The sequence below is a fragment of the Saccopteryx bilineata genome, chromosome 4 (assembly GCF_036850765.1).
Source record: "Saccopteryx bilineata isolate mSacBil1 chromosome 4, mSacBil1_pri_phased_curated, whole genome shotgun sequence".
Lineage (NCBI taxonomy): Eukaryota > Metazoa > Chordata > Mammalia > Chiroptera > Emballonuridae > Saccopteryx > Saccopteryx bilineata.
Genome location: NC_089493.1, coordinates 149,061,815 through 149,133,903, shown reverse-complemented (window position 1 = coordinate 149,133,903; position 72,089 = coordinate 149,061,815). Strand labels below are relative to the sequence as shown.

Genomic DNA, 72,089 nt, shown 5'->3' with positions numbered 1-72,089 from the left:
AGACAAAGAAATAAAAGGCATCCATATCGGAAAAGAAGAAGTAAAGCTATCACTTTTTGCTGATGATATGATCCTATACATCGAAAACCCGAAGGACTCCACAAAAAGATTATTAGAAACAATAAACGAATACAGTAAGGTTGCAGGATACAAAATTAACATACAAAAGTCCATAGCCTTTCTATATGCCAACAATGAAATATTAGAAAATGAACTCAAAAAAATCCCCTTCACGATTGCAACAAAAAAAATAAAATACCTAGGAATAAACATAACAAAGAACGTAAAGGACCTATATAATGAAAATTACAAAGCATTGTTAAGGGAAATCGAAAAAGATACAATGAGATGGAAAAATATTCCTTGTTCTTGGATAGGAAGAATAAATATAATCAAAATGGCCATATTACCCAAAGCAATATACAAATTTAATGCAATTCCCATCAAAATCCCTATGAGATTTTTTAAAGAAATGGAACAAAAAATCATCAGATTTATATGGAACTATAAAAAACCCCGAATAGCCAAAACAATCCTAAGGAAAAAGAATGAAGCTGGGGGCATTACAATACCTGACTTTAAACTATATTATAGGGCCACGATAATCAAAACAGCATGGTATTGGCAAAAAAATAGACACTCAGAACAATGGAACAGAATAGAAAGCCCAGAAATAAAACCACATATATATGGTCAAATAATCTTTGATAAAGGGGCCAACAACACACAATGGAGAAAAGAAAGCCTCTTCAACAAATGGTGTTGGGAAAACTGGAAAGCCACATGCAAAAGAATGAAACTCGACTACAGCCTGTCCCCGTGTACTAAAATTAATTCAAAATGGATCAAAGACCTAAATATAAGACCTGAAACAATAAAGTACATAGAAGAAGACATAGCTACTAAAATCATGGACCTGGGTTTTAAAGAACATTTTATGAACTTGACTCCAATGGCAAGAGAAGTGAAGGCAAAGATAAATGAATGGGACTACATCAGAATTAAAAGTTTTTGCTCAGCAAGAGAAACTGATATCAAAATAAACAGACAGCCAACTATATGGGAACTGATATTTTCAAACGACAGCTCAGATAAGGGCCTAATATCCAAAATTTACACAAAGAACTCATAAAACTCAACAACAAACAAACAAGCAATCCAATAAAAAAAATGGGAAGAGGACATGAACAGACACTTCTCCCAGGAAGAGATACAAATGGCCAACAGATATATGAAAAGATGCTCAGCTTCATTAGTTATTAGAGAAATGCAAATCAAAACTACAATGAGATACCACCTCACTCCTGTTAGATTAGCTATTATCAACAAGACGGGTAATAGCAAATGTTGGAGAGGCTGTGGAGAAAAAGGAACCCTCATTCACTGTTGGTGGGACTGTAAAGTAGTACAACCATTATGGAGGAAAGTATGGTGGTTCCTCAAAAAACTGAAAATAGAACTACCTTATGACCCAGCAATCCCTCTACTGGGTATATACCCCAAAACCTCAGAAACATTGATACGTGAAGACACATGTAGCCCCATGTTCATTGCAGCACTGTTCACAGTGGCCAAGACATGGAAACAACCAAAAAGCCCTTCAATAGAAGACTGGATAAAGAAGATGTGGCACATATACACTATGGAATACTACTCAGCCATAAGAAATGATGACATCAGATCATTTACAGCAAAATGGTGGGATCTTGATAACATTATAAGGAGTGAAATAAGTAAATCAGAAAAAAACAAGAACTACATGATTCCATACATTGGTGGAACATAAAAATGAGACTAAGAGACATGGACAAGAGTGTGGTGGTTACCAAGGGTGGGGGGGGAGGGAGGACATGGGAGGGAGGGAGGGATAGAGTTAGGGGGATGGGGAGGGGCACAGAGAACTAGATGGAGGGTGACGGAGGACAATCTGACTTTGGGCGAGGGGTTTGCAACATAATTTGATGACAAAATAACCTAGACATGTTTTCTTTGAATATATGTACCCTGATTTATTAATGTCATCCCATTACCATTAATAAAAATTTATTAAAAAAAAAACAACAAAGTAATAAAAAGCAAGGACTTACAATTAAGACTACTCTAAACAGCAAAGCTATTATTTAAAATTAAAGGAGAGATAAGGAGGTTTTCAGATAAGAAAAAACTAAAGAAATTCATCACTATCAAACAAGAAATGTTAAAGAAATTTCTTTAAAAAGATGATTAAAAAGAACATAAATATGAATAATAAAATAACAATAACTATGTGCCTATTGATAATCACTTTAAATATAAATGGATTAAATGTGACAATCAAAAGACATATGGAGGAAAAAAAAAAAGACATATGGAGGCCAAATAGATAAGCAAGCAAAATTCATACATATGCTACGCTACAAGAGACCCCCTTCAGATCAAAAATCACACAGAGACTGAAAATAAAAGGACGGAAAATTATATTTCATGCAAATAAAAATTTTTTAAAAGGCTGGAGTAGTACATAAAAATAAATAGATTTCAAAATAAAGGCAAAGAAGAACAGTTTATAACAATAATAGGATCAATCCAACAAGAGGCTATATATATATATAACCCCTGTAAACATGCAAAGATGTATGCATCCAATATAGGAGCACCTTAAATATATAAAGCAAATATTGACAAATAAAAATAAAAACATAACAACCCAAAATCTATGGGACACAGCAAAAGCAACAACCTAAGAGGAAAATTTATAACACAAGCCTACCTCTAGAAACAAGAAAAATCTCAAATAAACATTTAAACTTACAACTAAAAGAACTAGAAAAATAAGGAAAAAACAAAGCCCAACGTGAGTAGAATGAAGGAAATAATACATATCAGAGCAGAAATAATCAAAATAGAGTTTTAAAAAATCAATATAAAAGAGTCATATAACCAAAAACTGGATATTTGAAAAAATTAACATGATTGATAAACCATTAACCAGACTCATCAAGAAAAAGAGAACCAAATAAATAAAACCAGATATGAAAAGGGGAAGTGATAACTGACAATGCAGAAATACAAAAGATTATAAGAAAATACTATTAACTATTATATGCCAACAAGTTGGACTACCTAGAAGAAATTCCTAAAACAGTCTTCCAAAAGTGATTCTAGAAGAAACATAATCTGCCTGACCTGTGGTGGCACAGTGGATAAAGCATCAACCTGAAACACTGAGGTCACTGGTTTGAAACTTTGAGCTTGCCTGGTCAAGGCACACATGGAAGTTGATACTTCTTGCTCCTCCCCCATTTCTCTTTCTCTCTCTCTCTCTCTCTCTCTCTCCCTCCCTCCCTCTCTCTCACTTCTCTCTAAAAATTAATAAATAATATTTTTTTAAAGAAAAGACATATGGAAGTCCCAGGTTTGATTTCTGATCAGGGCACACAGGAGAAGTGCCAATCTGCTTCTCCACCTTTCCCTCTCTCCTTCCTCTCTCTCTCTCTCTTCCCCTCCTGCAACCAAGGCTTCACTGGAGCAAAGTTGGTCTTGGGCACTGAGGATGGCTCCATGGCCTCTGCCTCAGGTGCTAGAATGGCTCCGGCCGCAAAGGAACAACTCCCCAGATGGGCAGAGTGTTGCCCCCTGGTGGGCATGCCGGGTAGATCCTGGTCAGGTGCATGTAGGAGTCTGACTGCCTCCCCATTTCTAGCTTCAGAAAAATACCAAAAAAAAAAAGACACAGAAAATCTGAAAAGGCCAATTATTACCAACACAATCAATCAGTAATCAAAAACTCCCAACAAACAAAAGTCCTATACTAGATGGCTTGACAGGTGAATTTTGTCAAACATTCAAAAAAATTAACACTTATTCTTCTCAAATTATTCCAAAAGAATTTAAGGGGAGAGATAGCTCCCAAGCTCATTTTATAAGGCCATAATTACCCTGACTCCAAAACCAAAGACATTACAAAAAAAGAAAAGTATAGGCTACTATCCCTAATGAATATAGATACAAAATTCCTCTACAAAATATTAGCAAACCAAATTCAGTAATACATGAAAAAGATCATACATCATAATCTAGTGGGATTTATTTCTGGAATGCAAGGTTTCTGGAATTCAATATCCATGTATCAATTAAAGTGATATACCACATAAAACATAAAGAATAAAAGTCATATACTATTAATAGATGCAGAAAAAGCATTTGACAAAATCTAATGTTCACAATAAAAACTCTCTGTACTGTGTGAATAGAGAGAGCATACTTCAACAAAATAAAGACCATTTATGACAAACCCACAGCTAACATCATACTCAATGGGGAAAAGTTAGAAGTATTCTCCTCAAGATCAAGAACAAGAAAATGTCTACTTTCACCAATTTTATTCAACATAATATTGTAAGGCCTAGCCACAACAATTAGACAACAAGAAGAAATAAATGGCATCCAAATTGGAAAGGAATAAGTAAAACATAATTTGCAGAGGACATGATATTCTATATAGAGAACCCTAAAGATTCCACCAAAATACTATTAAAATTGACGAATAAATCCAGTAAAGTAGCAGGATACAAAATTAATATTTAAAAATTGGTTGCATTTTTATATAACAATAACAAATTGTTTAAAATGTTTTTAAAAAGGGCCTGGTTTATTGGTTCAGTGGTAAAGCATTGACCCAGCATGTGGAAGTCCTGGGTTTGATTCCTGGTCAGGGCACACAGGGAAAGAGACCATCAAACTAAAATATTTTGCACAGCAAAGGGAAACAGCAACAAAACAAAAAGACAACCTACTGAATGGAAGAAGATACACCTGATAATGAGTTAATATCCAAAATTTATTAAAATACTCATACAACTTTACACCAAAAAAACCCAAACAATCCAATTTAAAAATGGGAAGAGGCTCTGAATAAACATCTTTATAGAGGACATACAGATGGCCAGTAGACATATGAAAAGATTCTCAACATCACTAATCATCAGAGAAATGCAAATTAAAATCACAATGAGATAACACCTCACACCAGTCAAAATGGCTATCATCAGTAAATCAACAGACAAAAAGTGTGGCAAAGATGTGGAGAAAAGGGAACCTTTGTGCACTGTTGGCAGAATGCAAATTGTTGCAGCCACTATAAAAAACAGTATGGAAGTTCCTCAAAAAATTAAAAAGGGAACAGCCTTATGACTCAGTGATTCCACTTCTGGGTATATATTCAAAGGTATTAATTCAAAAGAATATATTCACCTCTATGCTTATATCAGCTTTATTTACAGTAGTCAAGGTAGAGAAGCAACCCAAGTGCTCATCAATAGATAAGTGGATTTAAAAAGTAATTATATATATAATGGTGTATTACTAAGCCATACAAAAGAATGTGAAATCCTACCATTTGCAACAACATGGATGGACCTAGAGGGTATTATGCTAAGTGAAATAAGTCAAAGAAAGACAAATATTTCATATGATTTTATTTACATGTGGAAGCTAAAGAGTAAAATAATCAACCAAACAAAATAGAAACAGCTTATAGATACAGAGACTAGACTAATGGTGGCCAGAGGGAAGGTGGGGTTAGTGGGCTAGGTGAAAAAGGTGAAGGGATTAAGAAGTACAAGTTGGTAGATGCAAAAAAGTCATAGTGATGTAAAGGACAGCATAGGGAATATAGTCAATATATTGCATTAACTATGTATGGTGCCAGGTGAGTACTAAATTATTGGGGTGATCGCTCCATAAATTATATAAATGTTTAACCAGTATGTTGTAAAACTAAAGTTAATATAATATAACATTGACTGTCAATTGTAACTGAAAGATTAAAAATATGTTTAAAGGAAAACACGAACTCAGAGTTATATAAGTTAAACAGTTAACTTTGGGACACTATGCCAGGTGCTAAGTTACATACATTAAAAAGGCAGTCATATTGAAGCTAATTCAAGCTTTTTCTACAATAGAATTCATCATAGATTTAAAAGTTTAATATTATTTTATACCTTTTCTTTAATAAGAATTTCATTCATTTCATATTACATATGCTTCTTTGCTACATGTTTAAAGTTTATCTTTTGTCTGCAAGCATTAAGACTCTAAAGCATTTAAATAAATTTTTTAGCATCTAAAGTATAAATTATACATTTATCATTTCACAAAATGTTCAACTTTCTATCAAATACTAGGTTTATCCTGACAATTGCTGTCAGCAAATCCCTGAACCAAAGTAAAACATTTATTTGTTTAAAGGAATGAAAGAGTGCATGAAATCAGTCAGGCCCAGTTAAAAAAAAGTCAGGCCCAAATACAGTAAGTGATGTTAAAGATATTGGCTTCTTTTCAAATGGACTGCTTTTCCAACTTTCCCATGTCTGCCAAAAATACCATTATTTTCCTTGTCCACACGTTTGGCAGTTGAGAGATTCTTTTGCCTCTGCCCATCTCCAGCCTGGCTGCAATTATGACTCATTCTTCATCTTTATTTTCAGTCCCACTATCTGGCCTAAGCTATGAGTACCTCAACATGGGGAGAGAAAGGGCTTCTTTATGGTCCTTCTACTCCCAATCTTTCACAGTCTCAGCTATTTCTTGCCAAGTGAATCTTTCATATAAGTCTGTGACTGCCCAAGTTTAAGAGTGTTCAAAGGCTTTCTATTGCCTGTTATCTGAAAACCAAACTGAAAATCTAGGCTTCAGTTTCAATTGTAAAATGACTATACTGGTCTGGAGGAGTGGTTTTCAAACTTCAGCAGCTCAAAATATAAACCAGATTATAAAGTAGAGATTCAGATTAAAGCACAGACAGGAACCCAATGCCCTCACACTGCCCCTGACCCCCCCCCCTTCCCAGAAGCCTCACCAATCTCAGAGATTTCTAAGTTCCTTTTTTGCAACTGTAATACTCCAGGATTTTATGTCTCACTTTTGGAGACTGCTTTTTTGAAGAAATATAAACTGAAACGTTAAACCTTCCATTCTAAGTTGGTTCACTTCTACATATCAGTTTCCAAAGCTGCAATCTCCAAGTCAACATGAAGTCACACTCTCCACAGCAGCCGCCTAACAGTCAATGCTTTGAGTCTGCCATTTTGGGAAGCCACTAATTGTGCATGACAGCATGGTAAGATTGCAAAATTATACATGAAAAAAGAGAGAGAGAACAAGAGAGGAAAAGAAGAGGAAGAAAAAGAAGAGGAGAAAAAGGAAGAAAGAGGAGAAGAAGAAAAAGTATCATCATCATCCTCATCTGGGCCAACATGGCCCAAATTGTATTCTGGAGAATAGTAATTTCCACAGAATATTAATAATTTTTACTTGAAAAACCACTTTAATATCAAATAAAATTTGGAAATGTTGGACTACATAAAGAGTAGAGGTGTATATTTTGCACGCTGATTTTGTTGTGCAAAGGAAAAAGTGTGATATTTTCTATAACTGATTTATCTTGCTCTTGAATCTTTATTCTTACCAACAGGAAAAAATTAACTTGTTAATTAAAAGTCCCTCCATCTTATCAATTGCAAAAGTCTCTTTTAAGTAAATAGTCGGTTAACTCAAAGTTCAATCTATCAGAGTTTCTCCCTCTCAAAGGGTCTCACCATTGCTCACATCCCAAGGTGATCTATGGGCACAGAGTCAAATGCACAGATCCTCGTGACCAAGGAAGGACGAGGAGGGCATATGGCCTTGTGTGTTGTCCTCTGGGGATCCTCTATGTCCTTTGCTGACATGGACCCAAATGTCTACCAGAATTAACTGGAGAGATTGTGAGAAATGCGGATCCCAAGTCCTTTTGATTCAGGGAGAAGGGATTAAAAATGAAAACTTATGTTATTAACCAGCTTGCCAGAGGGTTCTGATATATTCAAAACAAAAGAGGAAAGACTCCTATCTATTGTCTCCCACTGAGGTGAATATACATGACTTAATGCTGTTGTTGTCCTTATTCATTGTGACATATTGGGGCAGCGGATATAAGGTATCCACAATGAATCTTGGCCTTGGGGGCAAACATACTAATACTGCAATTTAAATGTGATAATCATAGAATTTTTAAAACAGAACTGAGGAAACAAAAAGAGAAAAAAGATACTCTGGCACTAATTCCAGTTATTTTAATACCATTAAGAGGGAGGAGGTCAGCCTGACCAGGTGGTGGCACAGTGGATAGATCGTCGAACTGGGATGCAGAGGACCCAGGTTTGAAACCCCAAGGTCACCGGCTTGAGCACAGGTTCACAAGCTTGAGTGCGGGGTCACTGGCTTAAGCGTGGGATCATAGATATGACCCCATGGTCACTGGCTTGAAGCCCAAGGTCTCTGACTTAAACCCAAGGTCATTGGCTTGAGCAAGGGGTCACTCGCTCTGCTGTAGCCCCCCAGTCAAGGCACATATGAGAAAGCAATCAACGAACAACTAAAATGCTGCAATGAAGAATTGATGCTTCTCATCTCTCTCCTTTCCTGTCTGTCTGTACCTATCTGTCCCTCTCTCTGACTCTCTCTGTCTTTGTCAAAAAAATAAGTAAATAAAAAGAGGGAAGAGGTTCTAAGAAAAGCCACACAAAATCCCTGAGGGGGGAGAAAAACAATTTTTTTGAAGAACAACAATAAGAATTATACTATTTATTTTTACTAAAATCTATATTTAAAACTGAAAATTTTATTTCATTTAAAAACTGTTGGAAAAAGAAATTAGCTATTATTTTTTTCTAATTGTATACCTCAAACATTAGATAAAATGCTATATCTCTGGTGTTTTATATAATAAAGAAGCTTCTAGCATCACTTGAGAGAATTTTTAAATTCAATATTGTATTTTAATTAAAAGTAGGATTAGGCCCTGGCCGGTTGGCTCAGCGGTAGAGCGTCGGCCTAGCGTGCGGAGGACCTGGGTTTGATTCCCGGCCAGGGCACACAGGAGAAGCGCCCATTTGCTTCTCCACCCCTCCGCCGCGCTTTCCTCTCTGTCTCTCTCTTCCCCTCCCACAGCCAAGGCTCCATTGGAGCAAAGATGGCCCGGGCGCTGGGGATGGCTCTGTGGCCTCTGCCCCAGGCGCTAGAGTGGCTCTGGTCGCAACATGGCGACGCCCAGGATGGGCAGAGCATCGCCCCCTGGTGGGCAGAGCGTCGCCCCTGGTGGGCGTGCCGGGTGGATCCCGGTCGGGCGCATGCGGGAGTCTGTCTGACTGTCTCTCCCTGTTTCCAGCTTCAGAAAAATGAAAAAAAAAAAAAAAGTAGGATTAGTTTATACCACTTAAAGTTGATGTCAGCAAAATATCCCACCCAAAGCAGCTTTACATTTCAAATCCCATACAGTGAAATTTAACCTTTTAAAATCAGATCCAAAATACATCAGTCTATTTTTTCCAAGAAGAACCTTTACTTGATTTAGTATTCAGAACTGTGATTACAAACAACTCCAGGATTTCAACTGTTTGGCCCACCAAAGGTGCATTTTCTGCCCCTACACATGCTCAACATGAGTGAACTGGACAGTTCTCCTGATCCCAGCCTTCCAGGGACCAGGTTGACAAGCTTCCATCGTAACCTGTGCATCCAACTTACCAGCAGCAGAGGGAAGGACATGTGGCAACTGTGACACACTTCTGCCCACATTTCATTAGTCGAACAAATCAATGATCATGCTTAACTTCAAGGGGGTGGACGATTGTGATTTTCCTACCATCTTCTAAGAGAACTGGAGCCTTCCTGACTGACACCAGCCTTACTAACTGTCACACCTGCTTTTAGTTTTAATCTTCTATGGACTTTGGCACCATATCACAATCCACACTATCTATCCCCTTATTTGAGACTTGTGTTGTTAATGCAACAAACAGACACTATCAATCAAACAACAACAAAACATCTCATTCTTTTAATCTTTCACATTAAAGCAAGATCTCTTTTTTTTCTTCTTCTTAAAACCCTAGTACATCTTATTTTGGCAGAGCCAGGGCACTGTACATAAATTTGAAGAAAAGAGAAGTTGGTAGTCCTGTTATGACAGAAACGACAAGCTGTTCAGCAAAGACTGAGTACTCTCCCCACCACCACCATTGGTTAGAGTTGATGAGTTACAATAGGAGACGTTGTCAGGCCCTTGACAGGGTCTGGTTGTGTGACTGAGTTCTGAGGATGCAATGCAGACGAAAGTGCTGGTCACCACTTTCAGGCCCAGCCATGGAATCTCCTGTCATTCTCATCTGCTGGCTGGCTGGTGCCTGAAGCAACAGAGAAAGCCACATTTTGAACAGGACAGAGCCTCTGGCAGCCTGGTCTCCAGATAACTATATGACCCAGACCTTCCACCAGTCCTCTACCTGGCTGAAGATACATACCAACTTTTTAAATTAAAAATAGTTTTATTTTTAAAGTTTATAAAATAAACTTTTATTATGATAGACTTTAATAGTGGTGGGGGTAGTTAGAATAAACTGACAAAACACTCCGAAGTGTGAGTTTTAAAAAATGTTTTGGTTGGCCTTCACAATGTAATCCCTTAGCTATCTACTACTTTCTCTCCATTCTTTCATGTATCTTGTGGATTACTGCTTTGCGGATGAGAAGGGATTTCTTGACCAGTGCGGGGAGGACTGCATTAGGAGTTTGGAGGAGTCAACAGGGAGGACTGCCAGTTTCCGGTTGTGCAAAACCCTTTACTTATCACTAACCACTCAACAGAGAAACAAGATGTAATCACAATGTCAATGATTGCCTAAGGTTGACAAGCCATATTCTGAGTGTCCCATGATAGATATAGTTCATAATGCATGAAATTATATATATGACAGTACTTAAATTTTGTCATGCTCATCAAAGCTCTACCATCTCTAATATGTTGTGGCAAACATAATGCTATGGCTTTGCCATACCTATTTTCTTTCTGCTGGACACACAGGCATATTTTCCAGCTGCCCTTGAGGACTCAAGACCCATGGGGAGAGCAGAACCCCTAGTGGGAAAGAGCTGGGTCCTGAATGAATGCTTAAACCAGTGCCACCCACCCAACGAGCTGAGGACAATAACGTAAGGAAGATGCAAACCACTGAGACTCTGTTACACGGATTAACATGACATACCCTAATGAATGCCTCAGGACTACTAGATCTGCTGCAGAGAATAAAGTGAAAGGTTAAAACTGAAGGAGGTGTTATATAAATATACTTCAATAGGGCTGTTGATCTAAAACAGAAAGTCCAGTTCTATAGATGTACTCCAACCCCACCCCTACTTCCACCCCACCCTAGTCAATGTGCTCCTCCTAATTGTTTAAAGAATGCTTCCAGCCACATCAGGGGTGGGGCATGCTCATCTCCACTGAGACACACCCATCATGCTTCCTCCATCTGCAGAAAGTCCTCAGGTGAAGAAGAGTAAGAGGTACAACCCCAATCATTAAAAACAGGAGTAATACATCATGGGAACACAATATACAACACGGGGAAAAGTCAGTATCTTGTAATAACTTTGTATGGCAATAGATGGTTACTAGACTTATTGTGGTTATCACATGATAAGGAAAATAAATGTCAAATCACTATGTTGTACATCTGAAACTAATATAATATTGTATCTTAACTATAATTTTAAAATATAATAAAAATTAAAAATTTTTAAAAAGCAGACTCATGAAATGGAGTTTGCAGCTTTGAAGAAGAGGGTTCCTCCTACTGTACAGTGAAGCCAGCACAGCCCCAGGACATTGGTCCTACCCTTCCTCAGAGCCCACTGTCCCCAAAACACTGCCCCTGGCCCTGCAGACCACCTACTGGGAGGCCTGGTTGCCTCTGCCATCCAGGTTCCTTCAAGCAGCCAAGAGAAGGCCCTGCAGAGCTGTGGCTTCACAACATCTGGAGCCAGGAAACAGCTTGGCTCAGGGCCAGCACCCCGCCCCTTCCCTACCTCCAATCCACTCTCTGCTCCCTTTTTCTGAACTTGAGGAGGTGGGACATCCTCTCGGCTCCTTCTAGCAGGATGTGGCTCCTGTCAGACTCTAAACTAAGAACGCAGGACTTGGGAAAGAACAATGTTCCATAGAAAAACTTAAGAGACAGCTTGGATTCTGATGTCATGCCCAGGGCCTTGGGACCAAGGCTTTAAGAGCACATTCCATATAAGAAAGAGGTCCATGGCTCCCTTTCTCCTAGGACCTTCTGCTATGCCCTTTACAAGAAAAATCTCAGGAATGAAGGGACTATCTTTGATTTGGAAAGTCCTTATTGCAAAGGTAGACAGAGTGTCAAATAAGTTTACAAATATGATATATATATTTGCTTGCTTATAGTTTGCATGGGGTGTTGGGGACAGGCTGTAAGCAGACAGGGTTGTTATAGCCTAAGGCTTAGTTTTAAGACTAAGCTTTTCCCCACACCCTTAACTGTTGCATGATAGGGGGTGGTGCACTCTTACGAGGAATCCCATTATGCCTCAGATAAGTGACTTTGTATCAGAGACTTCCTTGTTTGTATATTGGATTAAAGGTTTTGGTTTCTACCCTATAAAATGGTGCAGAGGAGCCCATGCTAGAGGAAAGCAGAGAAAGGCCACATGGGGGAGAGGAGAAGCAGCCAAGATAGCGGAGTGCTGAAGGAGAAGCCAGTTTGTGCAGGGAGAAGGTGATGGGGAACAGAAGTGAATGTGCTGGTGAGCCAGAAACCTTTGATTCTAGGAAACTCGGATAAGTCAGTGGCTTTGTGAGCGCTGAATGAGTGGGTTTTGGAGCCCAGTGTGTGTGTTTACTTGCCCACCAGGTGCAAGCTAGAATTAAAGCTAATGGCCCACAAGTCCTTGGCTCCATTGTTTCATGATCATCTGTCCAAATCAAATGCAGACTTGTACAGGCCAGGCGGTTGTGATGGTGGCCATGGCTACTGGCTTTACACAGAGACAGGTAGGTGATTAGATAGCTATGTAGGTAGATAGCTAGGTAAAAATACTTAACAGTCCGCAGATCATTCTAAAGGCAGGTTCCCAGGGATGAGCCTGAGCATCTATTATATGGGACAGTTCTTGATCACAGGATACGGTACAGTTTTTGGTCTTATATTTCAGTCAGTATTAATAAGGGAACAAAGAACACTAATAAATTGGGTCTGGCAGAGGGGTTACAAAGGGGATATATTTTAAATTCCTTACATTGGCCCTGGCCAGTTGGCTCAGTGGTAGTGCCTCAGACCAGCATGTGATTTCATGGGTTCGATTCCCAGTCAGGGCACACAGAAGAAGTAATCATCTGCTTCTCCAACCCTCCCCCTTCCCCCCTCTCTCTCTTTCTCGCTCTCTTCCTCTCCCACAGCCATGGCTCTGTTGGTTCAAGCACATCGGCCTTTGGCACTGAGAATGGCTCTGTGGAGCCTCAGTTTCAGGTGCTAAAAAGCTCATAGTCCCAGATAGGCAAAACATCAGCCCCAGGCGGGGGTTGCCAGGTGGATCCTGATTGAGGCACATGCAGGAGTCTGTCTATCTTTCCTCCTCTCACTTAGAGAAAAAGAAGAAAGAAAGAAAGAAAGAAAGAAAGAAAGAAAGAAAGAAAGAAAGAAAGAAAGAAAGAAAGAAAGAAAGTTCTTTACATAACTCTTATGATGTTAATCAAAGTGCACACCATTTTCCTTCCAAGTTTCCTGTTCTAAGGTTTCAGGAAGAGACAGACGGCAGGGCTATGGGTTTGGTGGTTAGATGGGAAGGAGGGATGCCTGGCTTTTGGCTGATCTGGGCCTTCAGGAGTATCACCCAATATTCCTGTTGCTTCCTGTAAATACAAGGGAGTCCACTGATTTTCAAAAAAGGAGATATTCTATACAAACTATCCATTTCACAAATGTTTATTGAGGTCCTCGCTTTGTACATGGCAAGTACCATGTTAGGCCTTGAGAATTCAGTGATGAACCGACAGTCACTGTCCCCAAGCACTCACAGCCTGGTGGAGGAGGCAGCCTAGTACACAGCTATCATCCCCTGGGGGAAGTGCTATGACAACTGCCACTTACCAGCAGTGGGACCTGGGCCAAGCCACTTGACTTCTCTGTGCCTTACTTTTGTTTTCTGTAAATGAGTATAATAGTAGTGCCACTCTCCTTGGGATGCAAGGGTTAAATAAATTAACGTATTAAGATGCGTAGAACAATGAGACACATAGCAAAGTGCTATCGAAGAGCTTGTTCTGGTGGCAGTGGTGACTAATGGAGGAAAGCTCCCCTAGCTCTGGTCTTCCCTAAACCAGAAAGCCTTCCCGGAGAAGGTTACACAAACTGCGTAGAAGAAGAGGTATTGGCCAATGGCTGAAGGGAGGAGGGAATGGCAGAGGAAGAGGAGAGGAAAGAATAAGGGGAAGAGACAAGCAGAGGAAGCAGTGTGCGGGGTCACAGAGGTGTGGCAAGCACAGCAAGTGTGAGTGCAGAACTCAGGTGAATTCAGACAAGGAGGCAGTTTGGAAGATGATGCAGAGAGTCAAGGATACTCTGTACAGAATAGATCGTAAAGGGTCTGCTATATCATGCTAAGGAATTTGGAAGTTTAAAATCAACTTATGGAAAAATGTTTTTCCAGAAATTTGTGAAGTGCTTACTAAGCTGTATTAGCAAACTTTAGCTGGCGACAGAGCCCTTGGGCGGTGTTGAGTGGGATTGATTTCCTGCAGCTTCTTTTCTCTGAGCCTGAAGTGGCTCCCCTCCAGCCACATGACATAATAATGGCCTACCTCTCTCAGGGTGTTCAGGGCTGTGACAAACTCTCCTGCTGTCCTTTCTGGTATACTTTTGTCCTTACTGTCAGAGCTCTGATGTTTTGCTCTGATGACCACCCTTCTCCTCCATCCAGACCTCAACGGAAAATCCTGGTTAGCTCGAAGTTCTTTTCCCTTCCCAGTGATTGGCTGAGAGATAGATGGGCATTTGTCCCAATTCTGGCCAAAGACATGAGGCTCTGGGAAAGATTTTCTCTCTCTGAAAAAGAAACACACAAGCTGACATGCTTCTTCTTCCTCTGAATGTTGTGTTTGTGTGTGACACCAGGAATTGCATGTCCTCCAGCATAGCCAACACAACTTGAATAGTTAGTTAGATAAGTTCACTTTTCATTGAAAATTGAAGACTTGTGACAATTTTCTATGAGATAAGTAGAGTGGTTTTTATCCCTATAGTAGATAAGGAAGCTAAAAGAGATGAATTAGCATATATATATATTAGTCCTAGAGATGAGCAGAAACAAACCCAGATCTGATGTTTGCTAGTGCTTCTGTAATACCAGGATGCTTCTCTTCCACCAGACCAGATACAAATCAAAAAGCTTCATAGAGCTTGGCATTCAGGCCCAGATAACAAAGCTAAATCATTGGAGTAGATTAAAATGCCTTTTAGCATTTTTGTTCACATTGTATGTAAGCCCTTTGAGGCCAAATTAAAAAACATGAAAAGATGGACTCTGGTGCTTTTCAAGGTGAGAGTTACACACATGTCTGAGTTAGAGAGCTACCTTACCCAAGAACAATAACCAATAACACAGCTTCCCCAAAGGGGCTCAGCACCCTGGGGGACACAAGCATCAACTCATGCTCGGAGAAAACTCTTCACCTCACCCAGTGTCACAGACAGTTTGGGCTGCTATAACAAAGTCCCACAGATGGAATGGCATATAAACAACATTTATTTCTCATAGTTCTGATGACTAAAAGTCTGAGCTCAGGGTGCAGGCATGGTGAGGTCCTAGTAAGGCCCTTCTTGTGGATTGTGGCTAGATTTGTACTTTCCCATGGCAGAAAGTGGGCAAAGGAGCTCTCTTGGATCTCTTTTATAAAGGCACAGATCTCACTCATGAGGGATCTGCCCTCATGACCTAATTACCTCCCAAAGGCCCCACATATTAATACCACTACACTGGGGTTAAGATTTCAGTACATGAATCTGAAGGGGTGGCCAGGCAAACAGTTCATTACACCCAGTGTGCCACTGATGTTGTTACTACTGATGTATGCCAAGACAGAAATAAGTTTGGGAAGTACACACCTATCTTTCCATATCTTTCCCATATTGTCCGCTGTTGTCTTTTACAGCCCTCCATTTCAGCAAACATATCGATTCACTGTTTCTTGAACTGTTGTGTTCGTTCACATTTTTTGGCTTGAAGACCTTCCTGATGATTCCTCTTGCCTTAAATCCTGGGTCTTCCTCCTTCATAATAAAGTTTTATTGATTGATTGATTTTAGAGAGAGAAAAACATCAATTTGTTCTTTCATTATTTATGCATTCATTGGTTGATACTTGTAATTGCCCTGACTGGGGATCGAACTCAAAACCTTGGCATATTGAGGTGACATTCTAACCAATTAAGTACATAGACAGTGCTTCCTCCCATGTAATTTAAAAATATTAATTACACCTCCAGAAAACTGTTATAGTATATAATGAATATTATATACTTAAACCACTTAGCCTAACCATACTATCATATTGCACATCTTAGTTTTTCATCTGTGTGTCTTGTCAAACTAGACCATAAACATCTCTCTGAAGACCATCACAAAGGTCCTTCCTCATAGCAAATAATTTATACTTAATGTTTATTGACCATTGACACATCTGTGTTTGTATTTTCTAATCTGTTCTATCTTCTCGTTCCTGTGATAGATGGATGTGATACAGAAAGTCAGATTATTTGATTGTATCTTCCTCCAGCTAGATGCATGCATGTTCACAGAAGAGATGCAAGCAGGTTCACAGAAGAGAAAAAAAGAAGAAAGAAAGGCTTTGATAAAACAGGATAATGATGAGCCCTATGGGTCTTCTAATCTTAACATCTAGAGACAAAGAGATCCTAACTAGTAAAGAATTCCTCTGCCTGAGGAAGGATTCACATAGAAGAAGGAAACACTGGCCATTACTTTCCCTCAGAACACTTACTACGTGTAGTCTAATTTTAGTGGCTATATTAGGATTTGAGGAAGAGCAGGGTTCTATTGTTCTCTTATCACCAATAAAGCCTGAAATATTTGCAAGTTTAGTCATAGAACAGACAACTTTGCATAATTCAACTTAGCTGAGTAGTTCCTGCAGAGGCAAGGAGAACCAAGACCCAGAGTCTGACATTTCTGAAATAGCGTGTATGTGGCTGCACATGTGGTTGTATGTGGGTGTGTCTGTGTGGTATCAAGTAGGACTTGGCCCCTGGGTGTAACTGAGCCATGGCAGAGAAAGACTCTGTTATGGGACAGAATCTATTGACTGGTCTGCAGAAGAGAGCTGGCCAAGCTTATGGTCCCCCGTGTTCAACCCTACTAACCGCAAACCCCCAACCAGCCCACCCACCAGCATGAGCCCTTTTACACACTCTATGTAATGTACAGCTTACCAAACTTTTGCAGTATGACTCCCTGGTCACTCCTTCAGAACCAACCAAGAGGGCCAATTTTGAGGCTTCTAAAGCTGTTAGTTCCTGAGATGACATCAGCATAATGGCGCGGTAGGAACCAATACTGATAAATCTCCCCCAAAACTCAACAAGATCTTCAACCAGAAACAGAAAAACCTATCCTTGGAGACTCCAGATGTTTCGCAATACAGCCAAAGGTATGGTTGAGCGAAAAATTGACTAAATATATAATCAAACCCCGAAGGAAATAGGGAGTAAGAAATGCTCTGCTTTCCTCACTAACCTTAACTGGGCGGCTTTCACTGGGAACTGAGAATATAGAAACTGAGGCGGGTAAAGGGGGTGAATAGATCCAGGCTGCGGCACAAACGGCCGAACCAGGCTGTGTCACGGAGATCCAAGCTGAGGAAAAACTGTGCCTGTGGCAACCCAGTCAATACAAACTAAGACTCGCGCCAAACCCAGACAAAGAAAGACAAGTGCGGCAGCCATTTTCCCCAATCTTCTGGTCGGCGCGCGCACACAGAGGGCAAGAGATTCCTTCCAAAGCCCCAGGAGTGGGCACTCGTGTTATCCCACAGAGAGGCAGAATCAGAGCCTTTGTGTGGGCTGAAAGCAGAATCTCCGGGCCACCCCAGGACCCTGAGGGAGCTGCGCACGGGAAGGGAATGAGAGCCAATTCCAATGCTGCAACTTCTCTGTGCGGGAGGGGTTTCACTCAGAGGGTGAGGCCGCCGACCTGATATCCTGGTCTGCGTGCACAGATAGTGAGCGAGAGTTTCCTCCAAGCGCCCCAGGAGTGGGTGCCCACCCGTGTTACCAGACAGAGTGGCAGAGCCAGAGGTCTTTGAGTGGGTGGAAGCCCCACCTGATTATGCTAGCAGCTCTGACTGACTGAGCCCTACCCAGAGCCCTGTGCTGAGTGGGACTAGAGTGGGGAGTGGCCAGCTCTTTGAGCCTCTAACTATCCAGGCAGAGGCAGCAGCAACCCCATAGCTGGATTACCAGGCTACTAATTGAGGAAGGAAAGACTAGGAGAAAGGCTCCAGGAACACGGACTCTCTCACTGGTGGGGCCTATAAATGCTAATGAGCCTCGACTACCAACGAGACTAAAGCACAATACATGACATCGCCATAGAGACTTATCAACTGCAAACCTCTACCTGAGCGTGCCAAAGGGGCAGAACCTGGGGTACAGAGTCACCGACCAGGAAGAGGGAGAGAAAAGAAAAAGCAAGAAGATAACCTCTCAAAATCAAGAATAATCTGCAGACTTTATAACCTATCCCATTTTATTATATTTGTTCGTTTGTTTCTCTTATCTTCATTCTTGATATTTTTTTTTCCTCCTCCAATTTGGCCGATTAACTCACTGCCGGTCTTACTCTCTCCTCTCCTTGAACTACAATACCGATAAGTGTTACATCTCCCATTATCTTTTCTTTCCTCTTCCTTTCTCTCTATGAGGGTTGCACTCCAAAACCCTTAACTCTCTCTCTCTCTCTCCTCTTTTTTCTTTTTTCTTCTTTTAGTGGTTCCCTCTTTTTTTCTCTCTCTCTCTTTCTTTTCTCCCTCTATATTAGTTTCTTCCTTTCTCCTTTACATCTCCTCTCATTCAAACCTCAATAATGAACAATATCTTATCTGGGACTCAAACTTATGTTTGTGGCATTTTGGGGGTTTTTTACTTCGCCTTTTTAACTCACTAGCAGTGCTCCCATCCCTGGCTCTCCATTTTAACTAGTTCTTGTTCCACTAAATACAATAGTAATTTTTTAATTTGTCCCCCCATTTTCCTGTTTCCCTCTTATTCCTCTCATCATAACTCTTAGTCAACCAACACCTAAAAGCAAATCATTTAATTCTTGACCCAAATTTTTTCCTTATTTGTTTTTGTGGGTCCATACCCCCTTCTTTTTTCTTTCTTTTTTTTTTTTTTCTTTTTTGCCCCTTTATTACTTTTCCCCAATTCAGGCCGTCCATTACAGGCATTGTTTGTTATAATTCACAGTTCACCACAAGATTTTCTCAAGAAAGAGGGGAGAGGAGAGGAGAGGAAAAAAGGGGGGGGGGAATAATTTCCTTTTTTAAAATTTTTATTTTATTTTATTTTTCTTTATTTCATTATTAATTTTTTTTAAAAAAACACTTCAATTTTTTATTTTTTTTAACATTTTTTTCTTTATTAAATCTCATTAATACTATCAACAAAACCACCCTCAGATGCCATTAAGGAAGAGAAAATCGAATATCATGGATACAAAAGAAAGAGAGGCAACACAGATAGATGAGAAAAAAATCTATGGAGAAAAAATTTAATATATTGAAAACCTTGGAGTTAAACGACAGAGAATTTAAAATAGAAATCCTAAAAATACTCAGAGATATACAAGAAAACACAGAAAGGCAATTTAGGGAGCTCAGAAAACAACTCAATGAACACAAAGAATATATTTCCAAGGAAATTGAAACTATAAATACAAATCAAACAGAGATGAAAAACTCAATACACGAGCTGAAAAACGAGGTAACAAGCTTAGCTAATAGAACAGGCCAGATAGAAGGTAGGATTAGTGAAATAGAAGACAAGCAACTTGAGGCACAACAGAGAGAAGAAGAAAGAGACTCAAAAATTTAAAAAAATGAGATAGCCCTACAGAAATTATCTGACTCCATCAAAAAGAATAACATAAGAATAATAGGTATATCAGAGGGAGAAGAGAAAGAAAATGGAATGGAGAACATACTCAAACAAATAATAGATGAGAACTTCCCCAGCCCGTGGAAAGAACTAAAGCTTCAAATTCAAGAAGCAAACAGAACTCCGAGTTTTCTTAACCCCAACAAACCTACTCCAAGGCATATCATAATGAAATTGGCACAAACCAATGGCAAAGAAAGAATTCTCAAGGCAGCCAGGGAAAAGAAGAATACAACATATAAAGGAAAACCCATTAGATTATCATCCGATTTCTCAACAGAAACTCTACAAGCTAGAAGAGAGTGGACCCCAATATTTAAAGTCCTGAAAGAGAGGAACTTTCAGCCATGAATACTATACCCATCAAAGCTATCCTTCAAATATGAAAGAGAAATAAAAACATTCACAGAAACAGAAAAGATGAGTGAATTTATCATCAGAAAATCCCCACTCCAGGAATTACTAAAGGGGGTTCTCCAATCAGATACAAAGAACAAAAAAAAACAAAGCCACAAGTAAAAGCTCCAAGAAGAACACAATAAAACCAAATTTAAACTGTGACAACAACAAAAAGAAAGGGGGAGGAGAAAATGGAGATTAACAGTAGCAAAGGACAATGGAGTGCAAAAGTACTCACAAAATAGTGTACTACAATGAACAGGGTAGGAACCCTTTTCATTACTTAAAGGTAACCACCATTGAAAAAACCACCAAAGAAGCACATGATTTAAAAAAGATAGCAACAGAGGAAAGATGTATGGAATACAACCAAATAAAAACAAAAGATAGAAAGATGAAAGAGAAGGATCAAACAAGACACAAAACTAACAGAAAGCAAGATATAAAATGGCAATAGGAAACTCACAAGTGTCAATAATTACACTAAATGTAAATGGATTAAACTCACCAATAAAAAGGTACAGAGTAGCAGAATGGATTAAAAAAGAAAATCCAACTGTATGCTGCCTACAAGAAACTCATCTAAGTAACAAGGATAAAAACAAATTCAAAGTGAAAGGCTGGAAAACAATACTCCAAGCAAATAACATCCAAAAAAAAGCAGGCGTAGCAACACTCATATCTGATAATGCTGACTACAAGACAACAAAAGTACTCAGAGACAAAAATGGCCATTTCATAATGGCTAAGGGGACACTGAATCAAGAAGACATAACAATTCTTAATATATATGCACCAAACCAAGGAGCACCAAAATATATAAGACAGATACTTATTAACCTTAAAACAAAAACTGACAAAAATACAATCATACTTGGAGACCTCAATACACCGCTGACGGCTCTAGATCGGTCATCCAAACAGAGAATCAACAAAGATATAGTGGCCTTAAAGAAAACACTAGAGCACCTGGATATGATAAACATCTTAGGACATTTCATCCCAAAGTGACTGAATATACATTTTTCTCCAGTGTACATGGATCATTCTCAAGAATTGACCATATGTTGGGCCACAAAAACAACATTAGCAAATTCAGAAAAATCGAAGTTGTACCAAGCATATTTTCTGATCATAAAGCCTTGAAACTAGAATTCAACTGCAAAAAAGTGGAAAAAAATCCCACAAAAATGTGGAAACTAAACAACATACTTTTAAAAAATGAATGAGTCAAAGAAGAAATAAGTGCAGAGATCAAAAGATATATACAGACAAATGAAAATGACAATACGATATATCAGAATCTATGAGATGCAGCAAAAGCAGTGATAAGAGGGAAGTTCATATCACTTCAGGCATATATGAACAAACAAGAGAGAGCCCAAGTGAACCATTTAACTTCACACCTTAAGGAACTAGCAAAAGAGGAACAAAGACAACCCAAAACCAGCCGAAGAAAGGAGATGATAAAGATCAGAGCAGAAATAAATAAAATAGAAAACAGAAAAACTATAAAAAAAATTAATAGAACAAGGAGCTGGTTCTTTGAAAAGATCAACAAAATTGATAAACCCTTCACAAGACTTACCAAGAAAAAAAGAGAAAGAACTCATATAAACAAAATCCAAAATGAAAGAGGAGAAATCACCACGGACACTGTAGATATACAAAGAATTATTGTAGAATACTATGAAAAACTTTATGCCACTAAATTCAACAACCTAGAAGAAATGGATAAATTCCTAGAACAATACAATCTTCCTAGACTGAGTCAAGAAGAAGCAGAAAGCCTAAACAGACCTATTAGTAGAGAAGAAATAGAAAAAACCATTAAAAACCTCCCCAAAAATAAAAGTCCAGGCCCAGACGGCTATACCAGCGAATTTTATCAAACATTCAAAGAAGACTTGGTTCCTATTCTACTCAAAGTCTTCCAAAAAATTGAAGAAGAAGCAATACTACCAAACACATTTTATGAGGCCAACATAACCCTCATACCAAAACCAGGCAAGGATGGCACAAAAAAAGAAAACTACAGACCAATATCTCTAATGAATACAGATGCTAAAATACTAAACAAAATACTAGCAAACCGAATACAACAACATATTAAAAAAATAATACATCATGATCAAGTGGGATTCATCCCAGAATCTCAAGGATGGTTCAACATACGTAAAAAAGTTAACGTAATACACCATATCAACAAAACAAAGAACAAAAACCACACGATCTCATCAATAGACACAGAAAAGGCTTTCAATAAAATACAACACAATTTTGGCCCTGGCTGGTTGGCTCAGCGGTAGAGCGTCGGCCTGGTGTGCGGGGGACCCAGGTTTGATTCCCGGCCAGGGCACAAATAAGAAGCGCCCATTTGCTTCTCCACCCACACCCCCTCCTTCCTCTCTGTCTCTCTCTTCCCCTCCCGCAGCCAAGGCACCATTGGAGCAAAGATGGCCCGGGCGCTGGGGATGGCTCCTTGGCCTCTGCCCCAGGTGCTAGAGTGGCTCTGGTCGCGGCAGAGCAACGCCCCAGAGGGGCAGAGCATCGCCCCCTGGTGGGCAGAGCATCGCCCCTGGTGGGCGGGCCGGGTGGATCCAGGTCGGGCACATGCGGGAATCTGTCGGACTGTCTCTACCCATTTCCAGCTTCAGAAAAATACAAAAAAAAATAATAATACAACACAATTTTATGTTTAAGACTCTCAACAAAATGGGTATAGAAGGAAAATGTCTCAACATGGTAAAGGCCATATATGATAAACCATCAGCTAACATCATATTAAATGGCACTAAACTGAAGGCTTTCCCCCTTAAATCAGGAACAAGACAGGGTTGTCCACTCTCTCCACTCTTATTTAATGTGGTGCTAGAGGTTCTAGCCAGAGCAATCAGACGAGACAAAGAAATAAAAGGCATCCATATCGGAAAAGAAGAAGTAAAGGTAGCACTTTTTGCAGATGTTATGATCCTATACATCGAAAACCCCAAAGAATCCACAAAAAGACTACTAGAAACAATAAGCTAATACAGTAAGGTCGCAGGATACAAAATTAACATACAGAAGTCAATAGACTTTCTATATGCCAACAATGAAACATTTGAGAACGAACTCAAAAGAATAATCCCCTTCATGATTGCAACAAAAAAAATAAATTACCTAGGAATAAACATAACAAAGAATGTAAAGGACTTATATAATGAAAACTATAAGCCATTGTTAAGGGAAATCAAAAAAGATATAATGAGATGGAAGAATATTCCTTGTTCTTGGTTAGGAAGAACAAATATAATCAAGATGGCCATATTACCCAAAGCAATATACAAATTTAATGCAATTCCCATCAAAATTCCAATGACATTTTTTAAAGAAATGGAACAAAAAATCATCAGATTTATATGGAACTATAAAAAACCCCGAATAGCCAAAGCAATCCTAAAGAAAAAGAATGAAGCTGGGGGCATTACAATACCTGACTTCAAACTATATTATAAGGCCATGACAATCAAAACAGCATGGTATTGGCAGAAAAATAGACACTCAGAACAATGGAACAGAATAGAAAACCCAGAAATAAAACCACATATATATAGTCAAATAATTTTTGATAATGGGCCAACAACACACAATGGAGAAAAGAAAGCCTCTTCAATAAATGGTGCTGGGAAAACTGGAAAGCCACATGCAAAGAATGAAACTGGACTACAGTTTGTCCCCCTGTACTAAAATTAACTCAAAATGGATCAAAGATCTAAACATAAGACCTGAAACAATTAAGTACATAGAAGAAGACATAGGTACTCAACTCATGGACCTGGGTTTTAAAGAGCATTTTATGAATTTGACTCCACAGGCAAGAGAAGTGAAGGCAAAAATTAATGAATGGGACTACATCAGACTTAGAAGTTTTTGCTCAGCAAGAGAAACTGATAACAAAATAAACAGACTGCCAACTAAATGGGAAATGATATTTTCAAACAGCAGCTCAGATAAGGGCCTAATATCCAAAATTTACAAAGAACTCATAAAATTCAACAACAAACAAACAAACAATCCAATAAAAAAATGGGAAGAGGACATGAACAGACACTTCTCCCAGGAAGAAATACAAATGGCCAACAGCTATATGAAAAGATGCTCATCTTCTTTAGTTATTAGAGAAATGCAAATCAAAACTGCAATGAGATACCACCTCACACCTGTTAGATTAGCTATTATTAACAAGACAGGTAATAGCAAATGTTGGAGAGGCTGTGGAGAAAAAGGAACCCTCATACACTGTTGGTGAGAATGTAAAGTAGTACAACCATTATGGAAGAAAGTATGGTGGTTCCTCAAAAAACTGAAAATAGAACTACCTTATGACCCAGCAATCCCTCTACTGGGTATACACCCCAAAAACTCAGAAACATTGGTACGCAAAGACACATGCAGCCCCATGTTCATTGCAGCATTGTTCACAGTGGCCAGGACATGGAAACAACCAAAAAGCCCGTCAATAGATGACTGGATAAAGAAGATGTGGCACATATACACTATGGAATACTACTCAGCCATAAGAAATGATGACATCGGATCATTTATAGCAAAATGGTGGGATCTTGATAACATTATACAAAGTGAAATAAGTAAATCAGAAAAAACCAGGAACTACATTATTCCATATGTAGGTGGGACTTAAAAGTGAAACTAAGAGACATTGATAAGAGTGTGGTGGTTACGGGGCTAGGGGGGAGAGGGAGAGGGAAAGGGGGAGGGGGAGGGGCACAAAGAAAACTAGATAGAAGGTGACAGAGGACAATCTGACTTTGGGTGATGGGTATGCAACATAATTGAACAACAAGATAACCTGGACATGTTATCTTTGAATATATGTATCCTGATTTATTGATGTCACCCCATTAAAAAAACAAAATTATAATAAAAATAAATAAATAAATAAATACTCCTAAGGGAGTATTCCTATAAAAATTTATTTTGGGGTGCTAATAAGCCCCCTCTAAATACTTGGGACACAGTCTTTGAATTTAATAGTTTGACTGCTGATGTCAACTATTACAGTACAATTTATGGAAAGGTAAGACCCAAAGGGTCAATTTGAAAGGAAATAGGTCATATCAATCCTTTATCTTGATGTCAGAGTGATTCAGAGAACTTAAAATTTTTTTTAGTCCTAGCCAGTGGTTTAATGGATATAGCATCAGCCTGGTGTATGGACATCCTGGATTCAAGTCCTGGTCATTGCACACAAGAGAAGTGACCATCTGCTTTTCCCTGCCCCTACTCACTCCCCCTTCTCTCCTTCTTCCCCTCCTGCAGCCAGTGGCCAGATTAGTTCGAGCGTGGACCTGGGTGCTAAGGATAGCTCTGTTGGAGCGCATCAGCCCTGAGTGTTAAAAATAGCTCAGTATTCAAGCATTGGCCACAGACGAAGTTGCTGGGTGGATCCTGGTTGGGTGCATGTGGAAGTCCCATTGATTGATTGGGAGTAAAAGGAAGGGGGAAGGGAGAAAAAGAGAAAAGCATCAACTCACTCTTCCATTTAGTTGGTCCATTTAGTTGTGTACTAATTGATTACTTCTTGTAAGTGCCCTGACTGGAGATTGAACCTGTGACTTTGGTGTATTGGAACAACACTTTATCCATTGAGCCACCTGGTCAGTGCCCAGAAAACTTTTGATTATATACCTCCAAGAAACATGTGAGGCCAACACCATCCTACCCTTGGGGCTCAGCTAGAGTCCATGATAACCAAGGTTGGAGGATAAATTCTGGTATAGTATACTGGATGGAGGAGAGGGGGCACTGGTTCAGAATCTGAGTGTGCTTGGGGAGAAGGAACTGAGGTCACCTGGAGGGTACAGAGCTACTTAAAAATGATTTAGGATGGCTTTTTTATGAATTGTCTATTCCTGTGACAATCCGGGCGCCAGCCTCTAGTGACTGTCTATCTGATGGTGTGATGGTACTCAGCTCCCTAATATTTCTCGTGAAACCAAAACACTCCTATTTTGTCTGTAATCATTGCCCACATTAAGTCTCCACCCAAACACATACACACACACACACACACACACACACACACACACACTACTTTCTGTTTCAGCCAGTGATATTTTGGACCCTAAATTCTCTGAAAAAAATAGAGAACTATCTCACCAAGCGAAGGAAGTGAGCTCCTAGACCTTGGCTTTGAAAATGTTTAGCTTAAAAACTCAGTCCCCTAGATCACAAGTTTCGTTGCCCCCACCCCTCAGTTACAGTGTATGAACAAGGGGTCATTTGAATTCCCATGAGAGAAAATTAATTGAATGGGCTTTACAGGATTAATGGATTTCATTTGGTTCTAAAAAATCTTCCTACCAGGCTGTTTCTCCAGTGTTGTGACTATTAGGTCTTTCCTTCACTTCGAACTACCTAGAAAATGTTTCATGTGTTTATGTCTCATGAGTCTGTATTTTTAGTTTGGATCCATGTAATTTTAATTTGTTTTTGGTCACATTATTTAAAAATTAGTTCACAGAGTATAAATATATATATATATGGTAAACACTGCTCACTCTTGTGCTTACCCTCAGTGCTATTAACAGGAAATGCATTTCTGACACTTTTAAAATGAGCAATCACGCGTATAATCAACTTGGTTAAAACTTCCTTCCTGGTAACTGCAACACTTCCTCTGCATCTGGATACGAAGGGAGACCCAGAAAAGCGGAAGAGTTTAGAGGCACACGGCTGGGTAGGTTCAAATTTATTGTTTTCAAAAATTAAACAAATGATCCTTCAGCATCATCACCTCCACTGCTTTCTCAGGTAATTTTTGTCCTTTCTATATTTGCCCATTGTTGGGTCTGACTCGGAATAATGACACTTCCTTCTCTGCTAGAATATTTTTATCTGTCGGAACTGCTATCGGTTCTGAAGATTATACTACTACTACTGAATGTCTCTGTTTCATTGTCTACTCCGACCTGTCTGTGTAGATATCCACAAGATTCCAGCAATAGTTTTATAGGTGCATCAGCCCGTTTTTGTTTTTGTTTGGGAGGAAGAGGGCGGGCACGGGAACCTGTCAGCAGCTTCACATTTTCCAGTGCACACTTAGCCATTACTGTGCTCATCAGTGTTCTTACATCTTCTTGTAACCTCAAGCATGAAGGGAAGCAGTGAGTATTTAATCTACCTGTTTTCTTCTGTTTCTTGTATCTTGTAAAATGGCTTGGGATCACTGGGGCAGATATTGCTCTGTATTTTGTATGCTGCCAAAATTCAGACCTCTTTTATTACAGTGTCTGTATTAATGTATCCTACAGTTCTCTTCTTTATTAGTTATTCTATAATGTAACAACGTTACAGACCAAATAGTGAATGTTTTAAGCTGCAAGAGACAGTGCTTTGGAACAGTTAGTTTCATGTATTTACTAAATAGAACTTCATAATATTTTATGAGAGGTACTATTACCTTTAAGAGTAACTGTAAGCCAAGATTTGAACAGAACTTTGAATGTAATAAAACTTGTCTTTCTTATCTTTTAATCAAACTTTTCTTTTTGGTATGTGTCAAATGCTCCACTACTTCTAAAGAGATAAGTTATGAGTCTCACTAACATTAGTCATTTAAGGGAGTAAATGATATTTTCTGAAACATTAATTTTTGTGTCAATAGTTGATTCTTATTTAAAATATAATATCTTATCACATAGTGGTACTAAATATTAAAATAAAAATACCTTACTTATACTTTAATTTTAGCATTTCAATCATATTTGAAGTGTTTCTTAGTGCAGTATGTCACAGTAATACTTAAATGCTTTGTGCAGGGTAGGTACTCATTAAATATTTATGGAAAGAGTAGATAAACTGATGAAAAGAAACTTCTAAATTCTCATTATAAAGATGAAAATATTAGAAAAAAAAGTTAAATAACCAATTGGGATCCAAGTAGCAGGTTACTGGAACCCAGAAATCCTGCCTTCCATCCTATGGCTTCTTCACAAATGCAGAGGAAAATAGAATGAAAGTTAAAATTAGCTGAATGCTCCTATTAAGACAGTTTAGCCTTGGGTGACTCCCCTAAGACACGAATATAGCAATGGCAACCAGATTATCATGGTTCAAAATGTGAAATATCTGCAACTGTTTTCGGTTGAAACTACTGAGTCTGGTATATTTGAGTTTTATCAATGAAATGTTTACCTTTCCTAACTAGAAAGAAAAAAATGAAAAAAAAAAAGAAAGACAGGAAGTTGCCTAGGAAGTAGATACCCAAGCCAGACATTTGAACACACAGAATGTCAAGTGAGGCTGGGTAAGGTGTCTGGGTCCCAAGAAGTGTGACTGAACAAAGAGAAAATAAGTTGGAGGCCTGTTTTCACAGTGGGGTGTTTCAGCATTTCACAGTGCACTCTGTAAGCTAGGGCTTGACCCTTTAACCGGACTGTCTCACTCATCCATGCATTTTAATATGCTTAAAAACAATTACTACTTTGAGTCATTAAAATATGTCAGACACCATGCTAGAGTAGTGTTTTATATATCACCTTTATTAAATTAAATTTTCTACCCTGGCCAGTTGGCTCAGTGGCTAAAGCATCAGCCTGGCATGCAGACACCCCTGGTTGGATTCCCCGTCAGGGTACACATGAGAAGGTGACCATCTCCTTCTCTTCCCCTTTCTCTCTCTCTTATCTCTCACAGCCAGCAGCTGGTTGGTCTGAGCATCAGCTCCAGGCACTGAAGATAGCTCGGTTGATTCAAGTATTGGCTCCAGATGAAGGTTGCCGGGTGCACTCCAGTCAGGGCACATGTGAGAGTCAGTCACTCTATCTCCCCTCCTCTCATTTAAAATGAATTAAATTTTCAAACATGATGATAGAGAGAATGATTACTGAACCCATTGTTTATACTGAACAAGTACATGTATTGACTTATTTAATTCTCACCTTCACCACCTGAGGTACTATTCCACTTGACAGACGGGAAACAGTCTCAGAGATTATTTAACTAGGTCAGGTCACCCAATGCTAAGTGGCGGGTTCAGTATTCATGGGGGTGACTCCAAAGCCCCTGTACGCTCCTGAACACGTCATTGTCATTCTTCTACATCTTCTCCTTCCGCCATCCACAGCAAAATGCCACCAGAAAGTGCCTTCCCTGTGACAGAGCCCTCTGTTTCTCCGCTCACAGGTCACGCAGGGCATGGAGCTGAAGGACGATGAACAATCCGTAGTTCTGAGAGAGGACAACAGCCGCCGACGCCGGAGGATGAAGCCGCGCGGCTCGGCAGCCAGCCTGTCCTCCATGGAGCACATCTTCATCGAGTTTGTGTTGCCCACCAGCCAGCGCACCAAGACCCCGGAAACGGCGCTGCTGAAAGTGGCCGGCCACAAAACTGTGGAGCAGATGAAGGCGCAGGTATGGCTGTGCGCGCTGGAGATCAGCGTGGTGGCAGACTTCTACCACCGTCTCAGCCCGGACCACTTCCAGCTGCTCTACCAGAAGAAGGGGCAGTGGTACGAGATCTACGACAAGTACCAGGTGGTGCAGACACTGGACTGCCTGCGCTACTGGAAAGCGCTGCATGGGAGCTCCGGCCAGATCCACGTGGTGCAGCGGCGCCCTCCCTCGGAGGAGACACTGGCCTTCCAGCGGCAGCTCACAGCACTCATGGGCTATGATGTCACAGACGTCAGCAATGTGCACGACGACGAGCTCGAGTTCACGCGCCGCCGCCTGGTCACCCCACGAATGGTGGAGGTGGCTGGCCGTGACCCCAAGCTCTACGCTATGCACCCCTGGGTGACATCCAAGCCCCTCCCAGAATACCTGTTGAGGAAGATTACCAACAACTACATCTTCATCATCATTCACCGCAGCACCACTAGCCAGACCGTCAAGGTCTCGGCCGAAGACACCCCAGGTGCCATCCTCCAGAGCTTCTTCACCAAGATGGCCAAGAAGAAGTCTCTGATGGATATCCCCGAAGGCCAAAATGAACAGGACTTTGTGCTGCGTGTCTGTGGCCGCGATGAATACCTGGTGGGTGAGACGCCCATCAAAAACTTCCAGTGGGTGAGGCATTGCCTCAAGAATGGGGAGGAAATTCACCTGGTGCTTGACACGCCTCCAGACCCAGCCCAGGACGAGGTAAGAAAGGAAGAGTGGCCATTGGTGGACGACTGCACAGGAGTCACCGGCTATCATGAGCAGCTGACTATCCACGGGAAGGACCACGAAAGCGTGTTCACTGTGTCCTTGTGGGACTGTGACCGGAAGTTCAGGGTCAAAATCAGAGGCATCGATATCCCGGTCCTGCCTCGGAACACTGACCTCACGGTGTTTGTGGAGGCAAATATCCAGTATGGGCAGCAAGTCCTTTGCCAGAGGAGAACCAGCTCAAAACCCTTCACGGAGGAGGTGCTGTGGAATGTGTGGCTTGAGTTCAGTATCAAAATCAAAGATTTACCCAAGGGGGCTCTGCTGAACCTCCAGATCTACTGTGGCAAAGCTCCGGCACTCTCTGGCAAAGCCTCTGCAGAGACTCCCAGTAGTGAATCCAAAGGTAAAGCTCAGCTTCTCTATTATGTGAACCTACTGCTAATAGACCACCGTTTCCTCCTGCGCCACGGGGAATATGTGCTCCACATGTGGCAGATATCTGGGAAGGGAGAAGACCAAGGGAGCTTCAATGCTGACAAGCTCACATCTGCAACCAACCCAGACAAGGAAAATTCAATGTCCATCTGCATTCTTCTGGACAATTACTGTCACCCAATAGCCTTGCCTAAGCATCAGCCCACTCCTGACCCTGAAGGGGACCGGATTCGAGCAGAAATGCCCAACCAGCTTCGGAAGCAACTGGAGGCAATCATAGCCACTGATCCACTTAACCCTCTCACAGCAGAAGACAAAGAATTGCTCTGGCATTTCAGATATGAAAGTCTTAAGCATCCTAAAGCATACCCTAAGTTATTTAGCTCAGTGAAATGGGGACAGCAAGAAATTGTGGCCAAGACATACCAACTGTTATCCAGAAGGGAGGTCTGGGATCAAAGTGCTTTAGATGTTGGGCTAACAATGCAACTCTTGGACTGCAACTTTTCGGATGAAAATGTAAGAGCCATTGCGGTTCAGAAATTGGAAAGCTTGGAGGACGATGACGTTCTGCATTACCTGCTGCAGCTGGTCCAGGTAGGAGATGCAGAGTTCTCTACAGAGCCCTCTTCTGAGGAGCTTATTTGCATGTGCACAGGCACCCCCTCTGTTGTCATTAAATGCCTTTTGTCCAGAGCATCATGATCTCTCAAAACAGATCTGAAGAAACCACCTCAAAAGTAGCAAACTGTTCCATTTATTTATTTTTATTGTCTTTAAGAGTTTTCTGGCCCTGGCCAGTTGGCTCAGCGGTAGAGCGTCGGCCTAGCGTGCGGAGGACCCGGGTTCGATTCCCGGCCAGGGCACACAGGAGAAGCGCCCATTTGCTTCTCCACCCCTCCGCCGCACTTTCCTCTCTGTCTCTCTCGTCCCCTCCCGCAGCCAAGGCTCCATTGGAGCAAAGATGGCCCGGGCGCTGGGGATGGCTCTGTGGCCTCTGCCCCAGGCGCTAGAGTGGCTCTGGTCACAACATGGCGATGCCCAGGATGGGCAGAGCATCGCCCCCTGGTGGGCAGAGCATCGCCCATGGTGGGCGTGCCGGGTGGATCCCGGTCGGGCGCATGCGGGAGTCTGTCTGACTGTCTCTCCCTGTTTCCAGCTTCAGAAAAATGAAAAAAATAAAAAAAAAAAAAGAGTTTTCTGATAAGCATTTTAAAGATGTTAGTATTTCCACTTTTTAGGAGAACTGGCACTGTGGGAACACTTTGTCCTTATTATATTAATGATGGGTTTGACTGATGGAAAGCTCCTTTGTGCCAAGGCTCCAAGTGATACATGCTTTTTGTGTGTTATCACATTTAACTCTCCCAAAAACTCTAGAGAGGTCAAATCAGTATTTTATTATAAGGAAACTATGTGCCCAAGGTCATATACTTTGAAAGACTGGAATTCAAACTCAGTAGGTCTGACTCTAGTTCCTGCTCTTTTCACTGTCTCCCAATGTCCTGCATTGATTCCGTGTCAGAATTGTGTGTCCTAGAGAGAAAAGGTCATACTCTCTGATTACAGTATGATCACAATTCATAAATAATACCTCATGTCTGGATGGGACCTGGAACACCCCTCTCTTCACACAGGTCTGACACTGCATTTCCACTCCTGTCCTCATGCCTTTCCCTGAGGTCAAGTGAGGCTACATGATTTGCCTAAGGTTTTCTTAGGAAGTTAAAGAAAGGAGGAACAGTTCTCCTGCTCACTGAAGCCAATTTCAGATTATGTTGTGCTGTATAACAAGGATGAGGAAGTAAAGAAATCAGAATAGATATTCTATTTTAGAGTGCAGAAGTGTTCATTCATTTATTCAGCAACATGTGCATAGTACTTCCACTTGTATAGAGCAGTGATGAAAACAGCCCACCTCTGCCCTTGTGTAGCCTGCAGTGCATGGAGAAGACTGACATTAAATGACATATATACAAGCAGATAGTTAATAACAAATCATGATGAATGCTTTAGGGAAAAACTACAGAGTACTATGAGAAAAAAGTTAGGGGTCCTTAGACTGAAGAAGCCAGGGACAGTTCTGAATAGGTGATGTTTGACCTGAGAGAGTTAAGATTATCCAGGCTAAGTGTTAGACACTAAACTGCCTAATTATTATCTGTATTGACAGGAAGGCCCTGGAGTTTTCTGATAAGCATTTTGGATACTCTCCACTTTACCTCTACATCTTCACCTTCCATTAGGCAGATACTTGAAACATTACATTTGGACTTTGCCTTCATCAATCAGATATATCCAGTATTTTTCTCTGCCCATGAGTACAGACACTACCATAACACTAATGCAAATTTTAGAATAATCCAAGTATCTTCAGCTTTCTAACTCTCCATAACAAACAGAACATAAAACAAACTAGCATAAAATGTGTTGTAAGTCCCAAGGCCACCATGAATTATTTTACATTGTCATTGTCACAAACAATTGCAGAATTGGAAAACAAATGGTGTTCTTGAAAGTATTTAAATGAAAAAGGTCAATAAGTAATATTAGCCTTGAATTTGTGGTCTTAAATTTGAAGAAGAGTAGTCATTTGTAAAATCACTTGAGGCATTTTCAGATATGGCCAAATGACTCATTTCAATTCAAATGGTTGAGATTTGTGTTGCCTTTACAGAAGTGAACCATAAAGAAGGTTGAAAAGATTCACATTAGGGTTAGAAAATTAAAACATTTCTAAAGTGAGTGCTGGTGGCAAAATGACCACATTCTCAGAATTCAGATCTCAGCTGGAGCTACAACAGCATCTATTTGACCATACCCCTGGAAAGCCTCTTTGAAAGTATGGAGATAATTGAAATATTACCAAGTCAGTATTGATCACTTCTAAACTGGGAAGCGAGAGTAAGAAGTGGCAATCATACCAAAAGCCCCCGAGCCATAATACATGCAGTTGAATGGGAATTTCTCCTGTTTCATCTGAAAAAAGAACAGATCATGTCTATTTATAAAGAAAATAATCTGATATATTTAATTTTAAGCCTCCTCTCTTTATGTTTATATATGATCTCTACCCTATAATTTTAAATATGTATCTATAATGATCAATGTTTATTAGTCTGGCTGCTTTTAAATTTATGAACTATTGCAAAGTTATAGAAAAGTACAGAGAATGATATAATATGTTATGCACGTTATGCACCCATCAGGATTCAATTATTTTTCACATTTTATTGGTTCTATTTTATACAACATAGAGCTATCATCTAATTTAGTATCTCTATATTAAACAAGTGATATAAAAACTACTAAACACTACAAATCCTGAGGAAGCATATAAAATGAGAAATTTTCAGAGAGCAAGCTCTGCGCACACCATGGGGCGGCTGGGAGCAGCGCTCAATCATCAAGCATTGGCCGCCTTACTGTGAACTTGCAGAGGGAACCTGGGAGCAGCTCCAGCACCTGCCAGCCTGATGCAGACCCACATCCTGAGGCAGGGATTTGTAGGATCTTCACATCTAGTAAATACTTTTCTCCTTACATGAACTCTATCTCCACTGTGTACTTTCTTTACAACACCCTCTCTTACCTTGCACTCATAGATTTGTTACAGCCATCTCCATCTTTCTCTTCTATCCTTCCTATCAATCAAGTGAACAAAAGCCCTCCGCTCTTCACCTTTGAAGTTATCAAAAGCACATAAACGAGTTCTGGCTTCTACTCTTGGTCCTTAAGCAAGTCGTTCACTCTGGCCCAAAGTGTCCTTGAAAAATAGGGGTGACGAAACTGACTGGTATGATTCTCACCACCCCAGCCATAAAACCCACCACTACGGGCACCGGTTTTCCTCCATTTCCTTTTTCCTGATTAACCAGCATAAAATGCAGCCCAACAGGCCCTGGCCGGTTGGCTCAGTGGTAGAGCGTCGGCCTGGCGTGCAGAGGTCCCGGGTTCGATTCCCGACCAGGGCACAAAGAAGAAGCGCCCATTTGCTTCTCCACCCTCCCCCTCTCCTTCCTCTCTGTCTCTCTCTTCCCCTCCCGCAGCCGAGGCTCCATTGGAGCAAAGATGACCCCGGCGCTGGGGATGGCTCCTTGGCCTCTGCCCCAGGCGCTAGAGTGGCTCTGGTCGCAACAGAGCGACTCCCCGGAGGAGCAGAGTATCGCCCCCTGGTGGGCAGAGCGTCGCCCCCTGGTGGGCATGCCGGGTGGATCCTGGTCGGGCGCATGCGGGAGTCTGTCTGACTGTCTCTCCCCGTTTCCAGCTTCAGAAAAATACAAAAAAAAAAAAAAAAAAAAAAAAAAAAAAAAAAAATGCAGCCCAACAAATGCCAGTGTGTTTTTCCCTTAGGCTGTGAAATTTGAGCCTTACCATGACAGTGCCCTTGCCAGATTTCTGCTGAAGCGTGGCTTAAGAGTAAGTACTTTCATTGTGATAACAGCATAACATTTTTTAAATTTCTGGGAATTGGCTGATAGATCTATAGCATTAGTCACAACAATTTCACCTGTCTTGTTCCCACTCTCAGAACAAAAGAATTGGTCACTTCTTGTTTTGGTTCTTAAGAAGTGAGATAGCCCAGTCCAGGCACTATCAGCAGAGGTTCGCTGTGATCCTGGAAGCCTACCTGAGGGGCTGTGGAACTGCCATGCTGCACGACTTTACCCAACAAGTCCAAGTGATTGAGATGTTACAGAAAGTGACCATTGATATTAAATCGCTCTCTGCTGAAAAGTATGACGTCAGTTCCCAAGGTAGGGTAGCTGTTTTTTCTTGGTTCTCTTTCAAATGCCTTCATCCCTGCGATTTCTCTTCCTCTGTAAGGCATTGTATCTTCCTAAAGAGAGCAAAGAATAAATCTTTTTAATCTTTTTGTCTTCACAGAGCAAGCAAATTTAAAGTTCTCCCTTTATAGGTTAATATATTTTTAAAACTATGTATATTTCTAACATGAGTTTCTGATAAATATTAAACTAAAAAAAGTTTAAGCATTATGCAGATATAAGATCTAGTTTTTTGGGAACTATTGTGCATATACACACAAAGCTTAGTTATTTTCAAATATTTGCCTTTTTTCTCCCTATCTTTCAATATTGCATATAATTTTCTAATTTTCAGTCTTTTAAAGTAATGAATTATTGAGAAGCTATTTAAATTTTTTGGCCAAATATATATGCATACATATATATATACACACACATATATATATATACCTCCATATTTATTACATAAATATATTACATATTTCTATGTGTATATATATCTATGTATATAATATATATCAATCAGAGTACTTCCTTTGAAAAATATATACCACCTCTTCTGAAGGTATATCCAATATTGTCTTATCCCTAAGAAATCCTGTCCCTACCCTAGGAAAATTAATCATTCTTTCTCTGTAGTCCCATAGTTTTGGGTTGATACTGCATTAAATTATAGTCATCAATGCATTTTTCTGGTCTAAACTATATGTGCCTTGCAGCTATGAAATTCCTCTTATTTTTGTTTGTGTGCCTAGACCCAGCAGTATGGCTCATGGTAGACACTCACTAACATACTAAGCCAGTATTTTAAACTTTTGAATATGTAGAATTTTTATTTTTTCCCTTTGATTCTTTTCTGATACACCAATAATGCTCTATCCCCAAAATAATAATGGTAATAATGACCTTACTCACTTTTTATTGTAAATAAGAAAGGGGAAAATTTGTTCTGGTCCCCAGTCTGTCTGTTATAGAGGGAATGGTTTTTAATTATGTGTTTTCCCTTTAGAATTTTCAGGCTGTCACATCATCTTCACACAGCCTAACTTACTCTTTTGAAAAGATTTTACAGACCTTAACTGAATTTTATTTAATATGGCCTTCAAATGTCTTTCCCCTAATCAGAGGGCAGTTTAAACTTTCATACATTAGAAAGAAAATTTCAGTATCAATTCCTTAGCATTATCCTTAAAACTTCTTTTTCTACCTGATTGTCATGATATCCCATATCTATTCCCCTATTTCTATTCCGTTGTAGTACGTGCGCATAATTGCATTGCTCCCAGTATACCTGACTTATCTTGCCACCTCAAATGGATAGTTCCTCAAAGATAAATACCAACTCCCTTTTCTTCTACTCCCCACCAGACCAAAAAAACATATAGAATGTCAAGAATAGATGTGGCCTCAGGAAATGTTATACATAATATTGCTGGTTTCTCAAACTCACATAATTCTTGTGTGCTCTTGACAATTACAGTTATTTCACAACTTAAGCAAAAGCTTGAAATCCTACAGAATTCTAATCTCCCCAAGAGCTTTAGAGTTCCATATGACCCTGGACTAAAAGCAGGAGCACTGGTGGTAGGTATCACCTTGACATCTCCACATGGTCTCTGTGTCTTCAAAATGTTTGTCAAGCCCTTCTCTGAACACTGGATATTAAAAGCCTCAACACCAGGCAATCTCCCATCATATTATTTTATATCAGTTTTCATGAGGAATCGTTGACATGCAATAAAATTTATCCATTTTCACTGTACAATTCATCACCACAAGCAAGAGAGAAAACATTTTCATTTTCATAGAAATGTTATAGAAAAAGTTCTTTCTTTTTTTAGCAAGAGAGATAGCACAGAGAGGGACAGACAGATAGGAAAGGAGAGAGATGAGAAGCATCAATCATCCATTTTTTGTTGTGGCACTTTAGTTGTTCATTGATTGCTTTCTCATATGTGCCTTGGCCGGGGGGCTACAGCCTGAGCCAGTGACCCCTTGCTCAAGCCAGCGACCTGGGGCTTCCAGCCAGTGACCTTTTAGGCTCAAGCCAGTGACCATGAGGTCATGTCTATGATCCCACACTCAAGCCAGCAACTCTGCGCTCAAGCTGATGAGCCCATGCTCAAGCTGGATGAGCCCACGCTCAAGCCAGTGACCTCGTGGTTTTGAACCTGGGTCCTTTGTGTCACACTCCAATGCTCTATCTACTGTGCCACCTCCTGGTAAGGCTGTATTTCATTTTTAGTTGGTTCTTTCTTCCTTCCATGCCCCATCCCAAACAACCAATCTGCTTTCTACTATGTAATTTAGCCTTTTCTAGAATTTTAGGAATTGGAATTATGCAGTATAGTATGAAGTTTTTGTATCTGGATTCTTTTACTTAGCATAATAATTGTAAGAGCCTTCCATGTTGCTATATCAGTAGTATGTTCCTTTTTAAGACTTAGTAGTATTTCCTTGTATGGGTATACCACAATTTGTTTTCCATTCACTATTTTTTTTTTCTTTCTTTCTTTCTTTCTTTCTTTCTTTTTTCTGAAGCTGGAAACGGGGAGAGACAGTCAGACAGACTCCCGCATGTGCCCAACTGGGATCCACCTGGCACGAATACCAGGGGCGACGCTCTGCCCACCAGGGGGTGATGCTCTGCCCCTCCAGGGCGCAGCTCTGTTGCAACCAGAGCCACTCTAGCGCCTGGGGCAGAGGCCAAGGAGCCATCCCCAGTGCCCAGGCCATCTTTGCTCCAATGGAGCCTCGGCTGCGGGAGGGGAAGAGAGAGACAGAGAGGAAGGAGAGGGGGAGGGGCGGAGAAGCAGATGGGCGCCCCTCCTGTGTGCCCTGGCCAGGAATCAAACCCGGGACTTATGCACGCCAGGCCGACACTCTACCACTGAGCCAACCAGCCAGGGCTCCATTCACTATTTTTTTTTTCTGAAGTGAGAAGCAAAGAGGCAGAGAGACAGACTCTCACATGTACCTGACCAGGATCCACCTGGCATGTCCACTAGGGGGCAATACTCTGCCCATCTGGGGCATTGCTCCATTGCAACCTGAGCCATTCTAGTGCTTGAGGCGGAGGCCATGGAGCCATCCTCAGCACCTGGGCCAACTTTGCTCCAGTGGAGCCTTGGCTGTGGGAGGGGAAGAGAGAGATAGAGAGAAAGGAGAAGGGGAAGGGTGGAGAAGCAGATGGGTACTTCTCCTGTGTGCCCTGACCAGGAATCGAACCTGGGACTTTCTACATGCCGGGCCGAAACTCTACTGCTAAGCCAACCGTCCAGGGCCTCATTGTTGTTTTTATTTTCACCTTCCTAATGATACTGAGCATCTTCTCTTGTGCCTATTTTCCATCTTCTCTTGAGAAGTTCTATTTACATCTTTTGTTCACTTTTAATGTGGGTTACCTTCTTATTCTATTTATGGATTATTTACATATTCTGGGCACAAATCCTTTATCAGATATACATTTTACAAATATTTTCCCTCAGTCTGTGGCTTGCCTTTTCATTTTCTTGGTAGTGTATTTCAAGGAGCAGAAGGTTTTAACTTTTATTAAGTCTACCTTATCACTTTTTCTTTTAAGGCACATGCCTTTTGTACCTTAAGAAATAATTGCTTAATCCAGTAATATGACCTCCACCCCATATACAGATAGACACACACATACCAAGGGACATTTGGTAATGTCTGGAGACATTTTTTGATTGTTACAACTGGGAAAATGCTATCGGCCCCCAGTAGGTAGAGCCAGGAATGCTGCTAAGTATCCTACAATGCACAGGGTAGTCCCCTCCATTCCCCCAAAATTATCCAACCCAAAAGATCAATGGTGCCAACGTTGAGAAATATTGCCAAATTCAATGTAACAGATATTTTTCCTAGATATTATATAGTTTTTTTTATTTGGTTGCTTTTTGTTTTGTTTTGAGAGAGACGCAGGGAGAGAGAGACCAGAACATCATGCTGCTCCTGTGTGTTCCTTGACCAGGGAATCGAACTAGCAACCACCATGCTCTGGAGCTCCAGCCAACTGAGCTATCTAGCCAGGGCTTAATTTCTTTTTATTTATTGTTTCAGAGAGTCAGAGAGAGGAAGGGAGATAGAGGGGAGGGAGAGGGAAGCATTCATTTGTCGTTTCACTCAGTCATGTACTCATTGGTTGCTTCCCATGTGTGTCCTGACTGGGGATCAAACCAACAACCTTGTGGTTTCAGCACAACACTCTTAACCAACTGAGCTGACCAGCCAGGGCCTACAAATTATATAGTTTTAACTCTTACATTTAATCTTGGATCTATTTTGAATTATTTTTTGTATATGGTATGAGATAAAGATCAGGTTTCATCTTTTTATTTGAATATCTAACTTTTCCAGCACTATCTGTTGAAAAGATTGTCCTTTTTCTGTTTAAATATATTGGCAATACTTTTTTCAAGTATCATCTGACCAGCCTTGGCCAGATAGCTCAGTTGGTTCAAGTGTCATCCCAATATGTCAAGGTTGCGGATTTGATTCTCAGTTAGGGCACATATAAGAGTCAACCAATGAATGCATATATAAGTGCAACAACAAATTGATGTTTCTCTCTCTCTTTCTCCCCCTCCCCCTTCCTCTCTTTCTAAAATCAATCAGTCAGTAAGTGTTTTTTCATAAAAATTAATTTAAGCTTTAAAAAAAATGTTAAATATCATCTGACCATGTGGGTCTAGATCTAGATGCTCCATTCTGTTCCACTGATCTAAATAACTATCCTCACATCAATACTGCATGCTCTGAATAACATTCAGTAGCAAACCACTTCATATATGCCTAAGAATGTTACACAGTATATACTACTTTTGTTATGCTTTTAATTTCTACATATATTGTAAGCCCAATATGTGGTTATTGTTTTTGCTTTAAACAGTTAAAATAGATTTAACGGATAGAACATTTTTTATATTTACCCATGTATTTACCATTGTTGGTACTCTGCATTACTTTGTGTAGGTCCATGTTTCCATCTGGCATTGTTTTCCTTCAGCCTTTAGTATTTTTTTATAGTGCATGTCTTCTGGCAAGAAATTCTTTCTTTCTTTTTTTTCTTTGTCTGTAAAATTTTTTATTCCACTTTCATTTTGAAAGATATTTTCCTGGAGAGGAAATTTGTCCCTTCATGTTTATTTGATATCCAATTAGCAGCAAATTGGCCTATAGTAAAAATTCACACTATACTCTGTCCTTATCCAATTAGCAATTAGTAAGAATTATAACATATTGTCTGACCAGGTGGTGGCACAGTGGATAGAGCATAGGACTGGGACACAGAGGACCCAGGTTAGAAACCCCAAGGTCGCCAGCTTGAGCACAGGCTCAATCCGGCTTAAGTGCGGGCTCACCAGCTTGAGCAGGAGGTTGCAGGCTTGAGCGTGGGATCATAGACATGACACCATGGTTGCCGGCTGGAGCCCAAGGTCTCTGTTGTGAGCCCAAGGTCACTGGCTTGAGCAAGGGGTCACATGCTATGCTGTAGCTCCCCAGTCAAGGCACATATGAGAAAGCAATCAGTGAATAACTAAGGTGACGCAATGAAGAATTGATGCTTCTCATCTCTGTCCCTTCCTGTCACTGTCCCTCTCTCTGTCTCTCATGGTGTCTCTGTCAAAAAAAAAAAAGAATAATAACATATTAATACAGCTTTAGATTGTGCTTGCTTTTTTAACAGACCACATCACATTTTTGATGCATGGTAAATTCACTTGTGGTCAGAACTCCTATGATTTTTTAATTTTGGAGGGAGGGGCTGCTAAGCCACATTTCCCACAAAGTTCCTTGAATTTATTTAAATGTATGGGGGTTTTCTGGAAGGAGGAGGTGTTGTACCAGAGTGTCAAATATCTATTTACTGCAGTTACACTTTATCTTACTATATTTGGCCTATTACTTGTGATTGTGCAGTAACAGTTTTTAGATATTGTGGTAGCAATAGAAATATTTTTTTTTCTCAAATTAAATCTTGGGGAAGGCAAATAAATAAAGACAGCTGCTCTATGTTAGAGGGGTCCTGTCAGAGTGGGGAGTGCGGAGGATGACACCTCTTAGGCATCTTCACAGACTCTTAAGGTTCCTTGGAACAAACATTGAGAACCATTGGTTTAAGTGTTGTGAATTGCTCTAGCTAGCATTTTCAGATTTGCTGAGAACACTTTCTGAGTTTTTACCCAAAACACAAAAGTCATTTTCTATTTCTTTTTTAATTCAGTGAGAAGAGAGGAGGCAGTCAGATAGACTCCTATAAGCACCTGGACCAGGATCCACCCGGCAAGCCCACTAGGGGGCGATGCTCTGCCCATCTGGGGCCATTGCTTCATCGCTCCAACCGAGCTTTTCTTAGCACCTGAGATGGAGATTATGAAGCCATCCTCACTGCCCGAGGCCAACTTGCTCCCATCCAGCCATGGCTGCAGGAGGAGTAGAAAGAGAGAGAGAGAAGCGAGAGGGGGAGGGATAGAGAAGCAGACTGTTGCTTCTTCTGTGTGCCCTGACCAGGAATCAAACCCAGGACATCTACATGCTGGGCTGATGCTCTACCACTAAGCCAATCAGCCAGGGTGAAAGTCATTTTCTAACTAAGAGTTTGTCCCAGTTATTTTTAGTGACACTTCACAGGAAGATGTGTGTCTCTGCAGTGTGTATTCATTGTGTATCAAGACATCTATCTGACTATTTCCTTACAGGTTGAAAAATGTAAAGTGATGGCTTCCAAGAAAAAGCCCCTTTGGCTGGAGTTTAAATGTGCCGACCCTACAGCTCTATCAAATGAAACAATTGGAATTATCTTTAAACATGGTGATGACTTACGCCAAGACATGCTTATTTTACAGGTATGCTACTCTTAGGGAATCTTTTTTTTTTCTTTCAATTATCTGAAAAACTAATTCTAGTATATTAGATCTAAAAAATGCCTTCTGCTGACTTTGTTTCCATTCTCCTATTCTGTCTGATGGTCATCAAAGATTACATAATAGAGACTTTTCAGCAGGGGAATATGGCTATAGACCATTAGCTATGCAACCTAGTGAACATCACAGTTCTGTCCATTCCTGAGAGGATGCATACTCAACATTTCCAAATAGCCAGGTCTACTCCCTCACCTAACCTCTGTTTTATACATGCCACTCATCCTGTGGTAACATAGAACATAGATACATCAACCCCTAGCATTCACTTCATTCATATTCATAAACACAGCTACACACCCACAGGTACTCAAATACATCAACTTTGATACACACCCACATGTACAAACTCAAATGAATGATTTGATAGAAAAAGAGAGAAGATGAACAGGTAGGTGGTTGGAGAAATCATGCAGTTAAATAACAAGAGTGAGCAGATGACTAGAGCAGGTTAATGGTGAAGATGTCAATATTAATCATTTTTCTATTTTCTAACATTTCTAGATAAACTTTAGCTTCACAAGTCTACAAAGTGATACTCTCTATATTCTATATAGTTCAACATTGTAGCAGTAACATAATTTCTAATATTTAACATGATTTACTTAAAATCATGTTAGGCAAACCACAGTGATATAAATGTAGACTATTTAAATAAGGTCATATTTTCTATTCCCTCTATATTTCTGTTTTTGCTTATTTCTTATATGGAAACAATAATACCCTTTGCCCTCTTTTCAAGAATGATATGTGTATTTTCCTGGAAATAATTTTTTATTTAAAAACTCTCAAATTTTTTGAAACTTCATTACATTTTCAATAAATATATAAAATCTTTTGAATCATTCAAAGATATAATTGAGGCCCTGGCCAGTTGGCTCAGCGGTAGAGCGTGGGCCCGGCATGTGGAAGTCCCGGGTTTGATTCCTGGTCAGGGCACACAGGAGAAGCGCCCATCTGCTTCTCTGCCCATCTGCTTCTCCACCCTTCCCCTTCTTCTTCCTCTCTATCTCTCTCTTCCCCTTCTGCAGCCAAGGCTCCATTGGAGTTAAATTGGCCCAGGCACTGAGGACAGCTCCATGGTCTCTGCCTCAGGCACTAGAATGGCTCCTGCTACAACGGAGCAATACTCCAGATGGGCAGAGCATCACCTCCTGGTGGGCAAGCCAGGTAGATCCCAGTCAAGTGCATGCGGGAATCTGTCTGCCTCCTCACTTCTAACTTCGGAAAAATACAAGAAAACAAAAAAAAGATACAATTGAAAAACACAAAAGATCATTCATTTTCCTCTCATTTTGAGGGAATGTTTGCACTTGACCTTCATGTACTTTGTTTCATTGTTAAGACGCTTTACCTGGCTGATGAGGACTAGTTATTTAAGCTCTCTAAGCTGTAATCTCTTCACCTGCAGAATGTGAGTAATAATTATATCCACACTATGGGATAAATGCGAAGGATCAACATAAAACAGCACTCAGTAAATGTTAACTAACATGATTGTTGCTACTGTTGTCTTGGTTGTAGCCCAAGAGTGCCTTATGAATAAAAATTTGTAAGGAAGGTAACGTGGAACATTCTTTGTGTGAGTGGTAAAATATACATAACTAGAATGGAATAGATGAATCATGGCTAAAACCTATCTCAATAGAAATCCATTTATCTTTTTCCCCAAAGTAAATCTCAGGGACCAAAATTAACAGACTCCCAAGGATTAGAAACTTTAGAGTGCCAGGCTGATAAATAAAAGTATTGTTGTTACTTATATAGTGTATTTTATGTTTTCTTATATATTTTTATGTTACCAGATAGAATTTTTTTAAGGAGAAGAAATACACACATTTATAATGCATATTGGTATATCTTTTGGAATATATAATGTATATATTTAATGGAAACATTTTTGTGTTTTGATGCCCAGATTCTACGAATCATGGAGTCCATCTGGGAGACTGAATCCTTGGATCTGTGCCTCCTGCCATACGGGTGCATTTCAACTGGTGACAAAATAGGTATGTTGTTACCTCAGGAGATGGATGTTCCACACAGTTACTTGTAAAGGATTGTAATTCCTTCAGTGTGGGCTTTACTAACTGAAAAATTACAATCATAACCCATATAAAAAGGAAGAAAATGCTCCAAGGCTGGTGAAGTGACTGCCAATTCAATATGGATAAGTTGAAGATAAACAAATGCATGATTCTAATCCTGTGGCTGTACATGGAAATGATTTTAGGAGAAAGTTGTTCCTTCCTTTTTACTTTTCAACCTCTACACTGTCTAACTATGTCATTGCACAACTTCTCCCTCACAAACAACATTTAAAAATATACAGAAATAGCTGTCACTTATTTTAATATCCCAGAATTCACATTATCAAAGCTATTATATTCTCCACTGTTAGGTGCTATTACAAATATTTACCTTTTTATTTTACATTTTTCCCCCATTGATTTGAGAGAAAGAGAGGGAAAGGAAGAGAGAGGGAAAGAGAGAGAAGCATCAACTTGTTTCACTTAGTTGTTTCATTTAATTGTGCACTCATTGGTTGCTCCTCATATGTGCCCTGACCAGGGATCAAACCCGTGACCTCAGCATGCCAGGATGATGCTCTATCCAGTGAACCACCCGTCCAAAGCCACATTTAACATTTTAATTTCAATCAAATGTTTTTATTCAGGTTTCCAAGTTTGATGTTGTGAGAACTGTACAAAACTAAAAGGTATAGGTTACCAAGTAAGGAAGGATATACTCAACCCATAAAAATGCTTTTACTTGTGACCTTTCAAAATCAACCCTCTCCTCTTTTCATTAAGGGATATTGAAAGCCTGTCCTACACAACCTCCATATTCTCCTCCTTTTGTTTCTCTTACCCCTAAAAACATCAGCAGCACAAACCTGGAAAATAGCCCTCTGCCCTCCACTCAACAAAGACATAGCCACTCCCCCCCCCCCAGGGTCAAGCACTAAGCCCCAGTTTACATCACACTGTGTGCACCTTCCTGTAGGAATGATTGAGATTGTGAAAGATGCCACAACAATTGCCAAAATTCAGCAAAGCACAGTGGGCAACACAGGCGCGTTTAAAGATGAAGTCCTGAATCACTGGCTCAAAGAAAAATGCCCTATTGAAGAAAAGGTGAGCTCCTGCTCCCCCCCCCTCCTCTGCTCCTCCAAGGCTCCTTGTAGCCTTTTCATGTTCTCAAAGGGCCTCCCCATGTCATGCCTCCTGCTGTGTTGGGCAAAGCTCTTTATCTGTGAGGCCATGGAGAGGTTTGAGGGCCTTCCTGCGGGGACCTAGCATGCCTGTGGTGAACTGAAGTGCTCAGTGCAGAACTCCGTGAGCATTTGCTTCTCTTTTGATTATCAAGCACACTTTGCATAAAATTTGGTTCTGTGAGATAATTCGTTAGCACTCCTTATGACAGTCTTATTGTTGTTCAACAGAAAAGTTTCATTATCGTGTATAAACTTCATCTTACCTGGGAAACACCACACACCGTATAAAGTCGTTTCTGCTTTACCACTTCACAGTGATCTAAACAATTAATTGCAGATGCTGAAAATGGCATCTCCACTGTTCCTCTGAAGTGTGGTGCTGAATCCATCACTAGACGCTGCTGCTTCAAGTTCTGCTGCACAGGATTAGCACTTCTCATTTGCATGGTTAGCAGCCTTTGGGAGGCAATATAATTAGTAGCACTTATTAGTCTGTTGTTCATATGGATTGTGACCTCATCACATTTTAAGTGGTCACAAGCAAAACACATATTCACCAATGAGGAAGAAATGATCATGGGTTCTATAGAGTTGTTGGCAAGAGACATATGGAGAGTAAGTGAACCCTTTGCTTAAACTGATGTCCCCCTTTGACTCTTATTTTCTCCTCATGCTACTGTGATTCATGGACTCTTCCCCTAAAATGTAAGTGGAGCAATGGGAAAGGAACCAGACATACCTAACTTGCTCTCTGAAAATGGTTCCCAGAATGATGTCCTTTTGATAGTCATTTGTAGTCAATTCACACTGCTTTTGTGGATAAAACATAACTAGTATTCAGATGCATTTTCCTTAGTTCCAGGCAGCAGTGGAGAGATTTGTTTATTCCTGTGCTGGCTACTGTGTGGCAACCTTTGTCCTTGGAATAGGCGACCGGCACAATGACAACATTATGATTACAGAGACAGGTGAGTTTATTTATTGTACAGCAATTTATTTTTAATGTGGTAAAATACACACAGCATAAAATTTACCATTTTAACCAGTTATAAATGTACAGTTTTGTAACATTAAGTACATTCACATTGTTGTGTAACCAATCACCACCATTTATCTCCAAAAGTTTTTCATGTTCCACAACTGAAACTCTGTACCCATTGCACATTAACACAGCACAGAGGAATTTTTAAATGGAGTACAAGTTTGGTGCACATATTTAAAAGTCATTGTATAGGTACACAGATTCTGTCATCACCCTAGATCGCAAGAATGAGTAATAGGAGATGATATAGGAAATGAGACTTAAGAAGTGTAAGTCAGAGAGTAGTATGAAGCTAGGATAAGATCCTATCCCAGAAGCTAGTGAAGGTGGGCACAATCGACAGTGTCAGATGTTGTAGAAAAGCAACAAAAAGAACTCACAGATATCTATCTTTAAATATGAATGCTTTCTGTTAGATTAGCTATTATCAACAAGACAGGTAACAACAAGTGTTAGAGAGGCTGTGGAGAAAAAGGAACCCTCATCCACTGTTGGTGGGAATATAAAGTAGTACAATCACTATGGAAGAAAGTATGGTGGTTCCTTAAAAAATTAAGAATAGAATTACCATATGACCCAGCAATCCCTCTACTAGGTATCTACCCCCAAAACTCAAAAATATTGGTACGTAAAGACACATGCAGCCCCATGTTCACTACAGCATTGTCCACAGTGGCCAAGACATGGAAACAACCAAAAAGCCCTTCAATAGATGATTGGATAAAGAAGGTATGGTACATATATACTATGGAATACTACCCAGCCATAAGAAATGATGACATAGGATCATTTACAGCAAAATTGATGGATCTTGATAACATTATACTGAGTGAAATAAGTAAATCAGAAAAAAACTAAGAACTATATGATTCCATACATAAGTGGGACACAAAATTGAGACTCATGGACATGGATACGAGTGTGGTGGGTATGAGGGAGGGGAAGGGAGCAGAAGGAGGAGGTGGGGGAGGGGATGGGGCATAAAGAAATCCAAATAGAAGGTGACGGAGGAATATTTGACTTTGGGTGATGGATATACAGCATAATCAAATGTCAAAATGATCTGGAGATTTTTTTCTCTGAATCTATATACTCTAAAATTGTCTAAATAAAATTTAAAAAATATATGTGAATGCTTTGCCTTCCGAACCTACTCCTCTTCACTGATTCACTGTTCACTCTGACAGTGGTCAGTATTGGCTACCATGCCATAAAATTTTTGTCTAAGAAATTTGAACCAATTTACGAGTAGAATTTGGAAAAATCATAATTTGGGGTAAACCACTTACTCTCTATGAGAATCAAAAGAGATAATGCATTTATAGACCATACATATGATAGAGAATTATACAAATGAAAAGAGATAATGGTAATTGTGGTGGTGATGGTGACAGTGGCAGAAATTGACCCTAAGGAGATTCAAATGATTGATTTCTATCATGCTGCTCAAAAGTAAAAGGCAAAGGCGCTTTCCTCAGCAGACAGAAACACCGTCTACGACACGTGATTACACAAAGGGCACCAGAGAGTCTTGGGTGTAATGATGACATATTAGCCAGAGGTTTGATTTATATTTCGTAGAATAATTCTGAGATGAGAATTTTAACAATATTTGGCTGACATTTAAAGAACACCGGAAGGACATAGAAACACGGTTGGTTCAAAGAATGTTTTGTGGCTACTACTACCCACACCTGCTAAGACAAAAAATACCACCAGCTGATAAAACAGTGTAAAAATAGCTCTATCACCAAAGATAGTTCATTGTCAGGCAACTTAAAAAATGTTTCAAAAATAAACAAAACCAGAGTATTGTTACAAACGCTTATGCCAGTTAATGATGTCAGATGTTTTCTTCTTTTAAGGAAATTTATTTCATATTGACTTTGGGCATATTCTTGGCAATTACAAAAGTTTCCTGGGCATTAATAAAGAGAGAGTTCCATTTGTGCTAACCCCAGACTTCCTGTTTGTGATGGGAACTTCTGGAAAGAAGACAAGCCTACACTTCCAGAAATTTCAGGTAACTGCCTCCCTGGTGATCGCCCACTGCGAACCCCGGCCAGATGGTGCCTGTGTGCACAGCTGGCCCACCTTTTGCTCTACTTTGAGGCTTCTCTCACCTCTGACCACCCCCTTCGGGCATGGCCACCCATCTCCTCCATTCCTTCCCCAAATGTGAAAGACACTTCTCAATAATCTTCCCACCTTGGACCAAATAGCAGTTTGTGGGCATGGCAATTCTAGAACATCAGGTTAACACTGGGACTGAGGAAGGGGCTTTAGAAAAGAGCACCTGGCAAGTGGGATAGGCTTTGAAATGTATCTATCCAAAACATTGCCTAGGAGATCCCAATTTTACATAGGTTTTCAGCACTCTCAAATGACTGCGGTCTTCTCTTGATTTTTGCTACAGGTGTATATTTATCAACTTACTAACATAGGAATGCTCATTGCACCAGAGTGGTCGTCTCACTTTTGTAAAGGACAGACCCTTTTCCCATTTGAGATCCTGTCAGCTTGACTACTGGTTCTGCAGAGAGCTCTGGTCTGTCCTGCTTGTCCTGCTTCCCTGTCAACAAGCTCCTGGGTGGGTCTGCCCAGCACCCTAGGCGCTGGCGCCTTCTGCCTTCTTTCCCATTTCTTCCTGGTCTACAGGCAGTTTTGACTATCAAATATTTTAAATACTTAAAGAGTAAAATTTTTCATGCTTGCAAATTTAATAACTCTGAATGAAAAAACCTCAGAGAAACTATAATTACTACTGTAAATACCGATTTTATAGCCATACAAATAAGAGACCAGCAGAGGTACCACGTGATCAGTTTATATGTACATGGGCCTTTGGTTCCCTTTAAATAGCCCCCTCCCTCAGTGCCTCTTAAATGTGGCTCAATTTGTACTTAGCATTTTAAGAGTCAGTTCTTTCCTGAGTCTCTTCTTGAGTCTCATGTTCTCCTTGGGAGGTGACATGGGTCTGAAGCTCAGTGGAACAGAAACTAGAAGGTGTTGTTTTGAAACCTGTCTGTTCTTCTGCCTGATTTTCACTTCAGTGATTACAGGACTTACCCTCCCACAGTTCCAGAAGTTTGGTCAGAGAAACTGAGACCTCTGTGGCCAGATGGTCTTAGGATTTTGAGTCCTGTTTTTCTTTAACGTTAAAATGATATGTTTTGACAACTTCTTAGAAGAGAAAAATGGTTCCACCAAAAAATAAGCAAACACCTGGAAGAATTTTACCATTTAAATGAGGAAAAACACTCAGTTCTCCTCTCCTGGTGGTAGTTCATCTGACTAACTTTGAACAAAGCAGCAGTAAAATGAGACACAAAGAATTTAACCTCCCTCACAGGCTCTCCTTGTTTCTGTGAATGTTCTCTTCCTTTCTGATAGCAGTTTTCCCCAGAATTACTATCTGTCCTATTGCTGACAACATTCCCATGTCAACCCTAAAATCCTAGGAGGTCTTCCCTTTTAGTCTTCTTTGTTGTTTTTATGAGTTTCAAAATACCATTTAATGAAAAGATTTGGGGTATGGAGGTGCCTAAGAGAGGTTGCCTCCCTCCAGGAAATTTCCACCCAAAGCAAGATATCTTTGCAGGGAGACTTTGCACAACCTGTCTTCTTGGTCTGCAAGCATTCCTCCAAACTTTGTGGCCAAAGCTTGATTCTTAAGCCATTAAAACTAAAGTGACATCTAGGCCATGTGCACCACTAAAAACACACTTTCATAAATGTCATTGTACTTATATAGAGAGAGCTGTGCTTTGAGGTATTGGCATACTATTTAAGTGCCTGTAAATATATGTACTTTGAGCCTCTGACACAGAGCCAGCATGGCATTGTGGTTAGAAGGATGGGCTGACAAACTTGAATTTGAATGCTGGATCTGCTTCTTAATAGCTATATGTATGTGATACAAATTATTGATCCTTTCAGAACCTCACTTTCCTCATCTGTAAAGTGGGAGTACTAGGACCTACATCATGTGATTTTTTTAAGAATTATTTAAAATAAATGTGTAGAATGCTTAACTCAGTGCCTAGAGTATAAAAGAAACTCAAACACATCACAATAGGTTTTCACACTTTGAACACTTTCAAGGTAAGAAGCCCTTTCTGCAATGGCATCTCAGGCAGAAAGCAATATATAAAACATAAAAAACTAGCACTGTTCTAGTTAGAGAGCAAATGAGGGTCCAAGCTCTGACTGTCTGTCTGCTCCTCCTCTCTGAACTTGACCCCCCCCTCACTCACAATAGGAAAAGAGCCGAACACACATACGTATGTGCATACAGTCATACAATGTAGAATTCCTAAAGTTTACAGCCTGACAAAGACGAGCAGCACGTTTTTTCATTTAACTTCAACCCTTTGACAGTTTTGTTTTATATACTACTAAGCCTTTCAGAAGATTTTGTTTCTTAGTTTTGTGTTCCCTTATTGAGATAAAGTCCTTCAAGGTCAGGAAATACATCTCTAAACTCTCTAAATAGCATCTCAGGATCTTGCATAATGAGCTGCCAGGGGTTTTTGTTTTGTTTTTTTTTTAAGGTAAACTGGGAAATGTATATATTTACATTTGAATTAAAGTTGTCCTCATTTCCAATTAATCACTAATTTTGAATTGACAGTTAATCAATTCATGTAGCACATCTGAATAACCTGTTAGGAAGGGTGGAAACTGTTGACCCACTTTTTATTAAAGTATAAGGTGAACTTTCTCCACAAAGTCTTAAAGACATACCTAGCAAGTGGCTATAGGATGAGAGTCCCGGGAACTGAAAGAGAAAGGTGCCCTTTGATGTCACCTCTCTCCTCTTCCCAAAGTAGCTGGTTTAGCCGAGGACCATATTCATAAATTATTTCTAGAACTGTGGAAAGTTCAGGAACAAACTGTAATCAGACAAAAGGACACAAAACCAAGGCCTGCTGTTTGAACCCCAAACTGTGTGTTAGCCTTTGGAGCAGCGCCCTACGCACCGGATGCTAAGCGGATGTACTTCAGTGATGACGATCTGATAAAAAGAATTCTCCTTAGAAAAAGTATCCCTTACTGAAGAGATTAAAAAAAGACAATAATGTTTTGCTCACTTGCAATTTATTGTATTTTAGAATCATTTTGTTTTAAATTTCACTGAATAGTTATAGAACACATATTTCACACAAATACTGTACATTTATATTGTTGGCAAATAAAATTTGCCTACCTGTTTATTTTTGTATAAGAAATGGGTTTTTTCTAAGTTTAAAAGTCATAATTCCTTCTTTAAAGAAACAAAAACCAGCAAAATATTTAAAATATCGTGAGATATTTAAAAGAAATTATACCACCTTCCAAAAAATAACATTTGAGTGTTTTATCTCATTCTATTAAGTATTTGATGTTTTAGAAGATTGTAAATTAAAACTTGGTTAAAAGTTGAATTTAAAAAATGGATACAATGTTACTACCTTACTTTAAACTGTTCCATGACTTCTCATCTCACTTGGAATAAAATCTAAGTATCTAAGCTCGCCCTACAAGGCCCTGTGTCATGGAGCTCTGTCCCCCTCCAACCCTCCTCACAGTCACCCAGGTCACGGTGGCCTTTCCCCACCTCGCCCCTCCCCTGCTGCCCCCCCCCCACACACACACACACACACACAGGCTTCTCTCTGGAATGCCCTCACTGCTCTTTAGGGCTCAGCTTCCAGATTAGGTCCCTCGTGTTCTCCTTCGCCACAGCCCCCACAGGCTGCCTTTGCAGCGTCTGCATGGCATATAATTCTTTGTACTGGTCTGCTCTTTGCCACCCATCCCAGAGTGAGCTCTGTGCCACGGGTCACCTCTCACCTGCGTCCCTCACGGAGGCCAAGACATTAAGCACTGGGAGGTTGTTTGAGGAGTGAAGGCGTGAATGGCAGAGGGGTGATTCCTGTGTCAGTCAGAGGGGGGTGAGACTAGACAGACTCCTGGTTTTCTCCCTTCCTCACAGTACGCTGTAGTCCACGATTTCATGAAGTAGTGACTCACGCATAGCTTGACAAACTACCGTCACATGGATGTCCATAAGCCCTCAAGGTACAGGTTAGATATCTGTTTGTCAGCCCTGGCCGGTTGGCTCAGCGGTAGAGCATCGGCCTAGCGTGCGGAGGACCCCGGTTCGATTCCCGGCCAGGGCACACAGGAGAAGCGCCCATTTGCTTCTCCACCCCTCCGCCGCGCTTTCCTCTCTGTCTCTCTCGTCCCCTCCCGCAGCCAAGGCTCCATTGGAGCAAAGATGGCCCGGGCCCTGGGGATGGCTCTGTGGCCTCTGCCCCAGGTGCTAGAGTGGCTCTGGTCGCAACATGGCGACACCCTGGAGGGTCGCAACATGGCTACGCCCAGGATGGGCAGAGCGTCGCCCCTGGTGGGCGTGCCGGGTGGATCCCGGTCGGGCGCATGCGGGAGTCTGTCTGACTGTCTCTCCCTGTTTCCGGCTTCAGAAAATTGCCTAATTATGTAATGTGACATTAAATAATACAAGTATGTGTTGTGATACACATTCACATTTTTGTGAAGATTTTCTTACATAAACATTACATCTTTTTTCCCAGTTAGAGCAGTAACCTATGCCAGGAGAACGAGACCTGTGGTATACACCTGTGGTGTACATTCAGTACAGGGCAGTTGTCCAAGAGCATAAACACCTGGCCTTGTATAAAAAAAGCATTCTGCAGATGTTCTTTTCACGTAATAGGCATAAGCAAGTGTGTCAAAGTGAAGAGGCGGGGAGCATCCTCACATGCACGGCTTGCAAAGCAGGTGGTCTGATGAACAGACGGAAAAGGCACCTTCCCCTAGATGTCACTCTTAAGCGTTTACAGGAGAGAAGTCTGGGACCCATTTATTGTGTATGTTTTGTTAATCTAGGGTGCCTGCTTTATCAGGCCCTGCTGGTTTTCCACTCCTAGCAGCATTATCCCCATATCAGGGCATACCCAGGCCCCTCAACCTGCAGGCCCAGCTCTGTGCTAACCTCTACACAGAGTTCTGAACCTTCATTCAAAGTCCATTTCTGCTCTCATCTCAGACCCCAGGTTGTTTTAACTGCTTCTGCCTCAGTTCTATCACTGGGGCCCTGCTCCGTCCTGCCATCTGTCTTTCTACAGATTTAAGGATGCTTCCTAAGCCCAGCCACAGGGACCACCAGGGCAGAGACCTCAGCATCTGATGCTCACTACTACTGCCCATTCCTATTCTCTGACTCCCTTTCCTTGAGTGGCATCCCCTGTTCATGTCTGTATCTGTAACTATCTCTACCTGTAACCTGCCAGGCCAGGCTCTCTCAGCCTCTTACTCTATGCTGTTACAATCACCAGGCCCTGTTCTTCCATATCCAAGATAGCACACGTATTGAACACATACTTATTAAATCCTTACTACATTCCAGATTCTGGGCCATGCACAAAGCAGGCTCAAGTACTGCTCTTGTCAAGGCAAGATGTCTTCACAGTTTAATTCCATTCAAATATAACTGCTCCCTAATTCATCCTGACTTTAAAGCAATGAATCTTTCGCCTGACCTGTGGTGGCGCAGTGAATAAAGCGTCGACCTGGAAACACTAAGGTTGCCGGTTCGAAGCCCTGGCTTGCCTGGTCAAGGCACATATGGGAGTTGATGCTTCCTGCTCCTCCCCCTCCTCTCTCTGTCTTTCTCTCTCTCCCCCCCTCCTCTCTAAAATGAATAAGTAAGAAAAAAATAAATAAAATTAAAGCAATGAATCTTTCCCAGCACTGAACTTGGCTTCTGCACATTATCCACAGTGTGCCAGACACTGTGCTGGGCACAGGTGGCCCAGAGCAGAGGCACAGCCCGAGGGCCCAGCAGAGGAGATAGCTGCATATACAACTTTGTACTGAGGATTTCCACAGTAGTTTGCAGAGGGAGCCGTCACATCCTAAGGGTAGAGAAAGGCTGTGTGTGAAGGAAGTGTTTATGTTGAGGCATTCGGGGCTGCGTTCAATTTCATTTTGTCTGATTTTGAATGTATACTACAGGTGCATAATCACGTGGCCTAGCTTTGTGCCCGTGCCCATTCTCTTCCCTCTGCCTGGACCTTCCACCCCCTCTCTGCATCCTGAAAACAACAGCATCAAGGGCACGAAGTCAGTATGTAGGTTCAGTATTTAGGAACAGAGCCCAGTTGTCCAGCATGGGTGGAACATATGTATATGTGGGAGTGTTTAGTGGATTTTGAGTCAAGAAAGGAAATACAGGTCCAATTTGAAGCGGTATATGAGCTAGATTAGGCGGCAGGTAGGAGAACAAAGATGTCCTTTGGAGCTCAATGGATTAATCACAAATTACTGTAATAAAGCCCTATTACAGGTCAATGGGGAGATGAGATATTTATCTGTCAAATTGCCCATAACACACTGAGTTGATAAAGGATTCTCCGTGGGGATTTGACCCCCGGCCCACTGATGAGGCCACACACCCTCTTCCATTGGGTCTGAGACTCAGGATGCTCTCCCACCTGAGCTGCCCGCTGGAGGACGTGCTCAGAGAAGGGTCCAGCAGCAGCCACGGGTAGGAGTTCAAATATGTTGATGTAACATCTCCCCCAGATCCAGACTTGCCTGGGGTATAGCATCGTTAGGGCTGGATAAGCTTGCCGAATTTTATTACTTTTCTGAAAAGATGTGAATGTACCACTGAAAGACAGCCTTGGACTGGTTATGCGCTAATCCACACATGCAGGGCCACTTGCCGCCTGAGATGTTATATCCCTGTTATTTTTAAACATGTATTGAGAATAACCTTCTAACTGGCATCATTCTCTCGGTGTTTAGTTTCTTTTAGAGAACTGTTTTTTCTACCATAGAATATTATTGAGGACAGTATTCACCATGTTACAAAGTGTACTCTTTCTAAAGATCCTCTTGTGAAATTCCTGTCAGTCCTTAGTCTCTAAAAAAACTGTGTTTCTCCTAAACAAATAGTTTAAATTTTTTTTCTGAACACTGGACGAAGTAACATGCAATTTTCCTTTTGGCTACAGATGTAACTGAAGATCACTCATAGCAACATCCAGGATTTGCAACGAGTGGGCTGAGTCTCTCTCACTCACTGCGATCATTTCCTTTTTCAGTCCCTGGCCTTCTACCCCCTTCTAATTAATGTTGTTTTGGCTTTTGTATATTCAAACAATCCACCTTCAATCCTCTCTGGAATGAGGACAGAAGATAAATAACACATACCTCGACATAAATTCTAGTCCATTTAGAATATATAGTTTGCTAAAATAGAACCATTTAATTATAACCTTTACCTTTCTAATGAGCTTATAACTAAATATTTGGGAAGATGGCAGTACAGCCCTTCTTCTGGTGGACAGAGCTAGTCTGGGATCCATCTTCAAGAAGAATCCTAATTCACACTAGGCAAATGTGACACACTCTTACTTCAGATTTACCAAAAAGTGCTTCTTCCAGAATTATTAGGTCTGCTAATCAGTGACCTGCTATGTTTTGCCAAAATAACTTATAAAGACATTGCCTCCAGTTCATTGATTTTTATTAAAAAAAAATACAAAATAAAATCCTCTACCTTTGACTAAAATATTATTTTTCTCTACTCTCTCCTTCCTCAAGCAGGCAGAGGCAACATGATTATTTAGGAAAAGTCAGTGGGTGAGTACATTTCATTGATGAATATTAGTTTTTCTCCTCTCTCCTTGCAGCCCTGGTTTCTGCTCTGGGAGTTTCTGTTTTATGATCCCGAGATCACTTCCTCACTTTTGTACATTATGTACAGTGATCTTTCACTTCCACTTTGTCTCAAGATGAGAATGGAGGAATTAAAAGAAAAAGTAGGTGTATCCCATATGACGTTGGACGACAGTCTAAGCAACCACAGCTCATTGGTGATTAAGAAATGAATAGATTGTACATAGAAAATAGTTTCTTTTCAGTTTAGTAGACTGATAAATTGGGCCAGTTAACAAATCAAGTCAAAGTTTTGACCCTGAAATGGGAATAAATTCCTTTATTCCCAAGAATTTTGGGAGTGGCAGTTTTGTAAAAGCAACCATTCCTCTGATGTTAGATGTAATAATTAAGGCATTTGAATCAACTATGAAATAAAGATCAGATGTATTATATACAGCCTCAGTCTATTTATTAGCTACTAAAGGATAGTGTGCTGGCTAATGACATTAACAATACTACAGTGTTCCCTAGGCTCCAGCCGGGTAACTCAGTCGGTTAGAGCATTGTCTGGAAACAACACCAAGGTTGCAGGTTAGATTCCCAGTCAGGACATATATGGGAAGCAACCAATTAGTGCACAACTATATGGAACAACAAATGAATGCTTCTCTCTCTCTCTCTCTCTCTCTCTCTCTCTCTCTCTCCTCCGTCTCTCTAATCTCAATCAATTTTAAAAAAGTTTAACAAGACTACAGTGTCCCCACACTGACACTCATTAACAAATGCATCAACCAAGGCCCCGAAATCAGGTCTTCCCTCGCCCCTTCTTTCCCACTCAGTCACAAAGCCTTCCACAGACGTCCTCACACAGAAGGGGGCTGTCTGCGGTCCATGCTGCACAGTCCTGGCAGAAGGGGAAATTCTTTGCCACAGTCAGTAACTTCTGTGTTCTCTGCTTCCCCCTGAGCTTCCCTCCATCTACATCCTCACGGTCCTTCTGGCTGAGCCAGCATGATCAGGAGCTGTCACAGGACATGGCTGAGCACACAGGGCAGAAACGAAACCTCCAGGGCCTTAGCGGGCAGAGCAAGCACTCACTGTGCCCTCCTAGCAAGAGAACCACCTGCTTGTGTAGCCTTCATGCCTGTGCCCCCATCTTCCTACCCACCTCAGTCCTAGAGTGAGGCTTGTCTCCCAGCCCAGCCTCCCTCCCACCTGTGTCTTCACTGCCTGAGGAGACAGCTTGAGCAGGTGGTCTAAATGGGAAGGCAGCCTCCTCAGTGCTGAGAAGTATGTGATTAATAATCCAACTTCTCACATTATTACCACTTACATAGTACTTAAGTCTAACCACAACCATATGAAATGGGTATAGTTATTATTATTCCACAAATGAGGAAACTGATGTCCAGAGAGGTTAAGCAACTTCTCCTGTGACAAGCAGCTTGTCAATAATAAAGCCAAGATTTGAATCCATGCAGTGAGGTGTGAATCTGTGCTTTTAAACAATGCTCCACACTACCTTTAAGCAAAACATATTAAATCTGCACCTAGCATCTAAGTCTGCATGCCAGTCAGAATTTAGACATGGCTTCGGAAAGTATGGGGCACATAACTAAATCTGGGGATGACATTTCTTTCTCATAGAAGTGACTCTTGTATATAAAAATCAGAACTAACTGAGTAACTTAGAACCAGCAGAAATTCTATTGGTGAGTGGCCCTCAAGAGAAATAGGACAGTTCCTCCTCCAACGTCTCTGTGCTACTGTAATTCGTGAGTCACTGCTGCCTCTCAACGCAGAGCCACTGAGCACCTGTAGCTTAGTGTTATAATAACTTGCCCCAGGTTAATTTTTCAATTCAGAAAGTTTCTATTAAAGGTTTGACCACACAGCGTCTCAGACAGCAGTGTGTGTATGTGTGTATGTAGGGGCCAGGGGAGGCCTGGAGCCCCTGCTGTACCGAAGGATAGAAAATAATTAAAAATCAGGATGTAATCTAATTCAATATCAAAAGGCATCCTCATCTGCACCTTTGTGAAAATTGTATGAGTTGGCAAGTTAATGAGACTATAGCCTTGGGTGAAGTCTGCCCTTAACCTATATAATTAGCAAAAAATAAGAGAGGCCTCAGTGGGTCCTATGGAAGAGCAAGACAAAATGATTTCCTGACCTAAGTAGAGTCATCAAGAATGCAAGAGCACTAATGCACTGGAGCCACTTTCAGGGACAAGTGATGCTGACTGTGGCAGAACAACTCAGTCTCCTGTGTCTGTGGCTCTCCCCAGAGTCCAGCAACCCCCAGGTAGGGAAGGGGGAGGACTGACATTTGTTGAGCCCTTGTTATGTGCCATCCTCTGTGCCAGGCATTTTACAAATAGTGTCTCATTTTAAAATGCCAGAATAGTCCATGGGTTTCTGTCCTTGAATAAGGTGATGCACACACAGTCCAGTCTTGACATACAGAGTGACACAGGCATGACCACCATTAACACTGCAGTCACCCTGCCACATATAAATGACACAGAAAAGATCATCTAAAAACAAAAAGAAAAATCACTATTAACAGTTTGGCCTGTAAACATATAATCTTTGTAAAAAATGTTATATTTTCAAAATGAGATAATACTATATGTTGTTTCATATCTGCTTTTTAACTCAAACACTTTTGCATGCTTACTAAATATTCTTCTACAGCATCATTCTGAAGTTAACAAAGCATGCAATTGTAGGTATTGATAAACCTTCTTATCGATCCCCAGCTGTAGGGGATTTAAGTTGCTTTCAAGTTTCTGCAGTTTTAAGTAGTGTTCTAATTAACATTTTTGTAGATAAATCACTGAAAAATAAACCAATCTTTTTAAAAGGTAAATTTCCAGCATGAAAATTGCTGGCCATAAGGCTATTGACATGTTTAAAGCCAAGTTTATTGAGTCATAATTAACATAGAGCAGAATAGGACCTTTTTAGGTCTAGGGTCTTTGAAATTTGACAGATCCATCAATTATATACACTCATTGGTATTTGAAAGCTTTTGAAGCATGTCATAAAATTATCTGATAGTAAAATTATACCTATTTCAATCTACTATCAGCATATGAAAGGTGAACATTGGGCATTACCCTTAAAATGTTTTTAAATCAAAAAGTTTTCCAGTTTAGTAAGTGAATGTTTCCATCTCTAAGTTACATTTATTTGATTGTTAGTGAGGTTGCATATTTTTTTCATATATTTATTTGTTTCATGTTTTGTAGTATGAATTCTCATTTATTGTATATCCAGGTCTGTATTCTAGCCAACTACTTCTTTCTTTCTTACTGATTTGTAAGAGCTATGGAGGGGCTGGGGTAAAGAACTGATCTGTATGTTGCAAGTATATTTTTTCTTGTTCTTTGACTTTTTTTAGTATTTTTTATGGCTTTTCTTTCCTCAGAAGTTTGAAGTTCTTGTAATCTCTCCAACTATTCCTTATAGATTTAGATTCTACTATGGAAGTCATCTTCATAAAGTCCTTTCCTATTTCATGATTATTTAAATATTTGTCCTTTTTATATCTAAATCTTTAATTCATCTGGAGTTTATTTTGGTGCATCACATGGGATAAAGTTTATATTTACCCCAAATGATGAGCCAGTTTAACCAGCCTCATTTATCAAATAATAGATCTTTTTCCTACTAATCTGAGAAGTTACCTTTACTATATCTGATATTTAATATATAGCTAGATATGTCTCCAAACTTTCCATTCTGTTCCAAAACTTCCTTTTTTGGAAAAGAAAAGGTACTATTTCACACAATTCCAAATATTATAGTTTTATACTATGTTTTAATATCTAGTATAGCAAGCACTGTTTTTCATTACTATACTGTTTCAAAGTGTTCTCTCAGGCCCTAATTGTTCCAGATGAAATTAAAACCATATCTGAGTTTAAATATTCAACAGACACTTTTATTGAAATTTCACTATGTGTATATATTAATCTGAGAAGAACTTCTATCTTTGTAATGAGCAGTCGGTTGTCCTGAAGAACATGCTCTCTGCCACACGTGTTCAAGTCTTCTTTTCTGGGCCTCAGTCCATTGTTACAGTGCCTTTTCTGTGTAAGTCTTTATCCCAGGAGTCCTGATTTATTTGTTACCATTACTCACAGCATCTGTCTTCTCACTATACTTTCTAATTGCTGGCTCCTATTTATAGCATACTATATATTAATTTTATAAAAAGCTTTATTTATTTATTTATTTATTTAAATTTATTGATTGATTTTAGAGAGAGAGGAAGGGAGAGAGACAGACAGAAACATCAATCTGCTCCTGTGTGTGCCCTGACTGGGGATCTAACCTATAAACTTTGCACATCAGGTCAGTGCTCTCACCAACAGAACTCTATGACCAGGGCTAAAAAGCGAGTTTAATAGAAACAAGTTGCAATAGTATTTTATTTTTTCTCTCTCTTTGGTATTCCAACAAGACAATTAAGTTATTTGTAAATATGAACATTTTACCTTCACTTCTCTGAGTTTATTCTTTACATTTTTTTCCTATAATCATTATTCAGAATGATTATGACTGATAATTTGAGATAATTCTTTACATTTAGTTACATATTGTTACGTTACTTTTATAAAATCAAAAGTGGCCTGACCAGGCGGTGGCGCAGTGGGTAGAGCATCGGCCTGAGACATTGATGACCCAGGTTCAAAACCTTGAGGTTGCAGGTGTGACTGGGGGCTCATCCAGCTTGATCTTGGGCTCCCCAGATTGAGTGCAGGGTTGCCGGTTTAAGCATGGGATCATAGACATGATCCCATGGTTGCTGGCTTGAGCCCAAGGTTGCTATCTTAAGCAAGTGGTCACAGGCTCAGCTGGAGACCCCCTGTGGGGCAGCTGTGTTAGGCTTGTTCGCTGGTTTACCGGCTGCAAGCCCTTTGCCTGATTAGTGTGTGAGCACATGGCAGCACCACATGTGTATGGCCCAGATAAGGCTATGGGCACTGCTTGGGCTCAGGGAGATTGTCGATGCTCAGATTGCTTGCCTGCCACTATGAGGAGCCACTTTGCTGTTTCTTTGCCTGAGAGGCAGTTTCCCCTGCCTGTGTGCATGTCTGCCATTGTGAGACTTTATTAAATGGAATGGCCCAACCCTTTCCAGCTCCACAGTTATTCTACCATCTGCCTAAATCCAATGAGAACCTGCATGTACATGGCCATGGTGGCGGCCCCTGACCTTATATCTGGCATAGTGGGAAGTGTTACATCCCAGGAGACAGACCACAGCAAACCCAAAGTGAATTTTATAAATTTTATTGCAAACCTGCACAGGGACTGCAGGCAACCCATGCAAGGGAACACTGCAGCCCCGAGCTTCTAAAATGGCTCCTTTTTATAGGGTGGCTATCTAGGCTGAGCAAGCAAGCAACGCTTACAAGGGCGGGAGGGGTGCGATTAGCTGACCTCATTCTTGGCTAAGTCTCTAGGGTAGGGGCTTCCTTGATCTGGGTACATAGAGTTCAGTGGAAAATATTGCTACATTTCTAACGGTTGTTTATCTTTTTTCCTCCAGCCATGTACTGGATGTACTCAGTTTTCATGGCTGGTGGCCTGCACCGCTTGTCCTAAGATGTCACATTCCCCCCGTTTTCTTCTTACTAGTTCAAATTATTGAACTTTGGTATTGCTCATCTGAACTGGGTATAATCTGGTAGGGGTGAGCTAAGACTATAAGTCTTACAGTATCTATTCTTTCTCGAACAAATGCTGTGGTACAACAGCAACAAACTGGAACTGGACCCTAAACTGATGCAATCAATTTGAGTTTTATACACTAGCTAGTGATCAGCCTACTACGCCTCTCATAATGGCCAGCAACAAACTAAACTGATGCAATCAATTTGAGTTTTATACACTAGCTAGTGATCAGCCTACTACGCCTCTCATAATGGCCAGCGATGAGCTCAGGGGGAGAGGGGTATTTATAGGTGAAACCTACAAGGTTACAATGTTTTCAGCACGTTTGTACAATATCTTTGCAAAAGCACACAAGCACACACTGTTCTAAGATAATAAACTACATTCCTGCAATATCTGCAGGACTGATACACAAGGAACGCATCCTGCCTTTGCTAGCAAGATTAGATTTGCTGAGGCTCATGAGAATTTTCTACTTTAGCTGTAGCTATAAGCTAATTGGGTCAGAAGTCCTCCCTAGTGTGTGCTGGCACGCTGATAGTGTGCCCTTAGTACTACAAGCTTTACAGCTTGAATTCTCTTTTGTACATACTGCGTGAGGCAGTTGATAATACACGAACCAATGGTGACCCCCCTACTATAAGCAAAACAAGGGGTCCGGTAAGAGCAATAAGTAATGTAGTGAGCCAAGGGGATGAAGAGAATAAATTCTTATACTAATTTCTTTCTGCCTTGTAATTTTCTTCTCTGAACTAACTTCTACAACTTGCACAAACCTTCTGCAACTTACATAAACCTTAAATTTTTATGAATTTTCTTATCTATTCAGAAATAACTGGCTTTATAAAAACTTACCTTCTTCCTTTTTTGTTCTAAAGTATTTCTATATCTTATACCTTTTATTACCGAAACTACAATTTCCTTTCAGTTAGAACTCTTAATTTTAAAAAGCGGGGAAAGCAGGTAGCCCCGGCATCTGCTAGGAAAATGGCTGGCATTCAGGTTACAGGATCCCCAAGACCCATTGTCCCAGTCTGAATATGGAGAAGGGTGAGGGACCCATCCAACAGGGACAGGCGGGGGCCAGAGGCCCCATGTGGAATTGGCAATCCACTGGTCCCCTTCTAATGTGTAGCTGGCGTTGGCATTAGAAGGTAGTAAGTGCTTTTTTTTACAGAAGCAGCAACTAAGAGAGCTGTAAGGTGACAGAGGTATGGGGCAGCTGTGTTAGGCTTGCTTGCCCGTGTACTGGCTATAAGCACTTTGCTTGATTAGTGCATGAACACGTGGCAGAGGCACGTGTGCATAGCATATGTAAGGCTATGGGTGCTTACACTCAAGAGAGATGAGGGATGGCGGGTGCGTGGATTGCTTGCCCACAACTATGAGGGGCCATTTTGCTGTTTGTGTGCCTGAGAGGCGATTTCCCCTGCCTGTGTGCTTATCCACTGTAGTGAGACTTTATTAAAGGTCTCACCCCCTCACCTCCAATCAAGGCATATATGAAAAAACAAACAATGAATGACTTAAGTGCCACAGCTATGAGTTGATGCTTCTCATTTCTCTCCCTTCCTGTCTGTCTGTCTGTCTGTCTCTCTCTCTCTCTCTCTCTCTCTCTCGCAAAAATAAAAAATAAAAAGATTTTAATACAGTAGTAATTTACAGTGAACTACTCTTGCAATTTTTGAATAAACCCTATTTGGCTTCAGTGTGTTATTCTTTTAACACTTTATTTAGTATTTTACCTGCAATATTTATGCTTATATTGTTAAATTGGGTTTTCTTTGCCCTAGCCAAATAGCTCAGTTGGTTAGAGCATTTTCTGGACACACAAAAGTTGCCAGTTTGATCCCTGGTCAGGGCACATACAGGAACAGATCAGTGTTTCCATCTCTCCCTCCCCCTCTCTTTCTCAAATAAATAAATTAGAAAAAAAATTGTTTTTAACTGAATTTTCTTTAACACTCTACCTTTGCTAAGTTATGATACTACGGGTGTTATAAAATTGGGAACCTTACATCTTTTTCTATGCTTTGGAACAACTTAATTGTTATAAGCATGTCTGTTGCTCAGTAAGTGGATTTAACTCATCTGTATCATCTAATACACCTATATCATCACCGGCCATAGCATTTTTTAAAGCCCTCTCAGTCAGTATTAAAATTTGTGTTAAAATTCCAAAGTTCATTCAACAGTTTTAAGAGTCATACAATGAAAAGCTACCAAATTTTTCCATGTATAAGACGTACCTTAATTTTGGGGCCCGAAATTTGAAAAAACATGTATTACATAAAGTTATTGAACTCAAGTTTTATTCATCATAAAATTCATACAACTCCTCATCACTGTCAAAACTCCCATCCATTAGCTTGTCTTCATCTGTGTCTGATGACAAATCACTGTCTTCAATAATGAGCACAAAACAGGCATGAAAAAGCAGGAGATGCAAGTAAAAGAATCTACAACCACTGTATAAGACGCACCCAGTTTTTAGACCCCATATCTTTCGAAAAAATGTGTGGCTTATACATGGGGAAATATGGTAATTCATCTGTTTTCTTAAAATAGGACAAATTGTTTAAAAAAAAAATGAACACTAAATCTCAAACACTATGTTTCCATCATTTCTTTAGATTCCACTAGCTCTTGACAAAGATTATTTATGCTTACATGAAGTTTATTGATTCCAGTATTGTGTTCAAAAACTGACTCATTACTCTTTAGAGCAGCAGTTCTCAACCTGTGGGTCATGACCCCGGCGGGGGTCGAACGACCAAAACACAGGGGACGACTCACAGGTTGAGAACCGCTGCTTTAGAGACTACATTATCTCACCCTCAATTTTCTAGGAAAGAATAAAAATAAAATGTACAGTAAGAACTAAGATTAGGGGGGTAAGAGAGGGAGGGGGTGATGGGAGGAGAGGGGCACAAAGAAAACCAGATAGAAGGTGACAGAAGACAATTTGACTTTGGGTGAGGGGTATGCAACATAATCAAATGTCAAAATAACCTAGAGATGTTTACTCTGAACCTATGTACCCTGACTTATCTATGTCACTCCATTAAAATTAATAATAATAATAAAAAGAAGTTCTGGAGCAGAAAAGGCAAAAACTAAAAAAATAAACAAACAAAAAAAAAACACAACTAAGCTGAGCCTTCAGTGCATTGAGCCGTTCTTGAGCACACTGGACACCTGTAACTCCATGGACGTGTTTGAGAGATTGCAGAAACAGTTTCCATTCTCATCAAGCTTTTCACCTGAGGCAGGGGGCCTAACTGTTTGTGAGAGTTTCCTTTTATAGGAATGAAATGCCCTGTAAACTCCAGTAGAGCCCAGTAGTCTCCAGCCTATTTAGTTACCATTAACAACAGTAACAGTGCTCTTTTCTTTACCCAGGACGTCTGCGCTAAGGCTTATCTAGCCCTGCGTCATCACACAAACCTCCTGATCATCCTGTTCTCCATGATGCTGATGACGGGAATGCCCCAGTTAACAAGCAAAGAAGATATTGAATATATTCGGGATGCCCTCACAGTGGGGAAAAATGAGGAGGATGCGAAAAAGTATTTTCTTGATCAGATTGAAGTCTGCAGAGACAAGGGATGGACGGTGCAGTTTAACTGGTTCTTACATCTTGTTCTTGGCATCAAACAAGGGGAGAAGCACTCAGCCTAACACTTGGGGTAGAATTAAAAACAGGTTTGTGTTCCAAAGCTTGAAATCAGCATGTCAATCATTGACTTTGGATTTAAGTTGTAATAGGACATTGTGAAAGCTGGCACTGCAGAAATATAGCTCTTCATTGGAGAAAAATATTGGCATGTGATCGTGTGAGTAATGTCCAGTTCCAGGCCTGTGTGCAGATCTGTTTCTTTCTCATTTGTCTTTGTGATTGTGGAGAATATTCTAAGGTTAAACAGACGAATCACTTCTTTGTTGTGCCTGATGTTTTGACTATCTTATTATTGAATGCTTCTGGAAATTCTTTAGAATAATTGGTGACATCTACTTTCATCTATGTTTACTCTCCATTTTGGTTATCCTCATGTTTCTCAAGCTCTTTACCAAAAAAAATGTAATAACTGTAATCTTTGTCTCATACCTTAAATGATATATTCAAACACACACACCTCTCCTGTGCCTGCAGATGTCAGTGATGTGCTGAAAGCAAGGAAAGGGAGTTATTCTTTTCAGTGTCTTTTGTACTTAGGTCCTTTTACACTGAGATGCACGACCACAAAATGGAAAATCTGAACCTTTATTCCTTGGCCCTCTTCTGCTAGTCTGGTTCCAAGATAAGGAATAGGAAAAATAGAGGTGAGACCATTTGTAACCGCTCTGTCCACAGAGTGAATTACAGCCTTTTCCAGCATAGGACAGGAAGTAAAGGCACTCACTATTTTTGCCTTTATATTTTTCTCCCTCCCTTCCTCCATGCCCCCCTCCCAACTCTCTGCCCAGAGTTCTGAAATCTTCAAGAGCCCCTTTACCCTAGATTCAAAAAATCAATTGAAAAAATATCTCCTCGGCCCTTGCCGGTTGGCTCAGTGGTAGAGCGTCGGCCTGGCATGCGGGAGTCCCAGGTTCAATTCCTGGCCAGGGCACACAGGAGAAGAGCCCATCTGCTTCTCTACCCCTCCCCCTCTCCTTCCTCTCTGTCTCTCTCTTCCCCTCCCGGAGCCAAGGCTCCATTGGAGCAAAGTTTGCCTGGGCGCTGAAGATGGCTCTATGGCCTCTGCCTCAGGCGCTAGAATGGTTCTGATTGCGGCAGAGCAACGCCCCAGATGGGCAGAGCATCGCCCCCTGGTGGGCGAGCCGGGTGGATCCCGATTGGGCGCATGTGGGAGTCTGTCTGACTGCCTCCCTGTTTCCAACTTTAGAAAAAGAAAAAAAAAAAATCTCCTCTAAGGTTACTACAATTATAGGCATTTATTTGTAAAGATACTTGGAGTTTTTAATGTATAATATTAAGGGAGACATTCTAGAAATTATGGATTAGTTTCCAAGTGTGTTAATTTTTAATTTTTATCTGAGCAGCTTTTTTTTTTAATAATTTTATTTTATTAATGGGGTGACATCAATAAATCAGGATACATATATTCAAAGATAACAAATCCAGGTTATCTTGTCGTTCAATTATGTTGCATACCCATCACCCAAAGTCAGATTGTCCTCTGTCACCTTCTATCTAGTTTTCTTTGTGCCCCCCATCCCCCTTTCTCTTTCCCTTTCCCCCCTCCCCCCCCCGTAACCACCACACTCTTATCAATGTCTCTTAGTTTCACCTTTATGTCCCACCTATGTATGGAATAATGCAGTTCTTGTTTTTTTCCGATTTACTTATTTCGCTTCGTATAATGTTATCAAGATCCCGCCATTTTGCTCTAAATGATCCGATGTCATCATTTCTTATGGCTGAGTAGTATTCCATAGTATATATGTGCCACATCTTCTTTATCCAGTCATGTATTGACGGGCTTTTCGGTTGTTTCCATGTCCTGGCCACTGTGAACAATGCTGCAATAAACATGGGGCTGCATGTGTCTTTACGTATCAATGTTTCTGAGTTTTGGGGGTACATACCCAGTAGAGGGATTGCTGGGTCATAAGGTAGTTCTATTTTCAGTTTTTTGAGGAACCACCATACTTTCTTCCATAATGGTTGTACTACTTTACATTCCCACCAACAGTGAATGAGGGTTCCTTTTTCTCCACAGCCTCTCCAACATTTGCTATTACCTGTCTTGTTAATAATAGCTAATCGAACAGGTATGAGGTGGTATCTCATTGCAGTTTTGATTTACATTTCTCTAATAGCTAAAGAAGATGAGCATCTTTTTATATATCTGTTGGCCATTTGTATTTCCTCCTGGAAAAAGTGTCTGTTCATATCCTCTTCCCATTTTTTTATTGGATTATTTGTTTCTTTGTTGTTAAGTTTTATGAGTTCTTTGTATATTTTGGATATTAGGCTCTTATCTGAGCTGTTGTTTGAAAATATCATTTCCCATTTAGTTGGCTTTCTGTTTATTTTGTTATCAGTTTCTCTTGCTGAGCAAAAACTTCTTAGTCTGATGTAGTCCCATTCATTAATTTTTGCCTTCACTTCTCTTGCCTGTGGAGTCAAATTCATAAAATGCTCTTTAAAACCCAGGTCCATGAGTTGAGTACCTATGTCTTCTTCTATGTACTTAATTGTTTCAGGTCTTATGTTTAGATTTTTGATCCATTTTGAGTTAATTTTAGTACAGGGGGACAAACTGTAGTCCAGTTTTATTCTATTGCATGTGGCTTTCCAGTATTCCCAGCACCATTTATTGAAGAGGCTTTCTTTTCTCCATTGTGTGTTGTTGGCCCCTTTATCAAAAATTATTTGCGCAGTGGATAAAGCGTCGACCTGGAAATGCTGAGGTCGCCGGTTCGAAACCCTGGGCTTGCCTGGTCAAGGCACATATGGGAGTTGATGCTTCCAGCTCCTCCCCCCTTCTCCCTCTCTGTCTTTCTCCTCTCTAAAAAAATGAATAAAAAAAAAAAATTATTTGACTATATATATGTGGTTTTATTTCTGGACTTTCTATTCTGTTCCATTGGTCTGAGTGTCTATTTTTCTGCCAATACCATGCTGTTTTGATCGTCGAGGCCCTATAATATAGTTTGAAGTCAGGTATTGTAATGCCCCCAGCTTCATTCTTTTTCTTTAGAATTGCTTTGGCTATTCGTGGTTTTTTATAGTTTCATATAAATCTGATGATTTTTTGTTCTATTTCTTTAAAAAATGTCATTGGAATGTTGATGGGAATTGCATTAAATTTGTATATTGCTTTGGGTAATATGGACATCTTGATTATATTTATTCTTCCTAACCAAGAACAAGGTATATTCTTCCATCTCATTATAACTTTTTCGATTTCCCTTAACAATGGTTTATAGTTTTCATTATATAAGTCCTTTACATTCTTTGTTATGTTTATTCCTAAGTATTTTATTTTATTTTTTTGCAATCATGAAGGGGATTACTCTTTTGAGTTCGTTCTCAATTGTTTCATTGTTGGCATATAGAAAGGCTATTGACTTCTGTATGTTAATTTTGTATCCTGCCACCTTACTGTATTGGCTTATTGTTTCTAGTAGTCTTTTTGTGGATTCTTTGGGGTTTTCGATGTATAGGATCATATCATCTGCAAAAAGTGCTACCTTTACTTCTTCTTTTCCGATATGGATGCCTTTTATTTCTTTGTCTTGTCTGATTGCTCTGGCTAGAACCTCTAGCACCACATTAAATAAGAGTGGAGAGAGTGGACAACCCTGTCTTCTTCCTGATTTAAGGGGGAAAGCCTTCAGTTTAGTGCCATTTAATATGATGTTAGCTGATGGTTTATCATATATGGCCTTTATCATGTTGAGATATTTTCCTTCTATACCCATTTTGTTGAGAGTCTTAAACATAAAATTGTGTTGTATTTTATCAAAAGCCTTTTCTGCATCTATTGATAAGATCATGTGGTTTTTGTTCTTTGTTTTGTTGATATGGTGTATTACATTAACCGTTTTACGTATGTTGAACCATCCTTGAGATTCTGGGATGAATCCCACTTGATCATGATGTATTATTTTTTTAATATGTTGTTGTATTCAATTTGCTAGTATTTTGTTTAGTATTTTAGCATCTGTATTCATTAGAGATATTGGTCTGTAGTTTTCTTTTTTTGTGCCATCCTTGCCTGGTTTTGGTATGAGGGTTATGTTGGCCTCATAAAATGCGTTTGGAAGTATTGCTTCTTCTTCAATTTTTTGGAAGACTTTGAGTAGAATAGGAACCAAGTCTTCTTTGAATGTTTGATAAAATTTTCTGGTATAGCCGTCAGGGCCTGGACTTTTATTTTTGGGGAGGTTTTTAATGGTTTTTTCTATTTCTTCTCTACTAATAGGTCTGTTTAGGCTTTCTGCTTCTTCTTGACTCAGTCTAGGAAGGTTGTATTGTTCTAGGAATTTATCCATTTCTTCTAGGTTGTTGAATTTAGTGGCATAAAGTTTTTCATAGTATTCTACAATAATTCTTTGTATATCTACGGTGTCCGTGGTGATTTCTCCTCTTTCATTTTGGATTTTGTTTATATGAGTTCTTTCTCTTTTTTCCTTGGTAAGTCTTGCCAAGGGTTTGTCAATTTTGTTGATCTTTTCAAAGAACCAGCTCCTTGTTTTATTAATTTTTCTATAGTTTTTCTGTTCTCTATTTCATTTATTTCTGCTCTGATTTTTATTATCTCCTTTCTTCAGCTGGTTTTGGGTTGTCTTTGTTCTTCTTTTTCTAGTTCCTTAAGGTGTGAAGTTAAGTGGTTCACTTGCACTCTCTCTTGTTTGTTCATAAAGGCCTGAAGTGATATGAACTTCCCTCTTATCACTGCTTTTGCTGCATCCTACAGATTCTGATATGTCGTATTGTCATTTTCATTAGTCTGTATATATCTTTTGATCTCTGCACTTATTTCTTCTTTGACCCATTCATTTTTTAAAAGTATGTTGTTTAGTTTCCACATTTTCGTGGGATATTTTTCCTCTTTTTTGCAGTTGAATTCTAGTTTCAAGGCTTTATGATCAGAAAATATGCTTGGTACAACTTCGATTTTTCTGAATTTGCTGATGTTGTTTTTGTGGCCCAACATATGGTCAATTCTTGAGAATGATCCATGTACACTGGAGAAAAATGTATACTCAGTCCCTTTGGGATGAAATGTCCTGTAGATGTCTATCATATCCAGGTGCTCTAGTGTTTTGTTTAAAGCCACTATGTCTTTATTGATTCTCTGTTTGGATGACCGATCTAGAGCCATCAGCGGAGTATTGAGGTCTCCAAGTATGATTGTATTTTTGTCAGTTTTTGTTTTAAGGTCAATAAGTAGCTGTCTTATATATTTTGGTGCTCCTTGGTTTGGTGCATATATATTAAGAATTGTTATGTCTTCTTGATTCAGTGTCCCCTTAGCCATTATGAAATGGCCATTTCTGTCTCTGAGTACTTTTGCTGTCTTGTAGTCAGCATTATCAGATATGAGTATTGCTACGCCTGCTTTTTTTGGATGTTATTTGGTTGGAGTATTGTTTTCCAGCCTTTCACTTTGAATTTGTTTTTTTCCTTGTTACTTAGATGAGTTTCCTGTAGGCAGCATACAGTTGGATTTTCTTTTTTAATCCACTCTGCTACTCCGTGACTTTTTATTGGTGAGTTTAGTCCATTTACATTTAGTGTAATTATTGACACTTGTGAGTTCCCTATTGCCATTTTATAGATTGCTTTCTGTTAGTTTTGTGTCTTGTTTGATCCTTCTCTTTCATCTTTCTATCTTTTGTTTTTATTTGGTTGTATTCCATACATCTATCCTCTGTTGCTATCTTTTTTATCTCATGTGTTTTTGTGGTGGTTTTTTCAATGGTGGTTACCTTTAAGTAATGAAAAGGGTTCCTACCCTGTTCATTGTAGCGAACTATTTTGTGAGTACTTTTGCACTCCATCATCCTTTGCTACTGTTAATCTCCATCTTCTCCCCCCCCCCTTTCTTTTTGTTGTTGTCACAGTTTAAATTTGGTTTTATTGTGTTCTTCTTGGAGCTTTTACTTGTGGCTTTGTTTTTTCTTCTTCTTTTATCTGATTGGAGAACCCCCTTTAGTAATTCCTGGAGTGGGTGTTTTCTGATGATAAATTCCCTCATCT

The 72,089-nt window shown here is 40.2% G+C and overlaps 1 protein-coding gene across 4 annotated transcripts; it reads left to right on the top strand.

The window, feature by feature from the left end:
• Positions 1-27,146: 27,146 nt before the first annotated feature.
• PIK3CG (phosphatidylinositol-4,5-bisphosphate 3-kinase catalytic subunit gamma) lies at positions 27,147-67,593 on the top strand. 4 transcript variants are annotated; one of them, XM_066272223.1, is made up of 11 exons: positions 27,147-27,194; positions 29,642-31,645; positions 35,402-35,467; positions 35,580-35,805; positions 37,295-37,398; positions 42,531-42,677; positions 44,671-44,761; positions 45,759-45,889; positions 46,826-46,937; positions 48,877-49,034; positions 65,777-67,593. In XM_066272223.1, the coding sequence occupies exons 2-11, from the start codon at positions 29,654-29,656 to the stop codon at positions 66,053-66,055; spliced, it is 3,306 nt and encodes a 1,101-aa protein (XP_066128320.1). In that variant the 5' UTR covers positions 27,147-27,194; positions 29,642-29,653; the 3' UTR covers positions 66,056-67,593. The 4 variants fall into 4 exon arrangements, with proteins under 4 accessions (XP_066128320.1, XP_066128318.1, XP_066128321.1 ...); XM_066272221.1 differs by having other exon boundaries at positions 27,147-27,268; XM_066272222.1 differs by lacking the exon at positions 27,147-27,194 and adding an exon at positions 27,496-27,621.
• The last annotated feature ends 4,496 nt before the right edge of the window (positions 67,594-72,089 follow it).

Coding starts and splice junctions, on each gene's coding strand:
- PIK3CG (XM_066272223.1), top strand. CDS start 29,654: ATGGAGCTGAAGGACGATGAACAATCCGTAGTTCTGAGAGAGGACAAC. Junction 42,678..44,670: donor AAGACATGCTTATTTTACAG/GTATGCTACTCT, acceptor TTTGATGCCCAG/ATTCTACGAATCATGGAGTC. Junction 46,938..48,876: donor CATTATGATTACAGAGACAG/GTGAGTTTATTT, acceptor TCTTCTTTTAAG/GAAATTTATTTCATATTGAC.